General features: G+C 37.2%; 1 protein-coding gene, 1 long non-coding RNA gene and 2 other non-coding genes across 8 annotated transcripts; 2 read left to right on the top strand and 2 right to left on the bottom strand.

Annotated features, from left to right (window-relative positions):
• The first annotated feature begins 22,652 nt into the window (after positions 1 to 22,652).
• Positions 22,653 to 22,759, top strand: LOC141645587 (small nucleolar RNA R71). The gene has a single exon (XR_012545065.1). It is a non-coding gene; the product is annotated as a small nucleolar RNA R71 (small nucleolar RNA).
• A 9,334-nt stretch (positions 22,760 to 32,093) lies between these two features.
• Positions 32,094 to 34,408, bottom strand: LOC141642838 (putative purine permease 11). 2 transcript variants are annotated; one of them, XM_074451783.1, is made up of 3 exons: positions 34,292 to 34,396; positions 33,254 to 33,397; positions 32,094 to 33,124 (listed from the first exon to the last, which is right to left on the bottom strand). In XM_074451783.1, the coding sequence occupies exons 1-3, from the start codon at positions 34,302 to 34,304 to the stop codon at positions 32,301 to 32,303; spliced, it is 981 nt and encodes a 326-aa protein (XP_074307884.1). In that variant the 5' UTR covers positions 34,305 to 34,396; the 3' UTR covers positions 32,094 to 32,300. The 2 variants fall into 2 exon arrangements, with proteins under 2 accessions (XP_074307884.1, XP_074307883.1); XM_074451782.1 differs by having other exon boundaries at positions 32,094 to 33,397; positions 34,292 to 34,408.
• Positions 34,409 to 52,460: 18,052 nt separating this feature from the next.
• On the bottom strand, positions 52,461 to 56,708 carry LOC141642837 (uncharacterized). 4 transcript variants are annotated; one of them, XR_012543471.1, is made up of 6 exons: positions 56,694 to 56,708; positions 56,523 to 56,598; positions 55,600 to 55,677; positions 54,515 to 54,910; positions 53,062 to 54,428; positions 52,461 to 52,914 (listed from the first exon to the last, which is right to left on the bottom strand). It is a non-coding gene; the product is annotated as an uncharacterized LOC141642837 (long non-coding RNA). The 4 variants fall into 4 exon arrangements; XR_012543472.1 differs by having other exon boundaries at positions 52,468 to 52,914; positions 54,283 to 54,428; XR_012543469.1 differs by having other exon boundaries at positions 52,462 to 54,428.
• Positions 56,709 to 59,072: 2,364 nt separating this feature from the next.
• Positions 59,073 to 59,179, top strand: LOC141644561 (small nucleolar RNA R71). Its single transcript, XR_012544174.1, has one exon. It is a non-coding gene; the product is annotated as a small nucleolar RNA R71 (small nucleolar RNA).
• Positions 59,180 to 72,089: the final 12,910 nt, after the last annotated feature.

Here is a 72,089-nt window from a genome sequence, read left to right as displayed (position 1 = left end):
ATATGAGTTCAGAAAATCTAAAAAAATGCAGCCTTATGGCCAGATACAACCAAGATAAATCCAAGTACGAGGAAACGAATGTAACAACTTGCATAAGTCTGCAAAACAATAACAACAAGAAAATCACTCGAGGTCGCCACCTCGGTCCTCCTCCATCTCCCCATCTCCTTCTCCTCCTCCAGATGTGCCGGCTCTGGACGTGCCTCCTCCTGTGGTCGCTCCAGTACCTGGGTCTTCTCCTGCTCTCCATGGCGCTAGACACCAAAAAGAATAGCTCTCAGGGACTTCTTATGTGGTCGGGTCCACTTTATAAGAGTGAAAGAAACCACTATCGTTCCCGACACCTCGCCACCAAACTGGTTGGGCCAGGTTGGTCCCACATGTATGCCATCTCATGAAGGTTCCGGAGCACTAAAGTGTTGGACACCCTCTCCGTAAGCTCACTCACCTGCATGCATCTCGGGGCTAAAAGAAGAAGGGTAACTTAGGTACTAGTATTGTGGTGGCACGGGCTGCACTGGCTGTGTAATACCCCGCATTTATATAGACTAGACTCGACCAAGTAGACGATTCACTCAGTTGAGTGGAGCTCCACTCGACCGATTAAAGGACCAAGTGCCATTGGACAGTGTTCTGGAAGCCTGTAAAGTTGGTCACTCGACCGAGTGACCATCCACTCGACCGAGTCGAGCTACCACTCGATCGAGTGGACCGGCCACTCGATCGAGTGCCGGTTGAGTGCGGATTATACGAGAAATTGTTGGTGAGATGTCGCTTTCGGAACCTTATCATCTCAGATTTCCCACACAAAACCCTTCTTCAACACTATTCACACCACGCTCTAAACTCCCCCTTTCTCTCTCTAAATTCCTCAAAACAAACTCTCTCAAAACTCTAATTCTGTAATAGGAGATTCTTGCCTCCCTTATTCTTCCAATTGTTTGTAAGTTGATCTACACTTCTTATTTCCTTTATTCTTGTCTTAAGAATCTTATTTAGTTAGTAGATTTCTCTATACTTGTTAGGTTGTATGAATTAAAGGGATGTTTAAAGGGGATTTAATTAGTATGGTTATCATAGTATATCGTAGTATTGATTGTAGTAATTAATATGTGTAGGGAGCTTCATTGAGGAGCATTTATAGTGAGTAGCTTGTGGATTGGTGAAGATAAGCTTGAGGTAGGGTTTTCCCTACTTAGCTATGGTGACATTAGTGTTTAATTATTCATTTATTATCACTAATTACATTTGTCTCATGATAGTTGCATTATAACATGTTTTGGTAATTACGGTTTATCACTTAAGATGATTTCATGATATTTAGGTTAAGATGAAGATAGTAAATTGTCACAAAAAGGATTACATTGCATGATAACATGTTAAAGAGTAATTAAATGAGTAGAAATGAATTAGTGAAGAGTTGAACATGATTATACTTGTTTTGATAATGTGGTTGCATAGTTGTGCCATTGGATTTGTTGGCTTATCCTTGGTTGTTGGACATTGGAGGATCTTTGATTCCGATTTTGAAGTCGGAAGGCAGTTGGGAAACCGTCTTCCGCTCAAGTCACCATTAGAGCTTCCCACTCCGATCCAAGGGGGATGTGCACATTTAGTACTTGGGTTATGGAGGGACTCGTGTGGTGATGCACGACATCTGGCAGGGGACTCGAGTCGCACTCGGGCCCGGTACCACGGACGTGTTCCTAGTACCTTTTGTGTGTTAGTGACGTCGTGGGCGTGACGCGGTCACTGGTTGTGTGGATATGTTGGAGGGTGATTTCTAATCTCTCATTGTGCTTTGTTGGTTTCACCTTGCATTGTCATATGTAGGTAAGCTTAGTTTACATGCATTGAACATTCTTATCATTAAGCTAACACTTGGGTTTTAATGATCTGTGGTGAAACATATGGTGACTTCCGCCCATATGGGGAGCAGTGTTGACAGGTTAGCATGATTCATTCGAGGGCTTGGGAGCGGTCTTCACTAGTCGTCATCACTTGGGTCTATCTTAGTTTTTGACTATTAAACTCCTACTTTTCGATATGGTTGTATAACTATCGGGATTGTATTTATATCCCACAACTTGTAAACATTTAACAATAACTTATCTATTGCATGTTGTTGAGTTAGAACTTCTTTACCCGCTTGTTCGCACTATAAAACTTGGGAAACCAAGTCTTTTGATGCCTCCATGTGTTGGGAAGGCGTAAAGGAAAGGGTCCTGACTTATGGGGGTGTTAAAAAGTGGTATTAGAGCATCGGTTTTGGAGCCTAAGTCAAGAACCAATGAACTAGGGTGAGTCAATCTAAAACGAACCCGGTTTGAGTTATAGAGAACTTGTAGCAAGTTTGGGAGACGTCCCAAGGTTGTGACATTGTCCTCTTAACTTAAGTCGGTCACCATGTGGGGGCAATGGGGCGTGTATGATGCATATGGTTGTTGTATATTTCTTGGTTAGTGTTGTGGAATTGTTGCATGCTTTGTAATATCCTATGTGATAACACATTGATGATGATGCGAGTAGGAAAGGTGTGTTGGATGTGTTAATGTGAACATATACTAATTGTCGTCATATGCGAGTTTTATGCCGTATAAATGTCTCTACGTTTTCCGTACATGTGTTTAAGAACATGCAAGTAAGGTTGTAGGTGGACTTGTAGGAGTTGGTATGGTAAATATCCCCTTAAAGTGTGTACTTGGTCAAGTGGAGAAGGGGACTCGGCCGACTAGAAGGCACTCGAACGAGTGTCCCTACCACTCGACCGAGTGGGCATGTTTACAGACCCTTAGGACCTCCTGTAAGTTTTGGCACTCGACCGAGTGGTGGATCTACTCGACCGAGTGTGTGTCACTCGACCGAGTTGGAGGACCACTCGACCGAGTAGACTTAGGTGAAATTCTGGAAACATTCTGTAAGTTGAGTCACTCGACTGAGTGGGACACCACTCGACCGAGTGGGCTCACTACTCGACCGAGTGATAATACACACTCGATCGTGTGGATCTGTGTTGTGGTCAATGCCTTTTGCTTCCTAATTTGGAGCATGTATTGACGTTTGTTACGCTTATTGAAGAGACATAACGCCGAGAACCCGTGCAAGGACTCCTTCGCCTCCAGCCCGTGTGTCCGATGAATAAATGGAGCGACTCATAGCTCAAAATGAAGCCTTCACTGAGGCCCTTAGGAATGTCACTAGAGAGAGATACGGCGATGGATGCCTCCTCCATGAGAACCGCCGTCTCGCGCCACCGCCCCACCAAGTACCTTGGGGTTGGGGAGCCATGTCTCTTTAGAGATTGGGTGCGTGAAATAGAGAATGTGTTTGAGGTAGTAAGGTGCCCCGAAGAGCTCAAGGTGGAACAAGCCGCTTTCCACTTAGGAGGTCTCGCGGGAGGGTGGTGGTATAAGGAGAGGGATGCTATGAGGGAATTTTATGAAGAAAGAGGTGAGGTCGCAATACCATAGGCCGATTTCAAAGTGGAGATGAGGAATTAGTTCATCCCCGAGCATGTAAGATGCAAGCTCCGGGCGGAGATCGCTTTGTCGTGACCGATGCTATACATCTGTTTCAACGAACTAGCTACATACGTGGAAGACCTTCATCTTAGCCAATCCCACTTAGCTCTCAAGTTTGAGGGAGGACTAACCGTCAAGATCCTAGAGAAGCTTCAACCCGGAGATGTGTCAAGTGTGAAGGAGGTCTATGCGAGGGCGGGAAATACGGAGAGGCTACTCAGCATGGCCAAAGAGGCTAAGGAATGGTCCGGAGAAAAGAGGAAAGTCAAAAGTGAGAATGGAGGGTACCAACCCAAGAAGAATAATTTCAATCAAGCTAGATCCTACTCGGGAGGATCACCTACAAGTGGCTATGGGAAGTCGGGCGGCTACGGCAGAAGGGCCGTGAGTGAAGGAGGAGGACCCCGATGCTATAATTGTGGTGGCTTTGGCCACAAGAAGGTGGAGTGCACAAGCACCCCAAGAGGGCCCAACCGGAGGTTCGGGCAAGGAAACTCCTACTACACTTCTTCTCAAAGTGGGACCAACAACCGGAGTTTGGGGGCATGAAGTAACTCAAGGAATGCTAACTCCAACTTCAACGGCGGCAACAACCGGGGAAATTTCAACCGAGGAGCTCCATCTAGGGCGACTAGCTTCGCGGGAGGCAATGCTTCGGGAAGTTGGCCAACCCAATTGGTAAGCACGGTGCAAGGCGAACCCAAGTCTAGTGGCAAGCTCTTTTCCATGGGTAAGAAGAGTGCCGAGGATGATGCCCACGTAGTCTCCGGTACATTCCTTATTAATTCTTATCCTTGTTTTATTTTATTTGACTCGGGGGTTACCCATTCTTTCGTGTCCAAGAGTCATGCGTGGACCCTAGGATTGGGGGAGGGAGAACCCGCCAATGATGACGTATCTTTACCTTCGGGGGAGTGAATCTTATGTTCAAAAATCTATAAAGAAGTGTCGGTTATAGTGCATGAGACCAACTTTCCGGCGAACCTTTTCGAGTTCCCTCTAGAGGGGTTTGAAGTGATCCTAGGGATAGATTGGCTAAGTAAACACAAATCCAACATATATTGTTACCAAAAGAAGATCGCCTTGAGAGGACCCAAGGTCACTTGGGTGTCATACAAGGGCTACTTAGTCAAACTTAAGGTAAAACTAGTTACGGTGATGAACTTGAAGACTTGCTTGAAGAAAGGGTGTCCTATGATCTTGTGTTATGTATGGGACATTAGTGTGGAGAGGCCGCAAGCGCATGATATACCGGTAGTAAGGGATTTCGAGGATTTCTTCCCAGAGGAGTTGCCCAGATTACCTCCTCCTAGAGAAGTGGAATGTGGGGTGGACTTAAAGCCGGGTATGGGACCAAACTCTAAGGCCCCGTACCGGATGAGTCCAAAGGAACTAGAAGAGTTGAATAAACAACTTTGGGAGTTGGCGGACAAAGGTCCTATTTGTAAAGATGAAGGACGGGACATTGAGGCTATGCATAGATTATCGGGAATTGAACAACGTCACCGTCAAGAACAAGTATCCTTTACCAAGAATTGATGATTTGTTTGACCAACTTAGTGGAGCCGGAATATTTTCAAAGATCGACCTAAGATCGGGGTATCACTAATTGAAGATCAAGGATGAGGACATTCCAAAGACTGCTTTTAGATCAAGGTACGGACATTACGAGTTTGTGGTAATGCCATTCGGATTGACCAATTCACCGGCCGCTTTTATGGACTCATGAATAGAGTGTTTAGTTCATACCTGGACAAGTTCGTGGTGGTATTCATAGACGACATTTTAGTCTACTATAAGACCAAGGAATAGCATGAAGAGCCCATAAGAATTGTTTTATAAACCTTGAGGGAGCACCAACTTTATGCAAAGCTAAGCAAGTGCGAGTTTTGGTTGGAAAAGGTGGCTTTTCTAGGACATATAATATCAAAGGAAGGAGTTGACGTGGATCCTACTGGTCGTACTCATTTGGAGGTTTAGTTTTCGGTTACTTGTCGTTAGGAGCACCTAGACCAAAACAATATTTATAACTTCACAAACAACTCTACTATTAGTAAAGAGGCAAGTAAAGGTCAGATCCCAAGGGACGGGTATTGAAGTAAGATTTTCAATTGTAAGTAGCGGTGTCTAGGGGTGTCACAATTTGGGGTTTGAAGTAGAAGATCACTAAACTAAATAGCAATGAAAGTAAACAAGCAAGATGATTAAAAAGGGATGTAAACAATTGATAAAAGGCACTAGGGTGTCATGGGGTCATAGGGGATTCATGGGAATTGATCATACAAATATATTCTCACATTATAAGCAAGGGATTATTGTTGTGATGGATCGAGTTGGTTTATATCTTACAATCCTAGGAAGGTTTGGGTCCCGGAGCCGAATCGATTAGATTGTACAACACCTACAAGTCGACTTAATCCTCCCTACTCAACTATATGCATGGTCTAATGAGACTCGAGTTGGTTTATGTCTTACACGTCTCATTGAAAAGGTAAGTGATGGGTAAAAAATGCAAGGATTCATAGGCTCGCATTTCATCAAACATAACATGTGCATAAGTTGAGACCACAACAAGCAAGCAAATAAACTATGAAAACATATTAAATTAAGCATGAATCATTCCCCATGTTGATTTCCCCTAATTACCCATTAACCTTAGTTAAAAAAACTACTCACTCATTATCAAGTTTAGCATGTTAACAAGATTGTCAATCACATTAACAAAGCAAGACATGATGAATAAATGAAGATAATTAACAATAATTAAAAATGGATTAAGAGAATTATACCTACTAATGATTCCAATAATAAAGCAAAGAATAATAGAAGTACTTGATGATTGATTGGAAGGTTGTCAATCTCCCAATAATAACCCAAATAATCTTCAATTACCCAAAATAAAAGATGAACAAAAGAGAGATTAAGGAAATGAGATTTGTATTAAGACTTGATTAAGAGTTGATTATAAGATTAAGAAGAGATTAGAATGATATAAACTACACTAGAGATTGATAAGAAGAAAATGATTATCTAATTAGACTAATGGGGTATTTATAGTGGGGATTAGGTACATAAATTAGGGTTTACTAAGGGCTTAAATGATGATGAAGTCCTTGAGGAATCACTCCTCGCAAAAGAAATGCCGGTCTGCTTTTTGCCGGTCTTTCCGAAATATGCGCATCCTTCATAGAACAAGAAGAAAACAAAAAGTTGCTGTAACACAATCCGAGCGTCCAAGGCAGCGGGACGAGCGGATTGTCTGGCTGTTGGACGAGCAGATTCCTAGGTCGGACGCTCGGATTCTGGCCTTCTTGGACGAGCGTCCCGAAGGTCAAGCCGCTCGGATTCTTCGTCAGTTTCCTTCTTTTCTTCTTTTCTTCCTCCTTCTTCCAACAATCCTCGGGGATCTTGTCGGAGATGCAAGGATCTTTCCTCATCATTGCCCATCTACTATAATATGTACAAAGGCCTTCTAGTCTTATCTTCTCTTTGATGCTTGGTAATTGAATTCAATCAATTTAGCTCTATTTTGCCATGAAAATGCAAGGTTTGCACTCCTCTCCTACCAAGGGAACAAAACCTCAAAGAATATGCAAAACAAAGGACTAAAGACAATAAATGACCTAAATATGCACTAAAAAACATTGGAACAAGGCTAATTCGGGGACTAAATATGCTCAAATAATGGTCACATCAAATATCCCCAAACCGAACCTTTGCTCGTCCCGAGTAAAGAGGTGACAAAAACTAGGACCGTTATTTAAACTAACCTAACAGCATAGCCAATATGAGACAATTAGCGGGTCTCACTCCGCCCCTTCAACTCACAACAAGACAACCATGAGGTAGGATGCCTTCTTGCAAGGTAAGGTGGGTCTTGCCAAAATGGCGACACATCCAAACATTAAAGCACACAAAATCAAGTAATAGATGCCTCTACAAAAGAATAGCCACTTTCCTCATCTAAGTGGCGAAAATTATCTACAAGGGAAGCAATTCAAGGGTACACACTCCTTCATAGATGCAATTTCTTCAAACTACTAAGCCTAGAAGGATACCAATAAATCACCTCCAAGTTGTGTCAAGCTAGGGTACCTTTGTCCTCAATCGTTAAATGCTTTTGTCAAGAATAGATTCCCTATGGTGTTAGAAACACTGGAGGGTCGCGGAATTCCCCTTCTTGCCTAGACAAGAAGAAGGGTCGTCCCCTCTCTACCATGCACAATAGTGGATACGATGGATAAAGGGATCGATAGTATTTGAGTTTCATTTGGGAGTTTGATTTTGTTGTTGTTTTTCCCCCCCAATTTCTTGTGTCATATAACATTTGAGAACACTTTCTTTTGCCATTTCTTTTGATGTTTGGCATTTCAACACTTGACAACTTTTCAACTTTTGCATTTTTCTTTTGAACATTTTCAAAGTCACCCCAATTAGTAACGAGGGTGCCTTATATTTGAAGCATAGGAGTTTTCATTTTTGTTACTCCTCTTTTCTTTTGATGCAATTGCAAACTTTTTTTCTTTTCTTTTTTTTTCATTTCTTGAACTCAAATTTGAACAATTTCTTTTTGTGCCAATTCCCTTTGATGACAAAATGTATGGTAGAACATGGATGAATGATGGTTGCATGGTTTCAAGGGTCACCTTGGAATAAACGGTAGCCAAGGAGTTATCACACCACAAGGTACTCTTGACTAGGCCTTAATCCATAGGTCAAAGGATACTAGCATGACACATCCTAGGGTGTTTTACAAGTATTCTAACAAGCAAAGTCTTAAGAAGAAAAAGCATCTACTAGGGCCTATATACACTTGTCAAGTTTCCCAAGTAGACGGTTTCACAAAATTTTTCTAACATGCAAACTACATGCCATGATGCAACTATCATATATACATCCTAATGCATAATTCTACCAACTAATATGCCAAATAATATAAATGCAAGTCCTAAATTCACATTGTTTATACCGCATCAATCAAAATAAAGCCACATAGTCATTAACATAGAGAGGAAAAAGGAGACTGGAAAGATCATACTATGCGGTCTTCAATATCCTCATGTCTCGGATGTGGCGTAGTCGATCAATGTGAACAAGGATAGACAAACATAATAATATATACAAGACTACACTATAAAGGAAATGAACATGTTTTTGGATTTTTTAATTTTTTAATTTTTTTATTTTTCGAAATTTTTTGATTTTTTTGGATTTTTGAATAAAAGTCAAGTTAGAATTTCCCATCCCCACACTAGTATGGGCATTGTCCTCAATGGCCAATATGATAGGAAATTATGCAAGTATGATGCATGATTTCTAAACTAAATGCAAGCTATACTAAGCTACACTACATGATGCATGGGTTTTTGTTATGGCGGAGAGCGTAATTTAGATTACCTCCCGATGCGTATGCATGTACTTCCCCAAACCAAAATAGACATTATTTCTAACGTCTTAAATTTCGGGGTAGTTCATGCACACGAAATGTAATGCATGAAACAATAAATTGTCATTTTGGATTTTTCATGTGGGAACAATAAAAAGAACACCTTAATGGAGCCAAGGTGTTAGTCCTCCCTGTTGCTAGGACTGTCAAGACTATGATCAAGATAAAATAAAGAAAACAAAAGAAGTAGACAAACCATAAGAGTGTAGGAGCCTCCAAGGTTTGCTAATCCTCCATCTTATCATCATTGTCAACATTTTCCTCCATAGAAGTGGAATCATCTCTACTTCCGCTTTCACTTCCTTGATCTTCCTCACTTTCTTCTCCTTCCTTATCTTGAGCTTCTTCTTCTTCATCATTCTCTTGAACCTCTTGTTCTTCACCACCCTCATCATCGACGACTTCATCATCAACATTCTCCTCTCCACCCGGTCTTTCACCACTAGATGTGCTTGGAAATAAAACCTCCCTATCCGCCCAACTAGGCAGAGGACATGATGGATCAAGTAGTCCTTGCCTAGCTAAATGAAGGAGGGGCGGATATTGGGCCTTGTAGGCATCCACTCGATCATTGTATGCTTGTTGGTGCATTTCTCTCATGAGTAGGGTCAAGTAATCATTTCCCATTTCAACATCCTTGGGTTTGAACTCTTGATATTCTAATGGGTAGGGTGGTGTGACAATGGAGGAGGAAGGCTCTTCGATTTCGCCTCTTTGTTGATGAATGATATACTCGGCTTCCTTGGAGAGTGGAAGAAGGTAGTTTGTTCGATGAATACTCAATCTGAAGGAAATGTAGATTCATATACATAAATAACATACTCATATATGCTAAACTAATTTGTCATAAAATTAAATACGGATTTTATGCATGCAAACAATATGATAAAAGAGAAGAAATCATTTTCTTACATTCAATATTTCGGCTATATTGGGCACAAGAGAGATCACCTTTCTCTCTTGTTCTTGAGCTTTTCCTTTATGGATGAACAAGATCTAAGTGTAAGATCTCTCCCCAAGCTTTATACCCAAGGCTTAACACTTAATCTAATTAATATTATAAGTACTAGTATAATATTAATCTTAGTAGAAAATTGACCCAAAAATTGTTTTGTTTTCACTCCTAAAACCGGGTAGGAGAAGGTAATTTTGGAGTATATTATCTCTCTAATTATCTCTAAAATGTAGAGAGGAAATTATCTTTCTTACACTAGGAAAAAGATAATTGAATGAATGAATCATTTTTTTTAGAAGAGAAAACTCTCTAAAATCCCCTTGGAAAAACCGGTGGGTAGGAGCCCTTTTGGGGAGCCAATGCATGCCCATATTTGTCTTCACAAGGTGAGTAGGGTTGCATGGCTACTTAAGCTATTTAATCATTATGTTTTCTATTTAAAAAATAAACACAATTTTAGCCTAATGCTCCTCCATTATTTCGGCACTTTTACATAATATGGATTCCATATTATTTTGTCAATTGTCAATATGTCACATGTCATGTGTGACATAAATTTGTTATGTATTTTTAACATATTAAAAATCAACGTATTAATAAAAATATGTCACACACAAAAATCGACTTAGTAATTCCATAATTACTAGTGCCAAAATATTTTACCATTTATAAATCACAACTGATTGTATTTATAACAATTCATTCAATTTAATTGTTACATTAAACAATTATTTCATCCGAGTAATGATACAATTCAATTACTCAGACCGTATCTTATTTAATCACATTTCAATATGATACGTAAATTTTACTTCCAAAATCGTCCGTCAATTTTCAAGTAATTTAATCAACTCGTAACGTTATACGATTAATTAAATAATCAATTAAGTGTATTGCCCTTTAGGTATGACCTAGGGGGTCAACTGATCACCACCGTCACACGACAGTAATGTCAAACTCTAGTCAGCCAATCATTACCGATATATGTTGACCGAGTTGTGGTAACAAAATTACTTCCCAATTGTATTCTTTAAAATGAGATTTAATAATGATATTTAAATCATGTGATCGCACTATTGTTGAGGACACATTTCCCAACAATCTCCCACTTGTCCTCGACAAGTGTGCGTCACCAATTCTCTTGTCCTATTACTATCTCCCACTCAATGCAAGGTGTCTTTCGGTCGTACTTGCAAGTGATCATATCGAGAGTGGTTTCCTCGATCTGGAGAATAACTGATTGACCGGATTTATCCACTCGGGATACCTTCCGAGCGTGGCCACGCATTTCCAATTCATTACTCCTCGAGTGGCCCCGAGATATTGTTTTAACCCTGACAAGGGGGTGGACAATTCCTATCGCACTCATTCCCTTCGACTAGCCACACCATCATAACCCAAAATATGCCCATTTGACCCCATTTACGAAGGTCGTAGTAACACAAATCAAAGTTAATCGAAACCGAGCCATCTTAGGTGAATAGTCTTTAGTCAAAAGAATCGACTCATTTGAATACTATAGCACCTCTCGCCACGACCAGGCTATATAAATTTGCCAGAACTCTATAAGCGGTCATAAGGCCCGACAAGGTGTTCCTAACATCTGCCTATGTGATCGACTAGTCATCTCTCATGACTGTATGGCACTTGAACTTGCCATCAATCGCATCACACTCTAGTCACTTCGAGACGTCACCTCATACAAGTGACTATGGGCGAATACAATGCTAATCCGTGTTCACTTTAACGGGGTTCAATTGTCTCCACAACCCGTTTGGATGTAACAAAGTATAATAAAAGAGTTTTAAAATAAAACTCGAACGACAAATGCGATTATCACACATGAATAGTCAATGCTCGATTACTATTTCATGTTCTATAATCTAATTTGATCTTGTACGTAGTTGTTCATTTTAATTCAATTGAAATGACATGACTCATCATGTTTAGCCTTTGAGAAGGCTTTGGTTAGTAGGTTTTATCAATTTCTTGTACCTTACTCAACCTTACTACATACTCGTTTTCCTTTGTAATGTATACATTTGCATTACAAAACTTTCTGAGTACGTGTCGAGATCCAATCAAGACATAGGCCCTCTAGCCTAAGAATAGCTCCCACTTTGTTTTCACGAGTGTGCGGGACTCATCCTCTTGCACATCTCATGATTGCAAGTGTACTCAATTTCCGTTATATATATATCTCTCATTGTTCTTTATTGCCTAGAACGATTCTAGAAAATCTACTTCTTAATTATCATAGCCACAATGGTATCTTAACCATCCTAATGTGTTTTGATTATGGTTTTGTCGGAAACCATGCGCAACCTCAATTGTCAATTGTCACTTGTGTAACACCCTTACATAAAATTGCATCATAAACACTTTGTTTTACTTCCTTAATGCTTCTGCAAGCACTTAAGGGTAATCTTTATATACTAGGTAAAGATTACTTAAATTCGATTTTGAAAATAATTCATCATACTCAAAGTATATGAAGTGTTATACATCATTACTCATTTAATTGATCCGGCAGCGGAAGTAAATGGAATTAATCAAATATGTTCAAATTAATTGAACTAGTCATGAATCTTATCAACATAAGACTTCTTACTGACGCTAATATCATGTGGATTTATCTTCATAAATCCGGATATTCAAGATGTATTATAATACTCCAAAAGTCTTAAATCATTCTCAATGATCAATATGTCATCCACATATCGGACTAATTAAAATTCCGTAACTCCCACTAAACTCCATGTATAAACACAACTTCTCGACTTCTCGAGAAATGTTTTATCACATGATCAAAATGTTGATTCCAACTCATTGATGTCCTACTTAAGACCCTCTCTTAAGTTTCACATTATCTTAGGATTGCAAGAATCTACAAAACTCATGACATGTATTGAATACATTCCTTCTTTTGAAGAAGCGGGTTTTAGATTTACTTGCTACGTATTTCATAACCTCATAATGAAACACAATCCTTAAGAAGATCCAAATAGACTTAAGCATTTCAATTAGTGCAAAACCCTTTGCAACCAATCTTGCATTGAAATATCTCTTTATTAGTGCAAAAGCCTTTGTCACTAATCAAGCCCTTATGTTTCGGATTTTCATGGCTCTAAGCCTTGTATTGAGTTGTGACTTAAACACTCTTATGTAAGTCATATGTTCATTACTTTCCAGAAGTAATCAACTTGAATCAAACAATTTCTTTGTAAGTTATAAGCTCTTTACTTTCTTAAAAGTAGCATGAATTCATCATTTTTGACAAGTGACGAATTTAACCTCCTAGGTTTTAAAGAAACAATGTCTTACACAAAACGTCTCATGTAGCCAAGAAGGACCAGTTTCTTGCGACATAACATTCTCTGTGGCATTCTTTGTGGCTCTTGAATAATTTCTCCCACTCTGTCTTCTAAAAATAAACTTGTATTTTAGAAAGACAGCTTCACGAGCCGCAAACCCGTCGTATTCGTGATAATATAAGAGGGAAAAAAGAGCATTTGTTTCTTGTGAAAACTTACAAACATGGTACCCTTACCATTTCATATCACATATGATTCGATTTAGTGGAAAAATAATTTAGACAAAATGATAAAATCCCCAAAAGGATCAAGTAACTCAAAGTAACTTGATTGAAGTCCAAATCATATTGAATAGCGTTTGAATTCTTATCCATCCACACATTATTTCATAATGCGTGCTAAGAGAGATTAACTTGTGATACTATATCACATGTCCTTTGGCTTATATCAAAGTCTTTACTTTGATAATCCCATCGCGACTAAATCGTGATTCCTTGAACTCTTGAACTTCTTCAAAGATTTCTCTACTTACCTTATTAAGTGAACACACTAGTGTCAACTTAAATCGTTGGTAAAAGATAATGATCAACCTATTATGGATCAATGATTTATAACCTCGATCTCCTTTTCAACCAAAAGGCACGAGACATCTTGCTTTGAATACAAGATACGCATATACCATTAACAATCTAATGGTTTCAAGAGTACTCGATAACTCTTTGCGTTCATCATTCCAGAAATTAAGGTTTAATCTTGGGTTACCAATTTGAGTCTTACATCATCTACATGATATATCATTCTAGTTTGGTTTAGAATATATTCACCTTGATAATGGGCCAGCCATACATCAAATCGTGGTGTATAGGGTCACAAAAGGGAAACCTCTTTTGTATCTTAACAAGTTTATATTCTTATTTAGAGTTAATGCACTTAATAGTCATAATTAAGTACAACTTTAAATCCAAAAACTAGATTGAGTACATAATTACTCTATCTCTCGTCATTATTGATGCTAGTCGTCATATTCTAATCATTCTATGTATCAAGTACAACGATGTAAACCACCACCGGTTTCTAATATTGACGAAGTAGTACTAGCAAAATTTATGTTTAATCAAATAAACATTTAAAGAAGAAGGTCCCATTAGATGTCCCACAACTAACTCGTTGATTCTTCAATAATTTGGGGCAGTTTCCTTTCTCGTGTCCAACATTTAAGACAATGGAAACTTTATCGGTCGGGATTGATAGGTTTAGTATCGTCATTCTCAACAACTTTACCTTTAACATTACCTTGTATCAATTCCATTATATCTTTACTTCTTGAACCTCGTCCTCATCTTAACGGTTTAAGAGAATGCTCCCACTCATTTCAATGTGTCTTTGCTTTGAGAAGCAAAATTGAACTCATGAAGATTACTCTTCATTTGTTCGTTTTAGTCTTAAAACTTTCATTGAAGTGGTTGCGTTATTTTGGTCAATTACGAATTCTGAAAATCTAATCACCAAAACAATTTATCGCTTCAAGGCACTTAATTCAATTAAGTATATGAAACATAATCCATTGTAAGTAGAAATGTTAGTCAAGAATCAAAAACCTGTTTGATAATGAATAACTTTAATCTATACTCTTTACAAGAGATCCTTAGCAATGGTTCGTATGAGGTTTTAGAAGCAAATTCATATTTGTCTTTAGTTACGATGTTTTAATGGAGATTTGAATCAAAAACGAAATGATATCGTATATGAATTGTGGTAAAGAAATAGAACAATATGATAACGGAATAATGGAAAACAAAACATTTATCGTTTTATTAATACTTGTAAATAACAAGTATAGCATTTACATAGTGACCTCTACCCAACTATGATAAATGATTCCAAGACCCAAATTCATATTGACTTAGGCACGGTGGGGCCGATACATCCTTTATCAATATAACTCGGTGGATTAACGTTTAATCGATTCTACTTTTAGAACTCTTGGTCGATAACATTACATTAACAATTATCTATAGCCCAAAACACATCGACAAGGGCACGGTGGGGCCGATACATCCCTTATCAAATACTTTTGTTGAGTTCAATCCAAATTTCGAATAAATGTGTCCATGATCCAAACCCACATTAACTTGGGCACGGTGTGGCCGATACATCCCTCATCAACATGAATTCGGTGGATTAACATTCATCACCCACTTCCCCTACGTAACAAGGTTTGTACCCGGTGGGGCCGAGCGCACTCCCTCGCGAAATAGGTTTTCATGGTTTCTACTATTTGGTAAGGCTATGTCTCAATTGATTGTTTTAGCGAGAGGTCATGTCAATTTATTATCTATCACGTTTTAAGTGAACTAAAGCGGTGAACTACGATAATTTTAATTGACACGGTCGATAAACTCGATAAAGGAAGACAATGCATGTTTAGTTATGGCGATTTAGCGATGCATGTGACATAAAATAAAATGCAAGCATAAAGATAAATAAATCCTAGTATGGCCTTCCTAAAAATAGAAAAACTATTAATCTATTACAAAATCGGAAACCAACTCCATTGGTCCCTTGAACTTCGGTTGTGGCACGCATCTCGAGGTAACACCGTCTTTATGTATCGCCATTCTTGAAGTAATCCGTCTTTTGGAACTCCGGAATGAATAAAATTACATAATAAATTACATAATTTCCTATTATACATTTGTAACTAAAATAAAATAAATCTATTAAATTAAAAAACGGTGATACGAGATCACAATAAAAATTACAACCGAATCGATACTCCCATACATTTCGGGAAATACCAATTAAAATCTAAGGCCATACTAAGTAAAATTACATAATTCAAAATTACATAAATTAAAAATTATGACAATCATAAAGAAAATGCAGCATTATAATATGTATGAACATGCTCAATTTTATGCTAAATCGCCTTTTAATTAGCCAATATCGTATATTACTCGGTTTTTACGGATTTGCGTGATTTCAACATTTTATAATCACAAAAATGCATAAACTCATATTTATGCATAATTTAATTACCCTAACCTCTTAGGACTCAAAATATAGTCTTCACTAATAATTTGACCATAATTAACCCTTATTTATAAAATTGTTCATAAATAGACCAAAAATTACAAAAATAAGCTATTAAACTTCAAATAAATCCAAAAATTCCAAATAAATTCAAAATTTGAAATTTAAATTCATGAACATTCTGGAAAATTTCCATGACACTCATAATGTTCAAAATCTTAGGTTAAAAATTTTGAAATTTTTCCGGAAAACAATGTTGCGGTTTATCGATTTATAATAAAATAATCATAAAAACATGGAAAAATTATTTTCACTAACTTTTCAATTTTAGATCTGAAAAATATAATAAAATGCAACATTAGATGTTTTTCTTAAGTCATAGATTATGTTTTTATTAATTTTCACTAATAATGTCACTATTTATGCCATTTTTCTTCAAAAATTCATAAATCATGCAAAAAGACTTCTTTATAGCCAATTATTTTACACACATCTTGTAAAATTGCATGTGACAACATATTAATTTTCTATGACCAGATTCGAAATTTAACTCATATTAACCTATTTTTCTCTTAAATCCGAATTTAATAATGAAAAATTCATTTTTCGAGCATAACAAGTGCAAAAATTATGAAAGTTTACAGGTTATCTCAAAATAATATATGTGATAACATATCCAAAGATCAACTTAAAATTCGAAGTATAGCTAATTTTCGATCAAAAATGACATTTTTACTCATAAAATCACACTTAAATGCCATTATTGTAAAATATGAACAATAAAAATCCGAAAAATTAACCAAAATATCCTAAAACATTTTAGGACCAGAAATATTAACATGCATGTAATAATTTCGTGATATATCATAATAACACAAATTTTTACAAGTTTTATTTGTTATTCATATAACTCGGAAAAACTTTTAACCAATTTGCATGCAAACAACCGTGGCTCATGATACCGATTGAAGGAAATGTAGATTCATATACATAAATAACATACTCATATATGCTAAACTAATTTGTCATAAAATTAAATACGGATTTTATGCATGCAAACAATATGATAAAAGAGAAGAAATCATTTTCTTACATTCAATATTTCGGCTATATTGGGCACAAGAGAGATCACCTTTCTCTCTTGTTCTTGAGCTTTTCCTTTATGGATGAACAAGATCTAAGTGTAAGATCTCTCCCCAAGCTTTATACCCAAGGCTTAACACTTAATCTAATTAATATTATAAGTACTAGTATAATATTAATCTTAGTAGAAAATTGACCCAAAAATTGTTTTGTTTTCACTCCTAAAACCGGGTAGGAGAAGGTAATTTTGGAGTATATTATCTCTCTAATTATCTCTAAAATGTAGAGAGGAAATTATCTTTCTTACACTAGGAAAAAGATAATTGAATGAATGAATCATTTTTTTTTAGAAGAGAAAACTCTCTAAAATCCCCTTGGAAAAACCGGTGGGTAGGAGCCCTTTTGGGGAGCCAATGCATGCCCATATTTGTCTTCACAAGGTGAGTAGGGTTGCATGGCTACTTAAGCTATTTAATCATTATGTTTTCTATTTAAAAAATAAACACAATTTTAGCCTAATGCTCCTCCATTATTTCGGCACTTTTACATAATATGGATTCCATATTATTTTGTCAATTGTCAATATGTCACATGTCATGTGTGACATAAATTTGTTATGTATTTTTAACATATTAAAAATCAACGTATTAATAAAAATACGTCACACACAAAAATCGACTTAGTAATTCCATAATTACTAGTGCCAAAATATTTTACCATTTATAAATCACAACTGATTGTATTTATAACAATTCATTCAATTTAATTGTTACATTAAACAATTATTTCATCCGAGTAATGATACAATTCAATTACTCAGACCGTATCTTATTTAATCACATTTCAATATGATACGTAAATTTTACTTCCAAAATCGTCCGTCAATTTTCAAGTAATTTAATCAACTCGTAACGTTATACGATTAATTAAATAATCAATTAAGTGTATTGCCCTTTAGGTATGACCTAGGGGGTCAACTGATCACCACCGTCACACGACAGTAATGTCAAACTCTAGTCAGCCAATCATTACCGATATATGTTGACCAGTTGACAGTAACAAAATTACTTCCCAATTGTATTCTTTAAAATGAGATTTAATAATGATATTTAAATCATGTGATCGCACTATTGTTGAGGACACATTTCCCAACACAATCGGCAAATCTTTGAAGGTAAGGTGAAGGATCTAGATTCATTGGTTAGCCACCCATAGTTGGTGTCAAGAGGATCATACTTGACCCACTTAAACTTGTTAATCATGGCGTCCATATCAATGAGATGGCCTCCTTTGACCGCTACATAAGTTTTGTCTTTGTTGAAGTTTGGGTCAAAGTGCTTGGCCAAATAGGTAACTAGTCCTCCATTCACAATAAAAGCGGTGCACTCTTTGCCACAATCGACATTAAGCCGTCTTTCAACCAAAAGCCTTAGAGCATTATATGGCTTAGTATACTTCCTATGTTCAAGGCTGACTCAAGAAGAACAAAATCGAGCTTGGTAAGATGATTAGTGCCATTTCTCGCTATCAAAGTACTTCCAATGACCTTGTGCCACACTCTAATGCCCGGATGGTGGACTAATAGAGCACGACAAGCATGAAAGCTCACAAATTTCTTTCCGAAAATAGCCTCCCAAAGAGGAGCGGGGTCATACTTCTCGGGGATCTTATGATAGTACGGGGCATCACTAAGGCCTAATATCTTACTCAAAACATCAAAGGTGGTGCGTCTATTCACATTTGCAAGACGAAACTCGATGTATTCTCTAGTCTCCACCTTAGTAACTTTCAATTAACTTATGAATTCCAAGGTGAGGGAGGGGTATGTCAATTCTATCACGGTAAACAATTTACCCAATCCCATGGCCTCAAAGAAGGCTTTGGTTTGCTCAAGAACACCCAACTTTGTCAAGGCATTATCACAAATAAATTTTGTAGGCATAATGGTCTTCTTAGCAAAATGGACAAATTTATCTCTATGAGAATCGGAAGTGAAAATTACCTCCGGATAGTCAGATAATTGAGCAATAACCCGAGTTGTTGATGTTATTGCTTCCATAGGGGGATCATGTTGTTGAATTTCCAAATTTGCATTAGAAACTACCAAAGCCTTTGAAGCTTTCTTTGCTTGAAGAAGTTGTTGCCTTTTTGAAAGTGCCTTTGCCTTGAGTGCCTTTGTTTCTCCTTTAGTTCTTGCCATTGTTGATTTACACCAAAGAAAGATTGAAATCTCCAATTTCTAGCTATGCTCAAATCGATTCAAGATGAAAGGATGTTGCTTTGTATCCCAAAAATCGATTCAAAAGTTGAAGATTTTGGTGTTTGAATCAATTGATTTTGTCAAAGGAGTGATTAATTTTTGTTGTGAGGAAGTTTTAATTTGATTTTGTTGAATTTGGTTAAGGGAATCTTGTTTTTTAGTGATGGAGAGGATGAGGGTTTTGGGGTTTTGGGGTTTATGGGTAGTGTTTGAATGTTGAAAGAATGAAATGAATGAGGGAAGGGGGTTTAAAATACCCGAAAATTTCAAAATAGCAGGGGAAGACGAGCGGCTGGGGGCACGGGACGCTCGGATTCTGCATAAATAGGCTTCAGGAAAACTCGCCACAAGACGAGCGTCTTTCAGTGAAGACGAGCGGATTCTGTTATGTGGGACGAGCGTCTTTTCAAAAAGACGAGCGGATTCTCCTTAAAACGAGCGTCCAGAATCAGACGAGCGTCTTCTCAGGTGGGACGCTCGGATTCTGTTACAGACCAAATTTTTGATTTTTGCAGCTCAACAGGATGAACGGATTCCTCCTCAGACGCTCGGATTCCTGCAAGATGAGCGGATTACCCTTAATCCACTCGGATTCCTCTTGGACAGCACGGATTCAGGTCCATCCGTGCACTGCATAACCCGTTTCATTTCCATTCTTCAAATCTCGTGTTCAACATTGTAGGGGCACTACAAGGGCATGAATAGCCTAAGCAATTGCTATCCCCATACTAAGTTAAAGTACTACACATCAATAAAATCATTAGTCCCTCCCTCACTTCTCTCAAAAATGATGAATATCTTGATCAAGGCACAAAAATGACAAAAATGCAATGTAAGAATTAAAATGCAAGTTAGGGAGTTAGAATATTTACAAATGGTGGTTTGGAGAGGACTCCACCAAACTCTCATGCTTAGTGAGATGTCATGGGGGCATGTTCAAGGTGTTGTTGAAGTTACTCAACACCTTGAAGAAGTAGACGAAAGCTTGTTCATTGTCATGATAAAGATCCTCAATAGATCTTTGCACTTGTTGTCCTTCATGATGGTCTTGATCGATAGCGTTGCCAATATAGGGATTGAAAATCCCTTCAAACTCATCATCCCAAAGACCGCAAACTTCGTCTACTTGATCATTAAAAATATCTTGAGTTGATAAAGACAACTCTCCTCCTTTATTGATTTGGCCAATGAGGCCATCCTCTTCACTTGTCATGGGTGAGCTTTTCAAGCTTTCTTTGTTGCTATTCTCTTGCTCTTTTGATGGAGCATCATCAACTTTATTTTTCCATTGGAATTATGACTTCTTCCCATCATCCTTCCGGCTATAGTGATCAACCATAAAACATGGTTCATGCAAACGGGGAGCTCTCAAGGTCTTATCAAGATTGAAAGTTATGCTTTCATCTCACACTTCTAGAGAAATCTCTCCATGTTTCACATCTATCACCGCACCCGCGATGTGCAAGAAAGGTCTACCTAGAATGATTGGAATATTGGAGTCTTCTTCCATGTCAACAATGACAAAGTCCACTGGGATGAAAAATTTCCCAACTCTTACGGGAACATCTTCCCATATCCCTAATGGTGTCTTCGTCAATCTATCGGCCATTTGGAGTGTGATGTTGGTACATTTAAGCTCTCCCGTCCCTAACCTTTTACTCACCGAATACGGCATAACACTCACACTAGCCCCTAGATCACATAAGGCCTTGTTAATTGTGGTGTCGCCAATGGTACACGGTATTGAGAAGCTTCCCGGATCTTTAAGTTTCGGAGGTGAACTCCCTTGAAGGATTGCACTACTCACCTTAGTGAAGGCGATGGTTTCAAGCTTTCGGATCGACTTCTTTTTTGTAAGGATGTCCTTCATGTACTTCGCATAGGCCGGCACGTGATTGATTAATTCCGTGAAAGGAATCGAGACTTCCAAATTCTTCACAATTTCCATAAATTTTCTAAGTTGGTCATCAAATATGGGCTTAGCTTGACGACTTGGAAAAGGAAGTCTAATCACAATGGGTTCCTTCTCCTTGGCCTTGTCTTCACTTTTCTTTGAAACTTCTTTTGTTTGTTCTCCTTCCTTGGAGTTTTGCACAACTTCTTCTTTGTCACTAGCTTCCACAACTTCATCCTCAACTTGCTTCTTTGGTCCTTCATATCTCGTACCACTCCTCAAGTGGATGGCACTAACCGTTTCATGTCTTGGGGATTACTTTGAGGTGGTAATTGCCCCTTTTGTCTTTGAGAACTTGAAGATGCTAGTTGAGTCAATTAGGTTTCCAACATTTTGGTGTGGGCTAGGATGTTGTTGATGGTGATGTCCTTTTATTGACTATCCTTTTGCATTTGAGTGAAAAACTCTTGTTGATTCTTTTGCATTTGGAGGACCGCTTTTTGAACATCAAAACCTTGGTCATTTTGTTGATTGTATGGAGTTTGGTTTTGGTAACCTTAGTTTTGGTTGTAAAAGGGTATTTGATTTTGGTTTCTCATGGGAGGTGGGGTGTATGTTGGTTGAGGGTTTTGAACATTTTGGCTTTTGTATGAGAAATTTGGGTGGAATTTGGTGTTTTCATTGTAATAATTAGAATAAGGGGTACCACTCTTGTATGCTTGAAAATCATTCACTTGTTCATTTGTTCCCCTACATTCACTTTGGTCATGTCCCAAAGTTCCACAATTCTCACATATCCCACTTGGGATTGATGAAGATGCCGTCATGGCATTAACATGTTGCTTTGGTGATTTTGAGGCTTCTTCAAGTCTAGCCATAGCTTTTTCGAACTTCAAGTTGATGGTATCAATGTGAGCACATAGTTGAGCACCCAATTGAGTAATAGAGTTCACTTCATGCTTTCCTCCTCTAGTAGCCTTGCGAGGTCTACTATATTGTGAATTATGGACCGCCATTTCCTCAATCTTGTTCCAAGTTTGATTATCGTCAACTTCGGTGAACATACCATTTGATCCCATGTTGAGAATGTTTCTTGAGTATTCATAAAGACCATTCCAAAATTGTTGTACCAATAACCACTCGCTAAGTCCATGATGAGGACATGAGCGACAAATTCCCTTGAACCGCTCCTAAGCTTCATACAAAGATTCTTCATCTCTTTGCGTAAAACCCGTAATTTGAGCTCTTAGCATGTTAGTCTTTTCCGGTGGGTAGAACTTTTTGTAGAAAGCTAGAGCTAATTTCTTCCAAGAGTCAATTCCGAGAGTAGCCTTATCAAGGCCTTTCAACCATTGTTTTGCGGTGCCAATTAGAGAAAAATGGAATAAGACCCATTGAATTTGGTCTTGAGTTACACCGATTTGTGAAATCGCATCACAATAGTCACAAAAAATCTCCATGTGAGAATGAGGGTCTTCACTAGGCATCCCCCCAAATTGGCTTCTTTCGACTAATTGGATAAATGCGGATTTGGCAATGAAGTTTCCGGTTAAGTGTTGTGGTGTGGGAGTACCATTGGGTATGTTCTCCTCGGTTGGTACGGAATGTGATGAAAATTTAGGCATTGTGGGTTGATTTTGTGTTGGATTTTGTGTTGGATTCTCCTCACCTTCTCTTGCAAAAGGGTTGACGAACTCAATAGTGTTTGGTTGAATATCTACAACCTCACCAATACCTCCTAAAGTATCTCTAGCAAGTCCTCTATTGTTTGTCAAAGTTCTTTCAATTTCGTGATCAAAGGGTAACAAGTTACCTTGTGATCTTCTAGACATGCAAAATATCAAACAACTTGAAAATAATTAGAACAAACCTTGAGGAGTTTTACTTCCCCAAGGCAAAGAAAGACACAACTAATAACAATCTAAGAAAATCTAAATCAAGTTAACACCGTCCCCGGCAACGGCGCCATTTTTTATGCGTACTCACTTGGAGGTTTAGTTTTCGGTTACTTGTCGTTAGGAGCACCTAGACCAAAACAATATTTATAACTTCACAAACAACTCTACTATTAGTAAAGAGGCAAGTAAAGGTCGGATCCCAAGGGACGGGTATTGAAGTAAGATTTTTAATTGTAAGTAGCGGTGCCTAGGGGTGTCACAATTTGGGGTTTGAAGTAGAAGATCACTAAACTAAATAGCAATGAAAGTAAACAAGCAAGATGATTAAAAAGGGATGTAAGCAGTTGATAAAAGCCATTAGGGTGTCATGGGGTCATAGGGGATTCATGAGAATTGATCATACAAACATATTCTCAAATTATAAGCAAGTGATTATTGTTGTGATGGATCGAGTTGGTTTATATCTTACAATCCTAGGAAGGTTTGGGTCCAGGAGCCGAATCGATTAGATTGTACAACACCTACAAGTCGACTTAATCCTCCCTACTCAACTATATGCATGGTCTAATGAGACTCGAGTTGGTTTATGTCTTACAAGTCTCATTGAAAAGATAAGTGATGGGTAAAAAATGCAAGGATTCATAGGCTCGCATTTCATCAAACATAACATGTGCATAAGTTGAGATCACAACAAGCAAGCAAATAAACTATGAAAACATATTAAATTAAGCATGAATCATTCCCCATGTTGATTTCCCCTAATTACCCATTAACCTTAGTTAAGGAAACTACTCACTCATTATCAAGTTTAGCATGTTAACAAGATTGTCAATCACATTAACAAAGCAAGACATGATGAATAAATGAAGATAATTAACAATAATTAAAAAGGGATTAAGAGAATTATACCTACTAATGATTCCAATAATAAAGCAAAGAATAATAGAAGTACTTGATGATTGATTGGAAGGTTGTCAATCTCCCAATAATAACCCAAATAATCTTCAATTACCCAAAATAAAAGATGAACAAAAGAGAGATTAAGGAAATGAGATTTGTATTAAGACTTGATTAAAAGGTGATTACAAGATTAAGAAGAGATTAGAATGATATAAACTACACTAGAGATTGATAAGAAGAACATGATTATCTAATTAGACTAATGGGGTATTTATAGTGGGGATTAGGTACATAAATTAGGGATTACTAAAGGCTTAAATGACGATTAAGTCCTTGAGGAATCGCTCCTCTCAAAAGAGATGCCGGTCTTTCCGAAATATGCGCATCCTTCATAGAACAAGAAGAAAACAAAAAGTTGCTGTAACACAATCCGAGCGTCCAAGGCAGCGGGACGAGCGGATTGCCTGGCTGTTGGACGAGTGGATTCCTTGGCCGGACGCTCGGATTCTGGCCCTCTTGGACGAGCGTCCCGAGGGTCAAGCCGCTCGGATTCTTCGTCAGTTTCTTTCTTTTCTTCTTTTCTTCCTCCTTCTTCCAACAATCCTCGGGGATCTTGTCGGAGATGCAAGGATCTTTCCTCATCATTGCCCATCTACTATAATATGTACAAAGGCCTTCTAGTCTTGTCTTCTCTTTGATGCTTGGTCATTGAATTCAATCAATTTAGCTCTATTTTGCCATGAAAATGCAAGGTTTGCACTCCTTTCTTACCAAGCGAACAAAACCTCAAAAGAATATGAAAAAGAAAGGACTAAAGACAATAAATGACCTAAATATGCACTAAAAAGCATGGGAACAAGGCTAATTCGGGGACTAAATATGCTCAAATAATGGTCACATCACCTACCAAGATTGAAGCCATGTCTAGGTGGGTGGCACCCAAGAATGTGGCGGAAATTCGAAGCTTCCTAGGCCTAGCCGGGTATTATCGCCGATTTGTGAAAGACGTCTCCAAGATAGACCCTTGACATCATTAATGAGGAAATAGAGCCGTTTCAAATGGGACGGGAGTTGTGAGACGGCCTTCTTGACTCTAAAGGAGCACCTAAACACGGCCCCGGTATTAACCTTGCCGGAAGGGAGTGAAAATTTTGAGGTATACACCGATGCTTCAAAAAATGGTCTAGGATGTGTGCTTATGCAAAATGGTAGAGTCATTGCCTATGCCTCGCGACAATTGAAGACCCATGAAGAGAACTACCCAACCCACGACCTAGAAATGGGAGCCGTTTTCTTTGTCTTGAAGATTTGGAGACACTACTTATATGGAGCAACCTTTAAGGTGTTTTCCGGCCACAAAAGCTTGAAGTATATCTATACCCAAAAGGATTTGAACATGAGACAAAGGAGGTGGATCGAGCTTATTGGGGACTATGACATGGAGATAGTCTATCATGAAGGGAAATCTAATGTGGTGGTCGATGCCTTAAGTAGGAAGTCGGTGCACTCCTTGTGTACCGCCTTGTCCATGTTAAGGTTAAAGGAAGAAGTGAGCAAGATGGGTATCCATGTGATACGAATAGGGGAAACAATGGGTGATTTGACCTTAGAGCCCGAGTTATATGATGAAATCCGGGGAAGGCAAGCTAATGATACGAAGATTCAAGAATGGAAGGGAGCACTAGAAAAGGGAGAGCCTTCACGATTCGAGTTGCACATGGATGGAAGTCTTAGGTTCAAAGGGAGGTGGTGTGTACCTAATTAGGATGAACTTAATTAAGAAAAAGATTATGAATGAAGCCCACAACACACCTTATTCGGTACACCCGGGTGGTGACAAGTTGTACAAGGACCTCAAGAAAACGTTTTGGTGGCAGAATATGAAAAGGGATGTAGCGGAGTTCGTGGCGAGCCGTTTGACTTGCCAAAGAGTGAAAAGGTGAACACAAGAGACCTCAAGGGAAAATACAACCCTTAGACATGCCGAAATGGAAATGGGAGTCGATATTGATGGACTTCATAGTTGGACTACCAATAACCCAAAAGGGGAACAACGTCATTGTGGACAGATTGACCAAGTCGGCCCATTTCATAGCAATGAAGGACACTTGGAGTAAGGTAGAGTTGGCTAATGCTTATTGCAAACATGTGGTCAAGCTTCATGGGTTCCCGAAGAACATAGTATCGGACCGGGAATCGTGGTTCATTTCAAGATTTTGGCAAGAACTTCAAAGCGCCTTAGGCACCCAATTGAAGATGAGTACGGCCTTCCACCTGGCAACGGATGGACAAATAGAGAGGGCCATCCAAACATTGGAGGATATTTTGAGAGCTTGTGTCTTGGAATTTGGAGGCTCTTGGGAAGAAAGACTACATTTGATTGAGTTCTTCTACAACAATAGCTACCATGCTAGCATTGGCATGGCACCATTTGAAGCTCTATATGGAAGGAAATGCCAAAGCCCGATATATTGGGATGATAGCACGGAAGCCGTGCTATTGGGACCTCAAATGATCCAAGACATGATTGATCAAGTCCGTGTAATCCGTGAGAAGATGAGAGCGGCACAAGATAGGCAAAAGAGTTACGCCGACTCGAGGAGAAGTGACATCGAATTTGCGGTAGGAGACAAGGTACTACTCAAGGTCTCACCCATGAGAGTAGTCATGAGATTTGGGAAAAGGGGCAAGTTGAGCCAAAAGTTCATTGGCCCCTATGAAATCTTGGATAGAGTCGGGGAAGTGGCTTATCGCTTAACACTTCCACCGGCTTTCGACTGAGTTCACAATGTCTTCCACGTGTCTCAATTGCGTAAGTACATAAGTCACCCCTCTCATGTGCTCGAATCAGAGATGATCGAACTCGATGATGCCCTAACATATGAGGAAACACCCAAAGAAATCCTAGACCGAAAGGTTAGGAAGACAAGACATGGTGAGACAATCTTGGTGAAATTGTTGTGGTCCAATCACCTTGTGGAGCGAGGCCACTTGGGAGGCCGAGGAGCACATGAAAGAACAATACCCTCATCTTTTCGAGCAGGTATAAGTCGGTTATGAGATCGTAACCATGTTTCTAGAGGGCTATGGCGTATTACGCAAGTACAAGTAACACGAAAGTCTTATCTCTTTACTTAGCCATACAATGTTAGTTGTTCATAGCATACTAGTTTTGATACCCGACTCACCGCTTTCCTCCTTGAGAATTCCATGGGATATAGAATTTTTGACTCTTAGTGTGTCGGGTGTGAACTTCGGGGACGAAGTTCTTTTTAAGGGGGGAAGATTGTAATACCCCGGATTTATATAGACTAGACTCGACCAAGTAGACGAGTAACTCGGCCGAGTGGAGCTCCACTAGACCGAGTGAAGGACCGAGTACCACTGGACAGTGTTCTGGAAGCCTTTAAAGTTGGTCACTCGACCGAGTGACCATCCACTCGACCGAGTGAAGCTACCACTCGATCGAGTGGACCAGCCACTAGACCGAGTGCCGGTCGAGTTCGGATTATACGAGAAATTGTTGGTGAGATGTCGCTTTCGGAACCTTATCATCTTAGATGTCCCACACAAAAACCCTTCTCCAACACTATTCACACCACTCTCTAAAATCTCCCTTTATCTCTCTAAATTCCTCACAACAAACTCTCTCAAAACCCTATTCTCTAAGAGGAGATTCTTGCCTCCCTTGTTCTTCCAATTGTTTGTAAGTTGATCTACTCTTCTTATTTCCTTTATTCTTGTCTTAACAATCTTATTTAGTTAGTAGATTTCTCTATACTTGTTAGGTTGTATGAATTAAAGGGGATGTTTAAAGGGGATTTAATTAGTATGGTTATCATAGTAGATCGTAGTATTGATTGTAGTAATTAATATGTGTAGGGAGCTTTGTTGAGGAGCATTTCTAGTGAGTAGCTTGTGGATTGGTGAAGATAAGCTTGAGGTAGGGTTTTCCCTACTTAGCTATGGTGATATTAGTGTTTAATTGTTCATTTCATTTATTATCACTAATTACAATTGTCTCATGATAGTTGCATTATAGCATGTTTTGGTAATTAGGGTTTATCACTTAAGATGATTTCATGATATTTAGGTTAAGATGAAGATAGTAAATTGTCACAAAAAGGATTACATTGCATGATAACATGTTAAAGAGCAATTAAATGATGAGAAATGAATTAGTGAAGAGTTGAACATGATTATACTTGTTTTGATAATGTGGTTGCATAGTTATGTTATTGGATTTGTTGGCTTATCCTTGGTTGTTGGACATTGGAGGATGTTGGAGGATCTTTGGTTCCGATTTTGGAGACGAAAGTCGGTTGGGAAACCGTCTTCCGCTCAAGTCACTCTTGGAGGTTCCCACTCCGATCCAAGGGGGATGTGCACATTTAGTACTTGGGTTACGGAGGGACTCGTGTGGTGAGGCACGACGTCTGGCAGGGGACTCGAGTCGCACTCGGGCCCGGTACCACGGACGTGTTCCGAGTACCTTTTGTGTGTTAGTGACGTCGTGGGCGTGTCCCGGTCACCGGTTGTGTGGATATGTTGATGGGTGATTTCTTATCTCTCATTGTGCCTTGTTGGTTTCACCTTGCATTGTCATATGTAGGTAAGCTTAGTTTACATGCATTGAACATTCTTATCATTAAGCTAACACTTAGGTTTTAATGATCTGTGGTGAACCATATGGTGATTTCCGCCCATATGGGGAGCAGTGTTGATAGGTTAGCATGATTCATTTGAGGGCTTGGGAGCGGTCTTCACTAGTCGTCATCACTTGGGTCTATCTTAGTTTTTGACTATTAAACTCCTACTTTTCGATATGGTTGTATAACTATCGGGATGGTATTTATATCCCACAACTGGTAAACATTTAACTATAACTTATCTATTGCATGTTGTTGAGTTGGAACTTCTTTACCCGCTTGTTCGCACTACAAAACTTGGGAAACCAAGTCTTTTGATGCCTCCATGTGTTAGGAAGGCCTAAAGGGAAGGGTCCCGACTTATGGAGGTGTTATAAAGTTTTATCAGAGCATCGGTTTTGGAGGCTAAGTCAATGAACCAATGAACTAGGGTGAGTCAATCTCAAACGAACCCGGTTTGAGTCATAGAGAACTTGTAGCAAGTTTGGGAGACGTCCTAAGGTTGTGTCATTGTCCTCTTAACTTAAGTCGGTCACCATGTGGGGGCAATGGGGCGTGTATGATGCATATGATTGTTGCATATTTCTTGCTTAGTGTTGTGGAATTGTTGCATGCTTGGTAATATCCTATGTGACAACACGTTGATGATGATGCGAGTAGGAAAGGTGTGTTGGATGTGTTAATGTGAACATATACTAATTGATGTCATATGCGAGTTGTATGCCGTATAAATGTCCCTACTTTTTCCGTACATGCGTTTAAGAACATGCAAATAAGGTTGTAGGCGGACTTGTAGGAGTTGGGATGGAAAAGTGGGATGGGTAAATAGCAATTTACATGTCATTTTCCTACATGATTACAATGTATTTGTGGTTAATTACTACTACACTCCATATATTTATCAGATGTCCCCGAAAGAACTACACTCCGTATATTTATACGTATATGGTTTAACTTTGAGTTCTTTAGATATCCGAAAAAAATAGTAATATTGTACTGCTGAAGGTTCTCTACACAAATTGCGAGGTGTTTTGGTTTGAGTAAATTTCTCCTCTCTTAAAGCAGTGTAGAGAGTGTCACTTATAGTTGAGGTTTTATCACGAGGATGACATGCCATTAATTTCTCGGGGTTTATTAACAGGGAATGAATCGTCATGAAAAGAGCTGACATTTTCCGTGACTCGCCAATGGAATTTTCAGGTCATTTTGCTCGAGTGCCAATTCGAATTTCACATTTTGATAGCTTTTTTTCAACAAGAATGCCGAACAGACAATCATAAGATGCGTTAATTTTCTAGGGTTTTTGAGTTTTATAAAAGAGAGATAAGGTAGGAGTAGGATAAAGGAAAGCAAATAATTGTAAGAATGCATAAGTTTGTTAAGTTTGTCGAGGCTAGAATTATTTTGTAGAAGATTTGTACATGATTCACTAGAATAAGTTGGAATAGTTTGGTAAATAGCAGAAGAAGTTGACCATAATTATGTAAAAAGAACATAAATGACTATAGTATGACATACGGTAAAATATTACTCCACATTTATTACTAGAAATCCATGAAAGTAGTTTTCGTAGAAAAACAGTATGTATAAATTCTTAAAAATATGTTTACTATCTTTCTAAAAACAGAATGAAATTTCATTTATGTTGTTGTCTTCGAAAAACAGCATGAAATTAAAATAAAATAAAAACATTATAAAAGAGGGGAGTATAACTATATCGAGATATCATGTAGGTTAAACAAAAACTAAAGGGGATGTATGAGATGAAAAGGAGGACTATTGTATCTTTATAATGCAATAGAATAATTAACTTATATATCAAGACTCAAGAATAATTTTGTGTATCTAGTTGCTCTTCTAATTACAAAGGGTGCTGGTTTTCGCAGTACATATTTTACTCATCGCAGAACACTATGAACAATTATACCCTCCCATTTCCCCTCTCTAATTTCTCTCTAAATTATTCTCTCTAATTTCAACTAGTCCAATTTCATCCTTCATTTCAAAGCTCTCGAATTGTTTCTACTACAATTTCGAGTTCCAATTAATAAAATTGCAGTAGCAAAGTCTCCGTCAATGTAGCGCCAAATTGTTTCTTCGAAGAGGTTATCGACCTCTTGATGAAAATCGGTTTCAAGCGATTTCAATCGATGTTTCTTCGAAGAGGTTATCAACCTCTTGTTGATGAAAATCGGTTTCAATCAATGTTTCTTCGAAGAAGTCACAATAAATTAATCACACACCAATCATCAAATTCTTGCAATTTAAGTTATTTACAGTCACTAAGATTCCTAACTGACTGAATTTATACACACAATGCAATTTTACAAATCATCATCATTCCCCCAAAACATACAAACTCAGTCGTTGTCTAGCTCTTGAACAATGGAGTATGTGTCAATGTGGTTGCTTCAACAAGTCAGGGGGAGAGGAGGACGTGTTCCAACGGAGGGGCAGGAGAGGTGAAGGAAGTGAGGGGGAGGAGAGGTGAAGGAAGTGCGGCGGTGGCGAGTGGGCGTTGGCTGAGCACTAGTACGGTGGTGTGCAAGGTGAGCGAAAATCGGAATGGTGGACAGGTTGGCACGAGGGGAGACGGAGATGGCGGCATGGTGGTCAGTTGCCTGAGATCTAGCGGTGGGTGGGGATGTACAGTGGTGGTGGTGGTGGTGGCGGCGGTGGGGTGGATGTAGTACTGCAGTGGCTTCAATTTTCGTGGTTTTTTCTTCTTTTTTCTTAACGTAGTACATCAGTTTTTTAAGTGAGGGTATGAAATGGAAATTAGTTGGTAAAATGTATTGTGATGAGTCTAAATCTCAGTTATTTTGGGTGATTTACTGTACTTAATCCCTTTTTAAAACCAACTTTGACTAAATCAAATTAAATGTAAACAACCCGAATAATGACTACAAAATTGCATTTGTCATATTGAAGATTATGAATATGTTGATGATGCAATGTCAGGAAGGTCAAACGAGTTAGGTGGTCAGTGTTTGCTAAGACCTTTGCCTTGCTCTTGTATGGACGTCAAATCACAAATGTGGGAGGAAATTCAAGCAAGGTTAGTGCTGAACACATCATACAACCATCTTATTTTAGTTTTTCTCCGCAATTCATCATGTCTAACACTGGTAAGGCAAACATGTTCACAACTCCCAGGTCATATATATTATTATGTAGAAACTCTTCTCTGTCAAAATGCTATAAATAATTTATTTACAATAGTAATGCGAATGACAAATAAAACAGACCCAAGAAATTATGGTTCCCCCCATTGAGAGTGAAATAATCGGAAAAATACAAAACTAGAAACACCATTTGGTCATTTGAGAATCCTACCTGAGTGTTGCTCAGCATGAACCAACCCTACTGTCACTTGGTTCCATTTGCCTCCTTAACTGTGTTGTCCTAGATTCATCAATATAATTCTGATAAATGTAAGAGGCGAATCCCCACAGTGCCTGCAACATAGCAATAATCTTGACACCGTTCATCTTGTCGTGGAAAGCAATCACAGAAGCAATAGGGCCCACAGCCAAAGCCACTGTACTAATGACGTTTGAAAATAAAGACGAAACCAGAAAGATCAAGCCCACAACACCCACAGAACACATCTGCCAACACACGGCAGTCCATACCAGAGTCATCACATAGGAAACTTTGCCGGAATGGAAACTATGCATTTCGCCTGACAAAGTATTCCATTGCCCACTTGCAAAGAGTCCTACAATAGAAGCAAGAGTGGCAACTATCGATGTGTAGATTTGCATCTCTAGAACTACCGAAAATGTTTCTTTCTTGAGTGCCTTTTCAAAGGTAAGCTGCATGAGTGAAAGGAGTAGCGAGTAAATAGCTGAGGCACCGAGAGTGCACAAAAATCCGACAACGTATTGTGACCTAGTTACTCCTTCAGGTGCATCAGAACTCTCGTTTACCCCAAGTAGAGCAGCAGAGTATGAAAGAATGACCACAGCATTCAGAATCAAGGGGGTGAACTTCTGGGAATTGATGAAGAAAGCAAAGACAGCATTGAAAGCTAATTGAGTAGCACAAATGAGAGAATAGGTTGAGGCAGAGAGATATAAGAGCCCTTTTGAGTACAAGAAATTGTCAGAAGCGAGTACTAGTCCTAGAGCAATATAGATCAGGCAAATGTACTTTCCAGATAATGCGCCTGAAGGGGTTGAAGAACTTGGTGAGGATGGCAAGAAGAGAAGAGGTATAAAAAGAATAGGAAAACCAGCTGTTTGAACAAGGGTGGCCATAAATGTGCTTGAGCCACCTTGATCATAATAAAATCTACCTAAAAGTACAGCAGCAGTTTGTCCAGCAACTAAGAAGAAAACATTGAGTCCCACCAAAAGCCACCATTGGCAACGGGTTAGCTTGTGAAGTACAGGAAGCTCAGACTGCGTCCTATCTTTGGCGAAGATTGAGTCTCCAACATCTGCAATTAGACATTTTAGTAACTTTATTAGATAGTAGTCTGTGTAGATAATAGTTACCCTTCAAAGCAGAGGTGACGTTTATGTTAATATGTTATGCAGCTGCAAATGAGTAAATGACCCACTGCTCACTGAAACTGAGTAACAATAAGTAAAGCAAGGGACATAATGGTAAACTCAAGGTGATTAAAAATGAAAATTGTACTACAGGAACAGGAACAGGAACATTCAGTTCCAAGGATAAAGAATTAAACAACTGCGTGATAAATTGAGATTCCATTATAGACAGTCAAAAACTACTCTCCTGTTACTAACCATCATTAACAAAAATATCGTCTATTCCGCTTATCGGCTACTAGGACAGATAACTTCCCTTACCTTTGAAGTTGTCACAAGTTTCTTTTCAGGGCAAATAACCTAATCAACTACATGTTGTATCAGAAAACAATCAGTAGTAAGATTAGCTACACATTGACCTCAGAGGCATTAATTTACGACCCAGAAACCCTAAACATTTATACTGGATTAATACAAGCTTTAGAAGAGCTGTCTATGCTTGTCACAATTTCAGTTTCCATCGTTTTCACGGCAACAACCCTCCAAAGAAACACTAGGGTTTCCGTCCAAATCAAATATTTTCATGAAAAGTAAACAAATGATTAGGACGGACGGAGGGACTAATGATGACCAAGAGAATAACCACATATCACACAAACTATGCACAAATGATGATAATCAAGTCAATTTCATAAGTAAGTAATAATAATTTGAAATTTGTAGTTACTAAAATAAGTACTACTCAAATTTTGCAATTCGTATTTTGGACCGGGACTTTTAAATCCTGGTTCAGCCACTTATTATTTTGATAAAAAGGCAAAAGGGAAGAAAGAAATTACCAGAGATAGCCATGAGGAAAGAAGAGGGGGGGAGGAAAAGGAGTGGCAGGAAGACAGGAGAACAATAGTTTGAGAGGGTTGGTTATAGAGTTTGTAGTGGCAGTCAAAAGCAGGATCAACATTCTACGCCAGCTTTTTTTTTATTTTACTTTTTTCACAAAAATAAATGTGACTTTTGATTTTGTTTTAATATTTTATGATACTAGTTTTAACCCGTGCAAAAATTGCACGGGATTGCTTATTAAACTTGTTTTAGATACTGTTTGACTAAATTGCAAAAATTTAAAAACGGAATTCCATAAAATTATATTCTAAAGTTATAGTTTGTTATATAATTCCATATACACAAATTCTCATTGAAAACGGGTCTTATCCGTCACATTTGAAATCGGATAGTGCCCTCTCACAATATGAAAGTGACACTATCCATGAGATTTTGTGTTCTTGTTTAGCAAATCTTTTACTTTTTTAATAATTTTTTTTAAGAATTTTCTGTGGTGTATTAATTTATGTGGTGTTTAAATTATTAATTTAAAAGAATAATTTGATAAATGAGTTTGATCAAATTAATATTCTCTTTAATGTGCGATTTGTTTCTCCAGCATATGATATCGCTCGGACGAAATTCATCATAGTTGTTTGTCAAAGATTAATTTTTTTAATTGTTTCACATTATGTAGTTAAATTGAAATTTTGTGTGATTAATTGGATAAGTGAGATTATTTTCTGATCAATTTGTCGGCTTAATTGTTTAACACTAAGATTAGTCCGCGTTTTTGGTTGCACAGATCTGAGCACTTGCGGTATAATTCATTATAAAAAAAATTATTGTACTTTATTATTATTGTTGTTATTGTAATTTATTATTGTGTAAAAATTAAGACGGAACTATTTTTGAGTTACGTATAAAACCTAACCGTAAATATTTACGTACAAAATGATTTTTTTAGAAATTAATCCACATTCTTTGCGGTGGGTCCCACTTTTATTTTTATTTTTTTAAAGGTTGAATGTGGTGATGTGGATGAAGGAGGAGGGGTTAAATGTTCTTCTATTTATTAAGATAAGATTTTATTTTATACTCCGTATATACTTTTTGACTCAGAAGTCACAAGCCAGGTAGCATCAAAACGGACACGGACACGTGGTACGGCGTCTCATGAAATTTAGGACACGGGACATGCTATTTAAATTTAATAAAAATATATATTTTATAGTTATTTGTATTTGATATTAAATTTACATAATTAAAGGTAAAATTTGACCTTGACTATAACTAATTCCTATTGTCCACCTAAACTCATCTTATAATCAATCTCTTTTGACATTTTATTCCTCGTCTAAATTATAGGCGTGTGTCCGACGAGTGTCGGGTATCTGGGTGTCGGACACGGCGTCGAACACGGAACGGCTAGTTAGGAGGAGTGTCCGTGCTACCTAGGTCACAAGGACAAATAAAACCTTTTTTTTTAAATAAATATATTGACTGGAAACAAACGTAATTCGGCGCAGTCATTCAGTGGTTTTCACATATTGTGTACATAATAGTTAAAGTTAAAATATTGTTTTCTAAGAATACTTATCACAAATCAATCAATCAATCAATATCTATCTATATTAATAAAGGAAGCTTTTTTCTAGCGATTAGAAAGAGTCCAATGTTTTAAGACTACGTAAATTATTTTTTAATGAAAACATCTTAAGAGATAATAAACAGATATGTAAAATTTATTTTATATCAGAGAAAAATAATATTTTATCTCATTATATTGTTAATTAAAAGCTTAGTAATCATGAAAGTATTAAATTAATTTTTTTTTTGGTATAAGTATTAAATTAATTTGATGTGTATGTGTAACGTTTTTGGATTATGGGTTATTGTGTTTCAATTGGACTAGGCATGTCTAATATAAAACTTTAAAATAAAAGATAAAAGATAGAATTGTCACAATTGAATTTGAACTGGTTAGTCAATAGATTTTTATATTTTTTGGTTCACAAATCCTAAATCAATCTAATTGCTACCTCTTTTAAAGGACTATAAATATAGTGTTTTTAGATTCACCCCACCCATAATAATTTTACTATTTACGTTTCTTTGTTTTAGGCATGTAGATTAGTTTGTTTTCCAGTATTATAGCCATTAACCTTTTACGTGTCATGTTAATTGTCACAAATAATATACATTCATTATTTATAATTTTATACAATATATTATTGTGATGTCTAATTTTGTGCCTTTTATGATTTTTCAGGAGCAATGAAAGGTAGTCATCGAAAGATCAAGAGTTGATGTTGCAATAAGATTCTACAAGTATTTGTTTACTATGCTAATGATGACGATATTGATGGTAAGTCGATTACTACACCCTCTTATTTAGAACATTGTTAACAATATATAGACTAACTTGACATGTATAGTGAGTGTAAGCTAGCCTTTCAATTATACCATATCAATCGTTGATCTTACACTTTTACTTCCTAAATTAAAAAAAATTGACACGTCGACGAAAGAGTGATTTATTATTAACAATAAAAGAGTGATGTTTATACAAATGGACCGTCTTCTCACGATACAAGATCGTCTCACACAATAACTATTAATGTTTGTATTATTAATATTTTTTTAGGGATATATTATTAATATTATTGATATAATTTCATGCAAATTAATTGTCTCTAATCGTTTTCCTTGCATCTTCGAGTATCTATATATACTAACAGAAATAAAGCATATGTGACTCAAAGTATTGACATTGATTCTTTATTTTTCTTTCTTTGCAGGACAATATGTTTACATCTTAATGGACTACTTGCATTATTGCTGTATACTTCTATAATGTCAATGACTAATTAATAACATCATGCATACGCAAAAGCTAAGGACCCATAGTCGTCGTGATTTTATTTTTTTTCGAGTAGATTCACTTTTCTGAATAACTTTCAAACTTGGAAGAGTCCATTATTTTGGGACATGCTAAATCCCGCACACATTTTTACTCAATCCCGCACATTTTTCCCACTAATCCCGAGTTTACCCCTCTCATTTCTCCCCCTCACCAAAAATAAAATAAAATAAAATTATGTAACATTCAACCACCACATATCATCTTCTTCCCCTAAGTGCCTTTACCCTTCCCTCCGACCACCACTCTCCCGCCCCCTCCCAGCACTGACAACACCTTCCCACGCCCCTCCCGTCGCCAACCACCCCATATCCTCTCCCTCACCGCACAGTCGATGGCCGCTCCACACCTAACAGTCAGATCTGGTAGCCGCCGTGCCTAACTCCCGACGCCAACCACCGTCCACGCCTGTCCTCTCCCTTACCCAATTCCTCGTCGACCACCCTACTGAAACGGACGACCGCGCGCCAACAATCAGTTTCCTTGGCAACGAAAATCAAAACCCTAATTGAATTTATTTTTTAAATAATCAAGCAATCGATATAAAGACATGTGTATTGATAAAATTGTCGATAAAGGTGATAAATTACTTGTGATATGTGTAAAATTAAGATCTATTATAGTCGAATTATTAACAAATTATTCTGTTTTTGAGAGAAAGAGAGGGGGGAGAGAGGGGGAGGAGAGAACTTTTTTCAACTTTTGTGAGATGAAGGATAGAATTGGAATAATGAGATAAAGTGTGTGGGATTCAGTAAAAGGATGTGCGGAATTTAGCAAATGCGATTATTTTTTATGAATTTAACAGTTAAAAACATTTATTAGTTAGAGATAAAGTTTTGAATTAACTCAATAATGTTAGGCGTTTCTGATAAAAAAAGTTAAATGGTTTTAAAAGTCACACTATTGCAAGAATTTATAAAGTTAATGATTTTTCATATAATTTTTACGTAATCTCATGAGATAGAGTTTACCAAATATAGAAATAGAGTTGGAGTAGAATCTCAATAGTAGCTATCTTACAATGTTATATTAGTTATACGTAAATACAAGATGTCATAATTAACCACAAGCTAATAGAGATGCAAAGTCAACTTAGGAGTACATGAATATAACAATGTTGATAGAGGTGTTTTTTGTAGTATTAGTCTATTAGAGACACGTACTTAACTTTTCTTAACTATCTATAGTAATTTATTGAGCTCCACTACTCTACGATAAAAATGTGATAATCCATGAATTTGATCAAAAGTCAAATCCTACCTTGAATTTTATTTAGACAGACACCTACCCTGAATTTTGTGAATGGAACATTATAAACGCAATTTAACCAATCGAGCGATATTAGAGCGTTAGATAAAACATTCTCCGAGTTGAGATAAACAATAAAACATAATTAAAACCGTTATAAAATATTCTAACAAGTGGTCCGTGCATCGCACAATCTTTTTATATAATAAGATTGTGTCACAACGTAATGAAATTGATCACTCAAACTGTCGCATGCAAAGAAGAAGTGAAATGTATCTACTTTTACGCAAATTACATGAAAGTATATGCTTGGTTCGAGTATTTTAATTCTTACAAAAGCACCAAACAATGCCCATGCATCGCAATTAATTTTTAATAATGTTACACTAGATCATAATCAGTATGCAACAATAAATATTCGAGTCGAGTTATACCTGAGTCGGGTTAATTCGGGTTCAGATCATGCTCAGATCTACCGGGTTAATTTTATTGGGTTTAATTAAGTCAATAACCATTGATATGGAATTTGTTTAGACTTGCAAAGCTCTCCCACTAACCTTTAAGATTAAATTTAACGTTATTATCGTCCTATAAACTCAACTCCAAGTTTTAGGTTAATTTATGTCATCCAATTTTCTACAAGTTAAGCTTTTATAGGTTCAAGTCAGCTCATATAAGTTCAATTCAACTTCTATAAGTCCAATAAAGTTTTATATGTTCAGTACAGCAAAATTAAGTGCCTGTAAAAGAACAAGGCCTTAGAGTATTATTACATCATGTCATAGGATATTACAAATTGGCCCGGGCATCGCCCGGGCATTAAATCTAGTATATAACTAAAGAAGGCTTTTTTTTTCTAATTATACTATTAGCATTAGAATTAGGAGATAATTAATTATTTACAATTTTTCTATTATAATTAGGAATGTAAGTTTTCTATTAGAAATGAGAATTAATTAATTATTTTACCATTTTCCTATTAGAAATAGGAAATAAATTAACAATTTATTAAGGCTTTTTTTCCTAATTATACTATTAGAATTAGGAGATAATAATTATTTAAAATTTTTCTATTATAACTAGGATTATGATTTTCCTATTAGAAATGAGAATTAATTAATTATTTTACAATTTTATTATTAGAAACAGGAAATAATTTAATTATCTACAATTTATTAATATTAAAAAATTATTTATTAGTATTTGTTAACTTTTTATTAAATTAGTAGGAAAAAAACCTTTGATATATTTATAATATCTAATTTTATAACAACTTCCGATTAAAAAAATGAGGTGTTATGAGGCTAAAGGCCCTAGACCGAACTGGGTTGTGACAAATGTGCATGCGTAATACGTACTACATGGAATTTACTCATGTAAAGAGTAAAATGAACGCTGGAATATGCCCCTACGTCTTTTGTTATTGCTAATGCCATATTTAATTATACATAATACGAAGTTTATTTTTCAAATGTCGTATGTATTTCTCCTACTAATTTTAAAGTTATTTCCCTCACAATACGCTTGAACTTCTATTGATAATTTATTATTATATTATTTACATTCATTTGTCATTATATAAAAGTATATTAATCAAAATTTAAATAAGATATTCACAAATTATTGATAAGTACAAAGTTTTATATCTATTTTTCAAGGAGTATTAAAAGATAAAGAAAGTTGATGCTAATTTGCGAATCAAAATATCATATTATGACAAATCAGTAAATGTTTTGAAAAACTTTATTGTGCGATTGTTTTACAATTTAAAGTAAAAATGGTATCACGAGTAATAAAATAGATTTGAATGAGGCTTGAAGATAAATTAGATACACTTATTATAGAAATATGTATAAGGTTAAGATTCAATTCAAGCAACAATCAACATTAAAAAAAAAGTCATGAAAAACACATAAAAGGGTAAGAGTAGTCTTTCCCTAACATAGTGAAGACCGTCTCTCTCCAGCTTTTCTTCTGACAAATTTACATGCATAAAAAATGGTACTATTCAATTATATTGAGCAAACTAATTATTGTTGATGCTATATATTTTTTTTGTGTGTAAATTGAGCACATCATCACTATAATTTAGGGAGAGATATGAATTGGGGAAGGGTGAGACATATTCGTCATGCATAATACGAAACTTTAACCACCTTTAGGCAAAAATATAAAAATAAAGGGAAAAATTTAAACGTAAAAGGGGGTCACGTACTTGCCAACTTTTCTATAGTTCTCTGCCAAATTAATATTCTCATGAAGTTTATGACATTTATTTCATATTAATAAAAAAATGATTATACTGCTTCCTACAATTTGTGATTTATAACTTTTAGCTAACTTATTTGAACTTGCTTAAATTTATATATTTTAAGTGAAGAATATTAATTATAAATATGATAAAGATAAAGTTTGATCTTTAATTTCCTCAGAGATAAAAAAAACTCAATTTTTATTTTCTAATAATATACTAATTAAAGGTCATAATGTAAAACAGGAAATTACACCACAATCTACTATTTCAATATGTCGATGATCAAAACTCAAAATAGCATATTTTTTATTTAAATAGTGTAAAACTCTCAAAATGCTAAAAAAAATGTTCAATCTGTCGTTATAAGTTTATGCATTTTTTTTTGTCATGTTCAACTTAATCTTTACGGGATGTAAAAATGATGAAGTTCACAAAGTAGATGTTAGTTTTCTGTTAGTTAGATGGACTTTTCAAGAGAGAGATAAAAGCTTTGCATTTTACACCGTTTTATGTGTGAACCGAAGGGATTAAGTAGTGGGCTAAAGGTTGTTTCGAGTGGGAATGAGGTTGATTGCGACAAGTTGGTTGACTAAAGTTTTTCCTTACTAGATCTAAAAAGGGGATAATAATTATGAGATAATATAATTTGAAGAAAAAAAAAACAATAAAAATGAGATGGAGGTAGTAAGATTTATTTATGCAAAATTAAATAAATAGCAAAGTTCGTGTATATATATAGTATTCAAACTTATTCAGTTTACAAACATAGTACCCAAACACTTTGTTTGAGTATCTGGAATGGAGGTAGGGGAGGGGACGAGAAAAAGGCTAGGAAAGGAAGGGAGAGAGATAAGAGGGAAGATTGCTTCTTAATATTTTCTTTGTTGAAGGAGAAATAAATTGTCTTCGATAAGGGAGACGAGGATACATATCATCAGGAGTAAAGATTGGTGTTTCATGGAGGTGAATGTGATTAATGACTTCTTAGATGTAAAACGTGGAAGAAAGGTAGTGATAATGGTAGTGGATTGGAGGTTGTTTCAAGTAGTAAGAACTAATCACAGTTGCTGTTGTTTTATTTTGTGGGTAAATTAGTGGGGTGGAGGGAGGGTGCATTTGTGAAGGGTGATGAGTTTAACGAGGATAGTGATAATAAATAAGGTTATTTATCAGCAAAATATCGCTTGCATTAAAACATATAAGTAACATGAATAATAACAACAAAACTCAAAAGATCATACTGATAAACTTAATACCCCATCAATCGAAATTAAAGTAAAATCTTAATTCTAACAACATTGTCAAGAGCAAGGGTTAGTTTTCATTGGATTGTGGATTTTTCTAGAAGTAGGGTTTAGTTTTTCACTTGATTGGATAAATTTGAGAGAAATTTCGAAGACAAGGATCGATCTTTCGAGGGATGAGATTGTTTTAGATCATGTGTGTGAATAGAGAAAAAAAATAAGGGTCTGCGTGAAAGATTTTGTTTCAAATGAGAAGATATGGGGGGGGGGGGCAAGACTATTGTTATAGGGGGTGTCATAAGCAGCCCTACCCATGTATTGCGTTGGAATTTGATTCATATTCAAATGTACGTCTATAGTTTGACCGGGAGATATAATATTTAACTACCTGTAAATGTTTTTACGTAACTACCATTTGACCCAATAATGATTAAGTTATGGTTGTTATTCTAAAGAAGGAGATTTGTTGCATCATTGAATTGATTATGCAAAGTAGATATTATTGTTTTCCTTGACCAATTGAAAAACAAACAGCTATTAATGAACAAAATCTAAAAACTCTCAGTCCCAAATATCATATATATAAACTTCATATTGGTTTTATTTTCCTAAAAAAACAACACATGTCGAGAGCAAAGGTTAGTTTCCATTGGATGGTGGATTTTTCTAGAAGTAGGGGTTTAGTTTTTCACTTGTTTGGATAAATTTCAAATAAGTTTCAGAGATAAGGATCGATCTTTCAAGGGATGAGATTGTTTAGATCATGTGTGTGAATAGGGAAGAAAAATAGGGGTCTGCATGAAAGATTTTGTTTCAAATGAGAAGATGGGGGTCAAGACTATTGCTGGGGGGGGGGGGGGGTCATAAGCAACCGTAGCTATGTAGTATTGCGTCGGAATTTGGTTCACATTCAAACGTACTTCTATAATTTGAAAGGGAGATATAACATTCTAAGATTTCTAACTACCTCTAAATGTTTTTACATAATTACAATTTGATCCAGCAATGATTAAATTATGGTTGTTATTCGAAAGGAGATTTGTTGCATCATTGAGTTGATTATGCAGGATAGATATTATTGTTTTCCTTGACCAATTAAAAACAAACGGGTATTAATGAACAAATTCTAAAAACTATCAGTCCAAATATCATATATATAAACTTCATATTGGTTTATTTTCCTTAAAAAAAAGTATATATTAATCAAACACTCTTTTATTCTTATGTCAATATTATATTAACGGGAATTATTTGTTGGTCATGCGGCATACATAAAATTTTAGACATGAACGATGTACTATATGTCTATATTCCATTTTATTGTGAAATTTATCACACATTATTTTAATATCCGTGCAACGCACGGGCAAGAAAAGTAGTTCTCATTATAGACGGACACTATCCGTCTATACGTATAGACGGATACCATTTTCCCTTACAAAATACCCATTTGTCATAAAGTGGGAAGCACATGGGGGGTGTCCCACCTTGTCCTCCTACCCATTTTATTAGAGGTTTTTACCCGTCTGTTCGCCCCACCCGTCTATACCAAGACATTCACAATACTTATTTATTTTCAGCAGATCAATTTTAGGGTAAAGCAAATGAAATTAAGCAACAAGTTGCAGGGTGGAGTCCAAAAATATTACCACTTTAAACATATTACACTCGTTTTTTTACTTTAGACGGATATATCCGTCTATAATAAGACTGATTGTAGTAACATTTACGAAGTAGTTGCTAAAGAATGTACAAGATAACTTAAACAGTCCCAAAACAATGTAAAGGTAAAACCTCTCATATAATAGTACTCCCTCCGTCCCAATTAATAGTTTACACTTTTTTTTAGTGTGTTATACTTTTCTTTTTTAGTAAATAAACCAACTTGTGGGTGGGAACCATTACATTTCCTCCCCTTTTCAAGTTTCTTTTGATTTTTTTAATAATTATAAATTCATTTCTCTCTTCTTACCTTAATAATCGTGTATAAAGTAATTGTAAACTATTGACCGGGACGGAGGGAGTAGTTGTTATGGAGTATAATTTTATTTAATCCAGTTTTTTTCTCTTTTTAGTTAACTACGATAGATTTGCATAAATGCACGGTAGTTTTTAAATTATACGAAGTAGTATTATATAGAGAGGTTCACAATTAAATTAACAACATACTAAACAATGTCAAACTTACAATGGTTATAATCAATGCTTGCACAATTAATGTAATAAAACATAATATTTTGTTATAAAATAAGAAATAGAGAAGAAATGGTAGAGAGAACTTAGAGAGAAATAAGCAAATCGATTGAGAGAGTTAAGAGAGTTATCTATTATTCATCACATATGGGGTATATATAATACATAGATGATGAGTTTATCAACACCCTAGTTACATGAATAATGGGTATAAGCCCAATGGACATCCATCTAACTAGTGTTTCATCACACTCCCCCGGATGTACATTACTGAAGAACATGCCTTGTTAAAACCTTACTAAAAAAACCCTATGGGAAAAACCACTAGTATGGAAAAAGAGTACAATATTACTCTAGCACGCAAAGTAATAAGTTGCCTCATTAAAACCTTTATATAGAAAACCCAATGGACAAAACCATAGATAAGGAAAAAGAGTACAGCGCGTGCACACTCCCCCCGATGATTACATCACATGTAAAACGTCAATTCAACTCATGATGTGACAAACTTTCTCGATCTTGAAAATAGCTGTCATCGTACTTAATCAACTTGATATATGTCTTCAATTAATAGGAATCGTTGATTGCTTCAAATTTCATAATATAAAGATAGTCATAACGATTTTTGCGTCTTCACTTCAAATAATCTTGTCACTTTTGTAATACTACAATTTACTTTCAAAGATCATATCATCAACAATAATGTACATGCATATGATATGTGTCTAACTTACTAAGTTCTAAACTATATGATATGAAGTAATGCAACGATGTAATAGAAAAATAAAATGCAAATGCCTAACTTAGTCTCTACATATGCATATGATAACTCGATAATGCAAACTGTACAATTTTATTTTCAATATCCATGATTTGGGTGGATTTCAGGTTTATGAGCTCATAACCATAAGTATGTCGACGGCCAAATGGACGTTGATAGGACAAAGAGTTGGTCGTCACACATCCAATCAAACACAATTTATAACTTCACAAACAACTCTACAATTAGTAAAGAGGCAAGTAAAGGTCGGATCCCAAGGGACGGGAATTGAGATGAGATTTCTATTAAAACTAGTGGTGTCTTAGGGGTGTCACAATTTGGGTTGATGTAGAAGGTCACTAACTAAATAGCAATGAAAATAAATAAGCAAGATGAAATGAAAGGGTTGTAAACAATTGATAAAAAGCACTAGGGTATCATGGGGTCATAGGGAAATCATGAGAATTGATCATACAAACATGTTCTCAAATTATAAGCAAGCAATTATTGTTGTGATGGATTGAGTTGGGTTATATCTTACAATCCTAGGAAATTTTGGGTCCCGGAGCCGAATCGATTAGATTGTACAACACCTACAAGTCGACTTAGTCTTTCCTACTCAACAACATGCATGGTCTAATGAGACTCGAGTTGGTTTATGTCTTACAAGTCTCATTGAAAAGATAGGTGATGGGTAAAAAATGCAAGGATTCATAGGCTCACATTTCATCAAACATAACATGTGCATGAGTTGAGATCAAAACAAGCAAGCAAATAAACCATGAAAGCATATTAATTTAAGCACGAATCATTCCCCATGTTGGTTTCCCCTAATTACTCATTAACCCTAGCTAGGTCATTACTCACTCATTATCATGTTGATCATGCTAGCAAGGTTGTCAATCATACCAACAAAATGAAACATGATGAACAAATGAAAGTAATTAACAATAATTAAAAAGGGATTAAGAGAATTATACCTACTAATGAGTCCAATAATAAAGCAAAGAATAAAAGAAGTACTTGATGCTTGATTGAGAGGTTGTCAATCTCCCAATAATAACCCAAATAATCTTCAATTACCCAAAATAAAGGATGAACAAAAGAGAGATTAAGGAAATAAAACTTGTATTAAAACTTGATTAATTGTTGATTACAATACTAAAGAGAGAATTGATTGATATTAACTACTCTAATAATTGATACGAAGAACATGTTCTTCTAATTAGACTAATGGGGTATTTATAGTGGAAATTAGGTGGATGCATTAGGGTTAACTAAGGGCTAAACTAGTAATTACACTTTTTAGATTGAGCAGGGAGACGCCGGTATTTTTCGAAGGAAGGGCTTCTTTCTTTGAAGTTTGAAGAAACGGATTTGTGCTGGGCTGGAATCCGTGCGTCTTAGGCACGGGACGGGCGAATTCAGGAGCTTCTGCCCGGGTGTCTTCAAGGGAATCCGGGCGTCTTCTGGGCTTGCTGCCCGGGCGTCTTTGAAGGAAGACGCACGGATTGTGCTGTGGAGGACGGGCGTCTTCCAGTCAATCCGCACGGGTTGCTGGACAGTTTCATTTCTTTCTTCTTTTCTTCCTTTCCTTCATAAAATCCTTGGAGATTTCCTTGGGGATGCAAGGATCCTTCCTCAACATTGCTCAACTATTATAGTATGTACAAAGGCCTTCTAATCTTGTCTCTCCTTGATGCTTGGTCATTGAATTCAATCAATTTAGTCTCGTTTTGTCATGAAAATGCAAGATTCGCACTCCTTTCCTACCAAGGGATCAAAATCTCAAAGAATATGCAAAACAAAGAACTAAAGACAATAAATGACCCAAATATGCACTAAAAAGCATGGGAACAAGGCTAATTCGGGGGCTAAATATGCGATAATTATGGTCACATCAAATATCCCCAAACCGAACCTTTGCTCGTCCCGAGTAAATAGGTGACAAAGACTAGGACCATTACTTAAACTAACCTAATAACATAGCCGATATGAGACAATTAGCGGGTCTCACTCCGCCCCTTCAACTCACAACAAGACAACCATGAGGTAGGATGCCTTCTTGCAAGGCAAGGTGGGTCTTGCCAAAATGGCGACACATCCAAACATTAAGCACACAAAATCAAATAATGGATGCATCTACAAAAGGAATAGCCACTTTCTCATCAAGTGGCGGAGGCAACTAATAGAGAACAAATTTAAGAGCATATTATCCTTCACAAATACTAGTTCAACAAATTACTAAGGCTAAGAGGATGGCACTAAATCACCTCCAAATGGTGTTAAACTAGACTACTTTCGTCCTCAATTTCCAAATGCTTTCGTCAAGAGCGATCGGATGGTGGTGGAATGATGATCCCTATGATGCTAGTAGCATATGACATGACAAGTCTCGAATTCTCTACAAAAGTAAAGGTCATGGATCGTCCCAAGCTCGACAAAGTGGCTTGACAAAAAGGCTTTTTGGGAATGAAATGCTCAAATCGTTGTAAACAAAGGGTGGATATGACTAGTATTCAAAATTTGACCTCATTCAACTTTCACATTTCAAAAATTAGAGATGGAGTTTGTCCCTTCCGGGCTAGTGTCCTTTGCTTTCGCCAATCGCTTATTAGGCAACCGGTTAACCTCTAGACAATAGCTTTTCGGGGTGATAGTCACTCTGTCTCTGGGCGGTTGAATTCACAACCGTGTGGGGGCCCAATTCAATGGATCTCTCTCCAAAGCACATCGAAGTGGTACGCCTCCATCAAAACAACTAAAATTTCTCAACATTTCAACATTTCATAACATTTGAGGTTTCCTTAGCAATAAATTACTTCCACATAACAAAATTTTCGAAATGATCACTTCAAACTTATTGATAGAAAAGTATTTTTGGGTTGCCTTACCACAAGGTCAATCAAGGTCACCTAGACAAGTTAACCAAGTCCACATCGCATCACGGGGTTGGAAAAGGTGACTCACATGCAAACCCTTGACTAGGCTTTGGGTCATGGGTCAAAAGACACTAGTATGACACAACCTATGGTGTTTTACAACCATTCTAGTAGGCAAAGTCTTAAGTTGAAAAAGTATTTGTAATGGCTTAGTTGCTCTTGTCAAAGTTCTCAATTAGGCACTTTTCAAAATATTTCATCTAAATGCAATTATATGCCATGATGCAACTATTATATACATCTTAATGCAAGTGATTCTATCAACTAATATGACATATAAACTAAATGCAAGTCCTAAGTTCACATTTTTATACCGCATCAATCAAAATAAAGCCACATAGTCATTAACATAAAGAGGAGAAAGGAGATTGGAAAGATCATACCATGCGGTCTTCACGATCCTCATGTCTCGGATGTGGCGTAGTCAATCAATGTGAACATGGATAGAACAAACACATATATACAATAATATATACAAGACTACACTAAAAAGGAAATAAACATGTTTTTGGGTTTTTCAATTTTCAAATTTTTACGGTTTTTCGAAAATTTTCAATTTTTTTGGATTTTTGAATAAAAATTAAGTTAGAATTCCCCATCCCTACACTAATATGGTCATTGTCCTCAATGGCCAAAATGATGGAAAATTATGCAAACCTGATGCATGATTTCTACACTAAATGCAAGCTACACTAATCTACACTACATGATGCATGGTTTTTGTTTATGACGGAGAGGATAATTTAGATTACCTCCCGTTGTGTATGCATTAACTTCCCCAAACCGATCTAGACATTATTGCTAATGTCCTAAGGTTGGGTGTAGTTCATGCACACACTATGCAATGCATGAAACTAATTTTGTCATTTTGGATTTTGAAAGGTGGGAACAATAAAATGAGAACACCTCAATGGGGCCGAGGTGTTAGGACTACTCCAACAATGATCAAGATTAATAAATAGAACAAAGAGAGAAATAGACAAACCTCAAGAGGGTAGGAGCCTCTAAAGCTTGCTAATCTTCCATCATATCATGATTATCATCACCTTCCTCACTAGAAGCGGTGTCATCGCCACTTTATTCTTCACTTTCTTCTTCACCTTGCTCATCATCCTCTTCTCCTTCTTCACTAGCTTCTTCATCAATGTTATCATCAACCTCTTCATTACCGAAAACCTCATTATCACCCGGAACAACCCTAGATGCACTCGAAAAGAAGACTTCCCTATCCGCCCAACTAGGCAAAGGACATGATGGGTCAAGTAGTCCTTGCCTAGCTAAATGAAGGAGGGGTGGATATTGGGCTAAGTAAGCATTTTTCCGATCCTCGAAAGCTTGCTTGTGCATCTCTTGCATGAGAAGAGTCAAATAATCATTTCTTGCTTCAACGCCTTTAGGCTTGAACTCTTGGTACTCGAAAGGATAGGTTGGTGTGACAATGGAAGAGGAGGGCATTTCAATTTCACCCTTTTGTTGTCGGATAATGTACTCGGCCTTTTTTGAAAGGGGAAGTAGATAGTTGGTCCGGTGGACACTTAATCGACAAATCTTTGAAGGCAAAGTGAAAGATCTAGCCTCACTAGTGAGCCATCCATACTTGGTGTCAAGAGGGTTATGGGTAACCCACTTGTACTTGTATATCATAGTATTAATATCAATGAGATGACCACCCTCTTTCGCCTCATACTTGGTATCTTTGTTGAAGTTTGGATCAAAGTATTTATCTAGGATAGTGACTAGGCCTCCATTCACAATAACGGTGGTGCCTTTCTTCCCACAATCAATATTTAGCCATCTATCCACCAAAAGCCTTAGAGAGTTAAAAGGCTTGGTGAATTCCCTTCCAACGTTCAAAGCCGACTCAAGAAGAACAAAATCGAGTTTGGTGAAATGGTTGGTGTCTTTTCTTGCAATGATGGTGTTCCCTATGACCTTGTGCCACACTCTAATGCCCGGATGGTGGACTAATAGAGCGCGACTAGCATGAAAGTCCTTAAATTTCCTTCCGGAAATCGCCTCCCAAAGAGGGTCGGGGTCATACTTGCCAACATTCTTAAAATAACTCGGTGAATCACTAAGACCCAAAGCTTTACCCATTTCCTCAAAGGAGACGCGCCTACTAACATTAGCTAGATGAAACTCGATGGTCTCCATGGTCTCAACCTTGTTAACTTTCAAAGAACTCAAAAATTCTAAGGTAAGGGAGGGGTATGTCAATTCTTTTGATTCAAACAATTTCTCCAACCCCATGGCTTTGAAGAAGGCTCTAGTTTGATCAAGGACACTCAACTTATCTAAGGTATCTTCACAAATAAACTTGGTGGATAGAAATGATTTCCTAGCAAACTTGGCAAAAGTGTCCCTATGGGATTTGGAAATGAAAATTACCTCCGGATAGTTCGAAAGTTGAGCAATTTCCGGAGTAGAGGATGTTGTTGCTTCCATGGGAGGTTGTTGTTGTTGCACTTCCAAGTTTGGGTTAGCTACCACCATAGCCAATGCTTTCTTTGCTTGAAGACTCTTTTGTCTTGATGAGAGTGCCTTTGCCTTTGGTGCCTTTTTTGCTCTTGTTGCTCCCTTAGTCCTTGCCATTGATGAATAAACCAAGAAAAGAGTGAAAAATCTTCAATTTCTAGTGCACCCAAATCGATTTAAAGATGAAAGGCTTTGCCTTTATGAATTCAAAAATCGACTCAAAGGTTGAAGATTTTGTGCTTGGTTTTGATTTTTGTTGAAAGAGGAGTGATTAATTTGTTGTTAAAAGGATGCTTTGATTTGATTTTGGTGAATGTTGTTGAGGAATCTTGTTTTTGTAATGGAGAGGATGAGGGTTTTGGAGTTATGAGTAGTGTTATGAATGAAGGAATGAAGAAATAAATGTGGGAGGGGGTTTATAAAACCCGAAAAATTTGAAATGCAGGGGCAAGACGGGCGGATTCTGCTCGGGACGCCCGGATTTGGCCTGTTCTGGATTGAGAAAAACTCGCCTAAAGACGAGCGTCTTTCAGTGAAGACGCTCGGATTTGCAAACACGGGACGGGCGTCTTTCAGAGAAGACGGGCGGATTCCTTTACAGGGATTTTTCTTGTTTTCCTCAGCCAAGAAGACGGGCGTCTTTCTTTCAGGACGGGCGGATTTTTGAAGACGGGCGGATTTGAATGCAGGACGCCCGGATTCATTGACAGTCAGAAATTTCAAAAATTCAGCTCATGTAGGACGGGCGTTTTCTACCCAATATGCCCGGATTGCCTGAAGACGGGCGGATTCTCCTGAATCCGCTCGGATTCGACCCCTTTGTACCTGGATTCAGTTCCATCCGTGTACTTTGCATATCCCTTGTCATTTTTCCATTCTTCTTCATATCTCGTGTTCTTCATTGTGGGGGCACTACTAAGGCATGGATAGCCTAGGCAATTGCCATCCCCACACTAGCTAAAGCACTACACATTAATTAAAATTATTAGTCCCTCCCTCACTTCTCTCAAACATGATAATTATCTTGATCAAAGTATAAAAATCCAAGAATGACAAAAAAATGCAATATAAGAATTGAAATGCAAGTTAGGGAGTTAGAAATATTTACAAATGGTGGTTTAGAGAGGACTCCACCAAAATCTCATTTTTGATGAGATGTCAAGGGGGCATGTTCAAGGTGTTGTTGATGTTGCTCAACACCTTGAAAAAGTAATCAAACGCTTGTTCATTATCATGATAGAGGTCTTCAATAGACCTTGGCCCTTGTTGTCGGTCTTGATCGATGGCATTACCAATGTAGGGATTAAAAATCCCTTCAAATTCGTCGTCCCAAAGACCACATACTTCATTAAGTTGATCATTGAAAATCTCTTGATTTGATGGAGACAACTTTCTCATTTCCTTTTCTTGGCCAATAAGGCCATCTTCTTCATTGCTTGACTTTGGTGAGCTTTGCAAGCTCTCTTTGTCACAATTCACTTGCTCTTTGAATGGAGCATCTTCAATTTTCTTCTTCCATTGGAGTTCCGACTTTTTCCTTTCATCCTTCCGACTATAATGATCGATCATAAAACACGGTTCATGTAAATGGGGAGCTCTCATAGTCTTGTCAAGATTAAAAGTTATACTCTCATCTCCCACTTCTAGAGTGAGCTCTCCATGTTTCACATCAATCACCGCACCCGCGGTGTGTAAGAAGGGACTTCCTAGAATGATTGGAATGTTGGAATCTTCCTCCGTATCAACAATGACAAAGTCCACCGGGATGAAAAACTTCCCAATTCGTACGGGGACATCTTCCCATATCCCTAATGGTGTCTTCGTCGATCTATCGGCCATTTGGAGTGTGATATCACTACTACATTTAGATTCTATAGCAACACTTTGCTATTGTTGCATAATGTCATATAAATGTTGCAATAGAGTTTATGCAACACTTAATCAAGTGCTACATCAGGTCTTGTTGCATTAGGTCATTGCAACGCTTAATGCAACACTTTTTAATCTGAAGCAACACTTTTGAAAAGTGTTGCATTGGTCATGTTTATGCAACGCTTTTTCAATTGCAAAGGCAACATTTTTTATCTTCTAATGCAACATTTCTTATGTAAAAAAAGCAACACTTCCTGAACTAATGCAATACTTTTCATGTTGATAAGCAACACTTATATGAAATTAATGCAACATTTTTATTTTGGAAACGCAACACTGGTTACGTCCCAAAACAACACTTATAATAAACAAATGCAACACTAATTTATTCAAAAACAACACTTAATAAAGTGCAACGACATAAGGACTTGTAAGGCACGCAACAATTGTAATTCTCTCTAATTGTGCATTCAATTGATTCAGTCTCAAAAATATATGTCAATTACATTTCAAAAAAGGATCAAAAGTAGAACTTCGATCGCAAATGTTCAATTATTTAACTAAAACAAATATAACAAATGTTTAAATAGAACAAATAATAATTCTTAACGACGACTATTTGAAAGCTACTAATTATAAGTCTTCATTCTTGTATTGTGAGCATATATATGTTGCCAACCGGACAAAAAATCAACCCGTCATCATTGTTAATACCTCAAATGCGGCCTGTAACATAAAAAATAGAACATTATTAGATTTGAAGATTCAAAGGCTCAATAGGCATAGATGATACGTCACACTTAATTATCACAAAATAATAAATAATGCATTAAAGAACAACTAATTAACAAGGACGTGCAGAAAATAGAGTACGTGATTGTACACAAGGTGTAGCCTATGTGAAACGTTTGAGTTTGATCTGCAAAGGTAGGCCTGTCCAGCCATAATAATCACACCAAAGACTCGGAGACCCTCTGTTCCCTCTGTTCTCGAGATGACTTACAGCAGCCTGGTCTTGTTGTTCCCTTGTAACACTAAATCTGCTTGCAATTTCCTGAACTACATATAATCTAAAACAATAAAGTAAATAATGAATTACACAACTACTTTCATTGATATTGTTACTCTTCCGAGAGGAGTATCCATATCTACACCATTGCTTTTGACATAATTTTATTTTATTTTACTGATTGAATGACATTGAAGCATCAAGAGTGTTATACTGAGTAAATACTTAGCAGCAGTTTGAAACATTTCAGCAGTGTTCATCATTAAATTTAGGGTTTACCACTAATAGTAAAGCTGTTCAGAAATCAAGATAACCATGCCATTGCTGTTCAACAAATTTAATAATAAACCATGTACCAAAAGGCTGTGTAACATAAAGCATCAAGACCATCCGAACACTTGAATGAATCAGTGACGGAACTAAAGGAGACTAGGAGGCAGGGGCAGCCGTCACCTAGGCTATGAAAAATTCAAAACTTTAAGCTAAAATTTCCAATCTTTTTCTAGTTTTTTTACTGTATTACACTTCTAGCTCACCAGTCACCACTTCACCTTCACCTCCTAAATTTTTCGCCTCCCCAACTAAAAATCCTGGTTCCGCTACTTTTCAAATACCCATCCTACCATAAAGCCATCTTAACCAAATCCAACCATCAATTCAAAACACACATAAAACCCATCAATCACCCTTTCATTACTATCAATAAACGCCGAGAAGATCATAGCAAATCGCAAAGCATTTCAGCCAAGAAGATCAATACTTCAAGGAAAAAAAATGAAGCTTACATATCTGTCACTGAGATCTATCGTTCTGTAAATCAGGCATGAAAGTCTTCAGAGAAAGAAAGGTCCAGGACATTGTTTAAAACTTTGTAAACTTTTTTTTCTCAGGTAAAAGATACACACTTACGATTCACTCGGTATCTATCATAGCAGTTTTCTTCGTTCTCCATATACAGATATGTAATAATACTCTAATATAAAAAGGCCTCACATGTGGGCCAAACTATCTACCCTTTAGTTAATGAAGAATACACAAGGTTATGGCTATATCACGCATGTGAAAAAGACATATACACGACTTACTCTTTCCAAACAGCTCGATAAGGTGGAAAATGAACTCGGGTCACCGTGTTTTCTTACATGGAGCTGCCATAATCACTTCATATTTTCGGTCATCTGATAGCGGCAACGTAATTTACTGATACAAGACCAGTCATTTTCTCCTTGCCCTACAAAAGAATCCCAGGTAAGCCTTAAAGTGCTTGATATGACAGCGGCTTAGAGATGTAGTCGAATGAGGACATTGATCATGTACCTGGAGAGTTTTCAGTTGAATAGCTTCCACTAACTCACTTTTTTCAAGGGGCTTATATCTTCTACACAATGTCTCCTTTTCGATCCGGAATCACAATATCTAGTTGTCTCACTATTCGTTTAGGAGAGCGCATAAATGATAAAAGTGAATAAGCGATTATGTACCTAGAGAGCACATTTCGAAGTATCCGATATAAAGGAAGTGGAACAGAAGCACACAGACAATTTGGAGACTCAAAATTCAACTAAAGTTAGCTAAGTCTGACGAATACCATTATCGCTGTCCTTGAGCCTTTTGTATTTAGGTAAATTGATACCTTGATGAGAATATCTATAGATTCCTACTTCTTCCTCGCATTGTTTTGTAAGCTGTCAACTTCCGGTGGTTCATGAATTCCTGCAAACATAAGCTCAACTCTCAGCTTTAAGAGAGCAAAACAAATTTAATACTTAATCTAAATTGCCAGCCTCCAGTATGTAGCTTAAACTTGACATTCATCAGCTGTCAGGACCCAAAACACGACGATACAGACTCAGCCTCGATGGAAAACATGGAATCCACATTCAAACAACAACAACAACATCAGAGCCTTAATCCCAAAATGATTTGGGGTCGGCTGACATGAATCATCCTTAGAACCGTCAATGGGTGAACGCACAACTCAAAATACGAATAGAAAAGGTAGAATGAAAAACAAAAAGGGAGAGCAAAAATGTAATGCAAGGTCAAGGTAAACTTAAAGGTTTTAAAATCGAATTCCGGATTTCTTTTATAAAAACTTAAAATTTAAATCGAGAGAAAATATTAAAAGGATTTTGAAAACCGAAATAGAATTAGGGATCCGGAATGACTTAAAAGTAAACAAAGTAAAAAAATATAAGAAAATTGTGTTCTTGAGTCCTCAGTCATTTTCTGTCTGGATTCATTAGATATCTAATGCTCAAGTGCTTAGCTATATAGCCACCTTAATTTCAACATTAGTGTCAAGATGATTGTGATTTACTTCACTCTTCACCAACACATACATTAACCAGTCTTTACTGTATAATGTCGTAGCTATACCATAATGATTAACGTCAACCTACCAGCAATGTGGTGCTCAATCGATGCTACTGATAACATAGTTGACAACTGTTGTGATAATTTCCACCCTGTAATTGACCCTATAGATAACACAGAAGCAAGAACTATCAAATACTACAATTAATCTTAAAGACATAAACATCATGTAGGCAGGTATCCTTAAGGATGTATGATGACATGCTGCAGGCTTGCAGCTGATGTACCTTCACCATTCCTAATCTCCTCTTTCACCACCATCATTTTCGCTTTCCCTCTTTGTTCTAAACTCCATTAGCGCGTAACAATACCCTCAATCCAAACCACCCTATATATACTCCTATAGTTAAACAAGAAATAGGTAAATTTTTGTTGGTCTCACAGAACTTACTATCCTCAAACTTCATGAAACTTTTCAAACTAAAACATCCAGAGACCATCCGAACACTTGAATGAATCAGTGACGGAACTAAAGGAGACTAGGAGGCAGGGGCAGCCGTCACCTAGGCTATGAAAAATTCAAAACTTTAAGCTAAAATTTCCAATCTTTTTCTGGTTTTTTTACTGTATTACACTTCTAGCTCACCAGTCACCACTTCACCTTCACCTCCTAAATTTTTCGCCTCCCCAACTAAAAATCCTGGTTCCGCTACTTTTCAAATACCCATCCTACCATAAAGCCATCTTAACCAAATCCAACCATCAATTCAAAACACACATAAAACCCATCAATCACCCTTTCATTACTATCAATAAACACACATTAACTAATGATATCATACAAAATAGCCTAAATTGTCCATATTTGCCACCAGCTCTAAGCTTCCTTAACCGATCGCTGATTCTCGTTTCCTAGAGCCCAATAATTGCATCATATATACGGAGTACTGAGAAGAGTAAATGGAATACGATTATATTCAATACAAGAGATGTGAAACAAGAAACAAACCTCAGTTCTATCCATTTTCATCAATTTTCCTCTTTAGTGTAAAAATCCCAAATTTCCTCAATATAGAAAAACCAACCTGCAAATTTCAAAGAACAAGCAAGTTAATCGATTAATATGTTGAATTCGAACCCTAACAGAATAATCCCCAAAATTAGAGTAAGGTGAGCAAACCCTAAAATTTCGAACGGACCAAGAGGCGAGAAGGTAATGTGCACAGTGGCGATGCGATCGACGACATAAAGCGGTTGGCGGCAGTAATCCACAGTCAACGAAAGACATGTGAGGCCGTGAGGGCGGTTATTGAGAGATGACGGATTTGGGTTTTTCAGTAAAGAAATGGGGGCAGAGAACAATACGGAGTAATAGGATTGTAAAAATATCTAGCAAATGTCACATGGGTTTTATTATTTTTGGATTTTGCTTTTTAAATTTTTTTTTTTTATTTGTACAAAATACATGTAAAGAACGGTTAATATAGAAGGCGTTCTCCATTCTTCTTTTTACATAACACATATCTAAGAAAAGTGTTCTCTTTAATTCTAGAGAACGGTTATATAACTTGACCGTTCTCTATTATGCGTTACTTATTCCTTTTTTTGTAGTAGTGCGGGTTTCGACAGAATCCAATCAAAGTTGAGATTGAGTGAAGAAGAGACGGTGGAATTGAACGAATGAATGAGAAAGGAAAACAGATCAACGGTGGAATGAATAAAGAAGCGCGCCCTTGTCAGATTGAATGAATTAATAATGAATGAATTGAGGCGGTGATGGATTACTGTAACATTGACATTGAATGAATGTGTGAGTTGGCGCCGCAAAATGTGGTTTTTTAATTTTTCATTTTCATTTCACAATAGTTAAGCGGTAAAACCAAAAAGTTAAAAAATTTTAGGGTATATATTACTTATGTGACAAAAGTGTTGCTCAAGTGTTGCTACAAAATGCAACATTTGTATAAGACCGTTGCATTTACGGTAATACATTGCAACACTTATCTCAAAGTGATGCCTTATATAAGTAAAAGCAACATTTTTAATTAAAGCGTTGCTTAATTAACTAAAAATTGCAACACAAACCGTAAGTGTTGCATACAAAATGTTGCATTACGTCTATTTTTGTAGTAGTGTATTGGTGCATTTAAGCTCTCCCATCCCCAACCTTTTACTCACCGAGTATGGCATAATAGTCACACTAGCCCCTAGATCACATAAGGCTTTGTTGATCGTGGTGTCGCCAATGGTACACGGTATTGAGAAGCTTCCCGGATCCTTTAGTTTTGGAGGTGAACTCCCTTGAAGTATTGCACTACTCACCTTAGTGAAGGCGATAGTCTCAAGCTTCCGGATCGACTTCTTCTTTGTGAGGATGTCTTTCATGTATTTCACATAGGCCGACATGTGATTGATTAATTCCGTGAAAGGAATTGAGACTTCCAAATTCTTCACAATTTCCATAAACTTTCCAAGTTGGTCATCAAACTTAGGCTTGGATTGACGACTTGGAAAAGGAAGTCTAATCACAATGGGGTCCTTCTCCTTGGCATTGTCTTCATTTTTCTTTGAAATTTCTTCTTTTGATGATTCTCCATCTTTGGAGTTTTGCACAATTTCTTCCTTATCACTAGCTTCCACAACTTCATCCTCAACTTGCTTCTTCGGTGCTTCATACCTTGTACCACTTCTCAAGTGAATGGCACTAACCGTTTCATGTCTTGGGGGATTACTTTGAGGTGGTAATTGCCCCTTTTGTCTTTGTGAGCTTGAAGATGCTAGTTGAGTCAATTGGGTTTCCAACATCTTGGTGTGAGCTAGAATGTTGTTGATGGTGGTTTCCTTTGCTTGACTATCTTTTTGCATTTGAGTGAAAAACTCTTGTTGATTCTTTTGCATTTGGAGGACCGCTTTTTGAACATCAAAACCTTGGTCATTTGGTTGATTGTATGGATTTTGATTTTGGTAACCTTGGTTTTGGTTGTAAAAGGGTCTTTGATTTTGGTTTCTCATGGGAGGTGGGGTGTATGTTGTTTGAGGGTTTTGAACATTTTGGCTTTTGTATGAGAGATTTGGATGGAATTTGGTGTTATCATTGTAATACTTAGAATAAGGGGTACCACTCTTGTATGCTTGGAAAGCATTCACTTGTTCATTTGTTCCCCTACATTCACTTTGGTCAGGTCCTAAAGTTCCAAAATTCTCACATATCCCACTTGGGATCGATGAGGATGCCGTCATGGCATTAACATGATGCTTTGGTGATTTTGAGGTTTCTTCAAGTCTAGCCATAGCTTTTTCAAACTTCAAATTGATTGTGTCAATGTGAGCACTAAGTTGAGCACCCAATTGAGTAACGGAGTCCACTTCATGCCTTCCTCCTCTAGTAGCCTTGCGAGGTCTACTATATTGTGAGTTATGGACCGCCATTTCCTCAATCTTGTTCCATGTTTGATTGTCATCAACTTCGGTGAACATTCCGTTTGATCCCATGTTGAGAATGTTCCTTGAATCTTCATATAGACCGTTCCAAAATTGTTGTACCAAGAACCACTCGCTAAGTCCATGGTGAGGACATGAGCGACAAATTCCCTTGAACCGCTCCCAAGCTTCATACAAAGATTCTTCATCCCTTTTCTTAAAACCCGTAATTTGAGCTCTTAGCATGTTAGTCTTTTCCGGTGGGTAGAATTTTTTGTAGAAAGCTAGAGCCAACTTCTTCCAAGAATCAATTCCGAGAGTGGCTTTATCAAGGCCTTTCAACGATTGTTTCGTGGTGCCAATTAGAGAAAAAGGAAATAAGACCCATCGAATTTGGTCTTGAGTTACACCGGTTTGAGAAATCGCATCACAATAGTCACAAAAGGTTTCCATATGAGAATGAGGGTCTTCACTAGGCATCCCCCCAAATTGGCTCCTTTCGACTAATTGGATAAAGGTGGATTTGGCAATAAAATTTCCGGTCAAATTTTGTGGTGTGGGAGTACCATTGGGTAGGTTCTCCTCGGTGGGTACGGAATGTGATGAAAACTTAGGCATTGTGGGTTGATTTTGTGTGGTATTTTGTGTTGGGTTCTCCTCACCTTCTCTTGCAAAAGGGTTGATGAACTCAATAGTTGGTTGAATATCCACAACCTCACTAATACCTCTCAAATTCCTCCTAGCAAATCTTCTATTGTTTGTCAAAGTTCTTTCAATTTCACGATCAAAAGGTAATAAATCACCTTGTGACCTTCTAGACATGCAAAATATCAAACAACTCGAAAAAAATTAGAACAAACCTTGAGGAGTTTTACTTCCCCAAGGCAAAGAAAGACAAAACTAATAACAATATAAGAAAATCTAAATCAAGTTAACACCGTCCCCGGCAACGGCGCCATTTTGATAGGACAAAGAGTTGGTCGTCACACATCCAATCAAACACAATTTATAACTTCACAAACAACTCTACAATTAGTAAAGAGTCAAGTAAAGGTCGGATCCCAAGGGACGGGAATTGAGATGAGATTTCTATTGAAACTAGTGGTGTCTTAGGGGTGTCACAATTTGGGTTGATGTAAAAGGTCACTAACTAAATAACAATGAAAATAAATAAGCTAGATGAAATGAAAGGGTTGTAAACAATTGATAAAAAGCACTAGGGTATCATGGGTTCATAGGGGAATCATGGGAATTGATCATACAAACATGTTCTCAAATTATAAGCAAGCAATTATTGTTGTGATGGATTGAGTTGGGTTATATCTTACAATCCTAGGAAAGTTTGGGTCCCGGAGCCGAATCGATTAGATTGTACAACACCTACAAGTCGACTTACTCTTTTCTACTCAACAACATGCATGGTCTAATGAGACTCGAGTTGGTTTATGTCTTACAAGTCTCATTGAAAAGATAGGTGATGGGTAAAAAATGCAAGGATTCATAGGCTTACATTTCATCAAACATAACATGTGCATGAGTTGAGATCAAAACAAGCAAGCAAATAAACCATGAAAGCATATTGATTTAAGCATGAATCATTCCCCATGTTGGTTTCCCCTAATTACCCATTAACCCTAGCTAGGTCACTACTCACTCATTATCATGTTGATCATGCTAGCAAGGTTGTCAATCATACCAACAAAATGAAACATGATGAACAAATGAAAGTAATTAACAATAATTAAAAAGGGATTAAGAGAATTATACCTACTAATGAGTCCAATAATAAAGCAAAGAATAAAAGAAGTACTTGATGCTTGATTGAGAGGTTGTCAATCTCCCAATAATAACCCAAATAATCTTCAATTACCCAAAATAAAGGATGAACAAAAGAGAGATTAAGGAAATAAAACTTGTATTAAAACTTGATTAATTGTTGATTACAATACTAAAGAGAGATTTGATTGATATTAACTACTCTAATAATTGATAAGAAGAACATGCTCTTCTAATTAGACTAATGAGGTATTTATAGTGGAAATTAGGTGGATGCATTAGGGTTAACTAAGGGCTAAACTAGTAATTACACTTTTTAGATTGAGCAGGGAGACGCCGGTATTTTTCGAAGGAAGGGCTTCTTTCTTTGAAGCTTGAAGAAACGGATTTGTCTTTGGTTTTGGAATCCGTGCGTCTTAGGCACGGGACGGGCGGATTCAGGAGTTTCTGCCCGGGCGTCTTCAAGGGAATCCGGGCGTCTTCTGGGCTTGCTGCCCGGGCGTCTTTGAAGGAAGACGCACGGATTGTGTTGTGGAGGACGGGCGTCTTCCAGTCAATCCGCACGGGTTGCTGGACAACTTCATTTCTTTCTTCTTTTCTTCCTTTCCTTCATAAAATCCTTGGGGATTTCCTTGGGGATGCAAGGATCCTTCCTCAACATTGCTCAACTATTATAGTATGTACAAAGGCCTTCTAATCTTGTCTCTCCTTGATGCTTGGTCATTGAATTCAATCAATTTAGTCTCGTTTTGCCATGAAAATGCAAGATTCGCACTCCTTTCCTACCAAGGGATCAAAATCTCAAAGAATATGCAAAACAAAGAACTAAAGACAATAAATGACCCAAATTTGCACTAAAAAGCATGGGAACAAGGCTAATTCGGGGGCTAAATATGCGCTAATTATGGTCACATCAGACGTATAAAGTCCTAATTCAACGGTAATTGAATAGTGCGCGCAAATGTGTATCTGTTTCATATGGATATACTTTTATGATCATATACTAGCATTTGTAGAATCGATATTCTTCATATATTACACTGTAGGTGTAAGTTAATTTGATAAAACTTCTTTTGTTTTACCAACTTTTCACTTACTTTATCCCTTTAAAGTGGTAAAAAATTATATCCAAGATAGATTACAATCATTTACATAACCACCTTAAAATGCGATTTCTCATATCATATACTGATGAGAGTCATTAGTGATTTAGTGGGCAATATCTGAAGATTTTATAAGATATCTGAGGACTATGTAGTGTATAATGCAATTGACTATCAATTTGCTGAATAAAAAGCCTAATTAAGAAGATCAAATTGTTCACATAATAATAAAAATCAAACTGTGAATTTTAATAGCACAAGTATTCGTATTTGTGTTATGTGGCTTTTCAAGCCACTGGAGATAATATAAATTCTTAAGTATTGAACTTACAAGGTCTTTTTAACCTTAAGTACTGTTGTGCAACTTCATTGTTTAGATCTTCTAATATCAATTTTACCCAATTATACATCAAAATTCTTCCAGTAATACTTTTAAGCACTTGACGTTGATCATTTCATGTCAACTTTTGATAGTAGTTTGCAATTCAATACAATTCTCCACTATTGTAGTTAGATATGCCTTAATATATATGTGCACTTACTTGCCAAACTTAAGATGCTAACTTATGGTTAGCTATTATATCATATGTGCTCAAATTAATTTATCTTGATCAAATATATGATTTTATGTAGCCATATTGATAAGACACCTTTAGCGTCTCATGTAAATTGGCAAGATTGATCATATAGTAACATCCTTTTGGGAAATAAGACGATATTATTCCTTTGAGTAACCATTGTCATCTTAATGGTTTTAACAAATACTCCATGTGGACGAATAATTTAAGACTTACAGAACTTTAGTATTTGGTCTCTCATTGGGTTGATGGAGAAAATACGGGTAAGAGTGTAAGATTAACCCATAGATAAATTAGTCTCCATTTAAATTTATAGGAGAATGACTCATGATATTGTGATATGAGATAGATTATCACTAAATTGATAGAAGATCATCTGAAATTATGATGATACTAGACTGTTGATGTTGGAGTTAGGGTCCTCCACAATAGTGCGTTAACATAATAAATCTCATTAATGGAATATCGTCAGATATTTAATTATTTGATCCTTGTCAGTTGATTAACGTAAATCGATAACGGTTGGCTGACTAGAGTTTGACGTTATTGTCGTGAGACGGCGGTGATCAACTGACCCCTTTCGGTCACACCTATAGGAATGAACCCCGATAAACAACTAATTAATTGTATGAGATACAATTTATTTAGTCCCTTGATTTGTAGACTAAAAGGTTAGTCAATTATTTTAAGAGAGAATTCGAGTTGCGAACTCGAGGAATGACAATTATTATTTAATTATGTGATAATTGAATAATAAATTTTAGGAGACGGGTTTTAGTTAATTAACTGTTAATTTACTAAAATTGTAGTAATTGATTAATGTGATTAATATTAGTACGTAAATAATATGTGTAGTGGTACACATATATTTACGGAGTGAATTGGACGAATTAATTATGGAAGTATTTAAACATGAAACGATGTTTAAAATAAAATTACACGTATTTGTGCGACAAATATAAGAACCAAAATGGACCCGTAAATGGGTCATTTGGACCGTGTAAATGGTAGTGTAATTATGCATAAAACATCATGATTGCACTTTTGTTTTTACACTTTCCTATTCTACTTTTGTTCTATTTTATGCTCAACTCAATTGGACATAAAATAGAGGAAAGACACTCCCTCACTCCACCTCCTACCACCCGTCCAACTCCCTCCTTTACTACCCCATCAATTGTTTATTTTTCTTACTTGCTCACTTGAACCATTTTTGCATGTGAAGAAAAATAGTTGATTCATCTCTCTAAAATAATTATTCTTCTTTACTAAGTTTGTTAGTAAATAAATTTTATTACTATGACTTGTTAGTAATATTACAAATGATATCAAGGGTATAATAATAATAAGTTCTAGTTAAATACTTGTTATTATTTTTGGGTAAATTCTTGGGTGCAACAAGAAGGAGATCTTCTCTTTGAAGATTTGTAAGGAGGATCATCCATTTGGTATAAGCTCAAGAACAAGCTAGTAAGGTGAGCTAGTTTATGCCCTTTTTATCACAAAATCAATGTAAGGAAATTGATTTTCCTTATACTTTCATTTTTATGCTTTCATATTAGCATGCATGTTACATAGATCACCTAAATGACAAATTATGAGATAATTTATTTTTTATTAGAGAGTCTAATATGGATCTATGATCTTACAGTTGAATAGATAGAAGAGCGTCTTAAATTATGATGACAAAAGACTGTCTTATATTAAATAGAACATTAAATAGATATGAGATTAACTCGCATTAAATTGATAGGATCGTTTCATATTATAAAGACCTTAGACTTTCTCAGATTAAATAGATAGGAGACCGTCTGTGGACACGGGCCCATGGGGGTGCTTGGGAAATAAGCGTTTACATTTCTGGAGTCGCCACCAATTTATTGTGGAAAATTAGAAACCGTTCGAATACTTCGCGTCATGTCAAGACACAAAGTAATGACATAGACACTAAGAACTCGTTACCTTAGCATTCTATATCTAGAATGACTCTCGTGGATGCCAATGAACACGGATGTTCACAGAGATCTGGAGTAAGGGGTGAGGGTACGTATTAGGAAGCTCTTTTGATCGAACACCTAATCCCGCCCGCCTCAATAGCGGCCTCTACTAATGATTAGGGAATTCGTTCATACTCGATATGCTGTCGATTATATGCATGCAATGCAACAAACAATAGATTAATCCTAACATGTGAGATTAAACTATGTCGGTTGACAAATAATTTAGCACTCATTAATGTCGAAGTAGGATTTAGATTAATTACATGTGAGAACAAAGTAAATAAATCATACAATGCAATAGTTAAATAAATACAATTATTAAAATTACAATAATTACAACGGATTAATTGATTTACGTCAAAAAAACACATTTAAGACGGACAATTTGAGAAAAAGAGAAAAAATAAATTAGGTTAGAAAAACGGACAGATTAGGAGGTGATTTTACGAGTAATAGCCGATTAATACGTAAACTAACGAATTAGGTCAAAGCAATAACGGAAGTTCAGAGACAGAACTCAACTCGGAACAGGCGCAGCTGTGCCTCTTGGAAGAGGCGCAGTGGTTACTGCGTCTGTTCCTGAGGTGAGTTCTGGCTGTGAAGCCGGGACTGCAAATTGTTAATGTTCGTTAGTGATTTTAATGGTTGATTATCGATAATTGACTCGGATGAAAGTGTTTTAACAGATTATTTACATGTGAAATTGTCATAAAAGTAATAAAACGCTTGTTAAAACGGATTAAGACTATTAATTACGAGTCATAAACAAGTTAAAGTTAATTAAAACGAATTAGGTTAAGTTGAAGATGGAAACGATGTGAAAGGCGTGATAAATAGATGAAAACATATACAAAAGGTCGAATCTCAGAAACTTGATATGGATAAATCGAGTCTCTAAAATCGGGTTTTGATTTAATGACGAAAATCCGCAAATATGGATTATTAGGGATTTAAGTCGGACTAAAAGGTGATTATTTATTATGAATATGTATTTAAATTGTTATACGAATGAAATAAGAGGAAAATAAGAAACGACGAAACAAAAGAGACGAATTAACAGAGAATAAAGGAAGAAGAAGAAAGGCAGGAACTGCGACAGCCTCATAAAGAGGCGCAGCAGATGCTGCGACTCTTCGAAGAGGCGCAACAGTTATTGTGTTTCTTCTCGACGCCTGTCTTCCGTTAATCCGTAAAATAGTTTAACAAAAGGGTTTTAGAAATCGTTCTTTGAACATACTTTTGACGTAAATCTTACAATAATTAGTACAAAAAATAAAATACAACAATAAAATATGGGATTTACACCCTCAGACTTACATGTTTGACGAAACGAGATTAACTAAGTTAACGTTTAGTGATTGCTCGACTCGAATGTATGATGAAAGTGCCCTCGTGAGAGGATTTAAATTAAATTGATTGATTAATTTAGTGGAGTTGGTCAAATTGGTCGGTCATGCAACGAGACTGGTCCTCAGAAGGATCCGAGCTTACGTGGTCGATTGATCAAGCACGTAGGCGTCAATAAGCTTAGAGCACGGTCTTAGAATGCAAAGGGAGAAGAGAAGGGCGGACACTCGCGTGAGAAATATGTGGAACGAAGGTCCCTATTTATACTAATCACACGGAGGAATTACGGTATGACTGAAACTTTGGAAACAAATCTCGAAAAGATCTGAAAATACGCAGAAAAGAGTTGGGGAAGAGGCGCAGCAACCACTGCGACTCTTGGAAGAGGCGCAACAGGCGCTGCGTCCTTTCCCCAGAGGTTTCCTCCCGCGGAAGAAAGATTTCCGCGTTTCTTTTATGGAATTGCGGTAGATCTCAACTTCCTTATTCCTTAAAATAAGATTCCGGCATATATTTTACCAAAAGATGTATAAAATTAAATTATGGAATTAAAATATCCAGAATATTCCAGAACAATCCGACTTGACATTTTAAACGGTTTATTAGAAAATGAAGCGGTTTTTGACTCAGACTCAAAATGAACTCTAATTAGTGTCAAAACGACCGTAATGGCGCGTAGATGATGACCAAAAGGTAGACACAAGTATTTGAGCTATCACTTGACGATAAACTTTTGTACCAAACATGCGGCCCTATCATCACCGGGTGGTCTGCGGGAGGTGCAGAAATGAGGTATCTACAGAGTCTCCACTTTGATTGAGCCTTGGACAAGGCGAAAGTCAAAGTATAGCTATCAGGTCAATCGAAGATTACAACCCGAAGACTATGGCGACGCGAGGCAGCTCAAGGGGTCTGAACCAAGGACCTGTCGTCGGGAACATTTTAGAGTCTATCGACTATCGGGGAGGGTCGTTTAAAGTCCATTAGACTATGTAAGGAAGTTTGCCAGCCATAAGAAGAAACCATACCTGAGACTTCTTCTCGAAACAAATAATATTGAAGACAACAGAACGTTAGTAGAAATTGCTGGGGGAATCTGCTTGCGTCAGTCTCAAGCGAACTCTTGCTGGGGAACATATCGTATCTGCTCCATCTCTCGAGAAGTGCAATCGGCTGTCATGGACTCTCGATGGACAATAAGGCAAAATCCGCTCGTTGTTGCGAGCGAAGTCTTGATGAAGTACTGCAACGATTCACAGTCTGCTCGAAGATAGAATACTGCTGTTAGGCCCAATTTAGCCTGGCCTGACTCTTACCTGGCCTGACCCATCAAGGCTGACTAAGGCATCCAGAGACCGGACAAATCTAACTACTATTTAGCTGTTGAAGAATATTATAGCAAGCAGGCTACTAAATCCTGGAAGAGAAGCCTGATGGTCAGTATAGAATAGCCTGGCAGAGTATTAAAACAGGCTAGATTAAGAAGATGAACAAGAAATGCAGTTGTATAAGTCAATAACCGTGTCCTATTCTCAAGGAAGACCAATTCTAATTATGAGACTATATCAGCCATGAACCTAGACGTGCAAGAGGGGAAAAGGCTAAGAATCAATCGAAGAAGAACCAGTCAACCGAATAGGGAATGTGCCCTATTAATCCGGCAACAACCCCGACAAAAGAGAAGAACGTTGAAGATCAATACAACGTTCATGTTTATGACTATAAATATTGTAATCTGGCATTTGTAAATTCATTCATCATTCATCAGTATTGAACTACTTCACTATTTATTTTTCATTATTTTACGAAGCATCCAATTACTTAAACAAATTTGTATTCAGCTTATCTAAATAATATAAACATTATTCTTTATACATAGTCTTTCCTTGTTATTCATTTACAATACTCCAAACTTATAGAGCTAGATACCCATATTATTCTTTAATCAAGCCGGACCCATTCAGGGAAAATCCTGCTAAAACAATTGGCGCCCACCGTGGGGCATCTAGTTCTTCAATCAATAAAATTCCCTTTATCATTTTCCATTTAACATTTACACACAAAAATGGTAGAACTAACCCCTGAACAACAACTAGCCGCTGCCCTGGCCAAGATCAAGGAATTGGAGACAATCCAGGAGAAGGCAGCCCAGGCAGAAGCAGAAATCAATAGGCTAAAGGAATCTGAGTCTAGCCTAAGGAAAAAATTGGAAAATCAGGCTTCGGGCTCTAAGACCAGATTCGAACCAGGAACCCCATTTTCATCCATTATCAAAAACATTGATTTCTCCAATTTTGGAACCCCGGAGAAGGATACATTATCCGGTGCCCCAATCATTTCCAATGATGAAACAAACAAGACTGAAGCAGCAATAATGATGGCTATGCTTCAGGAAATTCAAAAACTCCACAACAAAATAGAAAATATACCCGGAGTACCAGACCCTGTGGCTGAAGTAGAAATTGACAGCTTTGCTGACTCACCCTTTGCAGATGAAATTGCAAAGATTGACCTCCCCAAGAAATTCACCGTCCCATCCATGAGAACTTATGATGGAACCTCTGATTCACAAAATCACGTTGCTATATTCAAACAGAAGATGCTAGCTGCCTCAATACCCAGTGAACTCGGGCAGTCCGCATGTGTAAAGGCTTTGGTACAACCCTGACCGGAGCAGCATTACAATGGTTCATTAATCTCCCAAATGGAAGCATCAAGAATTTTGCAGAATTGATCAATGCCTTCAATCAACAATTCGCAAGCAGCAGAGATATGGCCAAGAGACCTAGTAACTGTTTGGGTAAAACAACTTCCCGAAGAATCTCTCAAAGAATTCCTGGCAAGATTTGTCAAAGAGAAGGTGGCCATTCCTAGGTGTGATGAAGAAACAGCGGTAGAAGCCTTGAGTGCAAGGAGTCCGCTTGATGGTGACATCTATGCGGACTTGACCAAGAAAGCATGCCCAACCTTTGCCATTGTTCAATCCATCGCCTTAGAGCATGTCAGATTGGAGGAAGATCTCAACTTCGGGACGAACTCATCCGAGGAGGAAAGCAAGGCTATGGACACACTAACAGGAAAAGCTCCTACCATAAAGGAGGTAACCCCAGATCAGCACCCTATTCCAGCCCGAACGATCCAAGTCAACATGGCACAAGAGCACAAAGGTAACCTTTCTAGCCTTCCAACTATTCCCGAATATAACTTCTCTATTAATACTGCAGGATTAATCAAACGCCGGAAAGCCGGGAGATACAAATCGGGTGGCCCAAGAAATCAGACAACCCCAGGAAAGACCCAACAAGATGGTGTGACTTCCATCAAGACATCGGGCACACCACAGAAGAATGTATTCAGCTCAGGAACCAGGTGGCATATCTCCTAAAGAAAGGCTTTTTGAAGGACTTAATCCAGCAGCCAAAGAACAAAGATGAAGGACAAAACAAGAGAGATCCAGGGAACGGCAGAGAACCTCCTCCTCCTCCTCCCCCCATCTATGAAGTTAAGTTCATAAATGGAGGATCAGAAATCTGTGGTCTGACCAGCTCAGCTGCCAAAAGAATATCTAGGGAATCCAGACTTCAGCCCCCTTCAAGGTCCAAGTCATTGCCTGCTATCACTTTTGATGACTCGGACCTGCAGGGAATATCGGATCTACACCATGATAGCTTGGTAATCACCATGCAAATTGGCACAGCTAAGGTATCAAGAATCCTGATAGACGGAGGCAGTTCAATCAACCTGGTGATGCTTGACGTCCTCAAAGCTATGAAGATAGATGAAGGAAAGATCATCAAGAAATCCAGCGTCCTAGTTGGATTCCGCGGAGAAACAAAGAACACCCTGGGAGAAATTAGCCTGCCAACCTATGTGGAAGGCGTGGCTTCATATGAAAGATTTGGAGTAATGGATTGCCTATCCTCATATAATGTAATCCTGGGCAGACCATGGATCCACAATGTCAAAGCAATCCCATCAACATACCATCAATGTGTAAAGATACCGACCGAATGGGGGATAACCACCATCAGGGGAGAACAAAGGACGGCCCAAGAATGTTACACTCAGGCTTTGAAACCCTCAAAGTCAGGTAAGTCCCTCGCATAGCAATTAAAGTCACCTGTCAGGGAAGAGTATATTGCACAAACACAAATGGAAACAGGAGAGGTCATTTTAGACTCAGAGTTCCCGACGGGGAAGGTACTTGTAGGGTCCGATGCAGGACTCGGTCGGACCCAATCTGGTCGACTTTCTTAAAACTAAAATGTCTGTTTTGCTTGGTCGTATTTTGATATGACTGGTATAGATGCTGATATTATAACTCATAAGTTGAATATTGACAAATCATTTAAGCCACATGTACAAAGAAAAGAGGAGAAAATTTGCTGCAGAGAGGCATGAAATCATCAACCAAGAGGTTGACATGCTCTTTGGACATGGAAATGATCGGGAAGTAATATACCCCGATCGGCTTGCAAATGTAGTAGTCGTCCAAAAGAAAAACGGCAAATGGAGAGTCTGTGTAAACTACACCGACCTAAACAAAGCCTGCCCAAAAGATCCATTTCCCCTGCCACACATCGATGCAATGGTGGATGCCACTGCAGGCCACGAGATGTTAACAATCATGGATGCCTCCAGCGGATTCAATCAAATAAAGATGCACCCTGCAGACCAGGAAAGCACAACTTTCATCACTGAGAGAGGAATATATTGTTATACTGCTATGCCCTTTGGATTAAAGAATGCAGGTGCAACCTATCAAAGGCTAGTCAACATGATGTTCAAAGACCAAATAGGAGATACCATGGAAGTCTACATAGATGACATGGTAGTCAAGTAAAAAAAGGCAGAAGACCACGTCAAAGACTTGGAAGTAGCCTTTCAAATACTGGAGAAATTCAATATGAAGCTCAACCCACAAAAGTGCCACTTTGGAGTCTCAGCAGGCAAATTCTTGGGCTATATGGTGATAAAAAGAGGAATAGAAGCCAGCCCTGAACAGATCAAAGCTATCCTGGAGCTAGAATCACCAAAGACGGTCAAAGACATACAAAAGCTGACTGGAAGAATAGCGGCCCTGAACAGATTCATTTCGAGATCATCAGAGAGGTGCAAATCATTCTATAACCCGCTAAGGAAGAACAAGGACTTTCAATGGACCCCGATCATCAGCCGCCTTTGAAGACACGAAAACATATCTATCCTCTCCTCTCTTCTTTGGCAAAACCAGTCAAAGATGAACCCCGACAAGTATACATCGATCCGTAAACTTCTTGTCGGTGCGGTCTTGGTCAAAGAAGTAGACGGACAACAACACCCCGTCTATTACGTAAGTAAAAGTCTACTTTGGATGCGAGAGATCGTATGGCCTACTTGAAAAATATGTTTTAGCTTTAATTATGTGTTGCACAAAATTAAGACCATACTTTGAAAGCCACCCTATAATAGTCAGAACCAATCTTCCTTTCAAGTCTGTACTTAGGAAGCCAGAATTGTCCGGACGAATGTGCAAATGGTTTGTCTAGCTAAGCACATACAACATAACATTTGAACCAAGGACGGCAATTAAGTCACAAGCACTAGCAGACTTTGTGGCTGATTTTAGTCCAACCCTAGAACCCGACCTGATAAAAGAAGTAAATAAACTGACCAGCGACCAAACAGACCTAGAATGGACCCTATTTGTCGATGGTGCAGCCAATATGAGAGGCACATGCCTGGGGGTAGTACTAAAATCGCCACAGGGGGATAAGATAGTACAGGCTATAAGCTGTGCATTTGAGGCTACCAACAATGAGGTAGAATATGAAGCCCTAATAGCTGGATTAAAGGTATGTATTGACCTTGGTGTGCAAAACCTAAAGGTACGTACTGATTCCCTTCTTATTTCCAACCAAGTAAACGGAATATATACTGCAAAAGACTCAAAAATGATACTTTATTTGGAAATTGTTCAAATTTTAAAAGGAAAATTCCGCAATTTTAATATTGACCAAATTCCCAGGGACTTGAATACCCAGGCCGATGCCTTAGCCGGCCTAGGATCCAACTTCAGTCCCCTTGACTTTGACAAAATACCCATCGTACATTTATTGGAACCTGCAATAAATAAACAAGATGAAAGTTTCCCAATTTATGTTGCTAATTCTTGGACAAAACCCTACTATGACTGGCTACAACAGGGAATCCTTCCCCTAAATAAGCAAGATGCCAGAGCACTAAAAATAAAAGCTGCTTCATATACTATTATTAAAAACGTGCTTTTTAAGAAATCGCAGGCTGGGCCATACCTCAGATGCCTGGAGCCATAAGAAGCTGAGCAGATATTATCAGAAATCCATGAAGGGTA

The sequence above is a fragment of the Silene latifolia genome, chromosome 2 (genome assembly GCF_048544455.1).
Source record: "Silene latifolia isolate original U9 population chromosome 2, ASM4854445v1, whole genome shotgun sequence".
Lineage (NCBI taxonomy): Eukaryota > Viridiplantae > Streptophyta > Magnoliopsida > Caryophyllales > Caryophyllaceae > Silene > Silene latifolia.
Note: the sequence above shows the minus strand (reverse complement) of the source record. Positions and strands in the feature narration are given on the sequence as shown.